The sequence below is a fragment of the Eutrigla gurnardus genome (genome assembly GCF_963514095.1).
Source record: "Eutrigla gurnardus genome assembly, chromosome: 4".
Lineage (NCBI taxonomy): Eukaryota > Metazoa > Chordata > Actinopteri > Perciformes > Triglidae > Eutrigla > Eutrigla gurnardus.
Genome location: NC_139918.1, coordinates 29,096,556 through 29,166,977, shown reverse-complemented (window position 1 = coordinate 29,166,977; position 70,422 = coordinate 29,096,556). Strand labels below are relative to the sequence as shown.

The 70,422-nt window shown below is 43.6% G+C and overlaps 6 protein-coding genes across 9 annotated transcripts; 2 read left to right on the top strand and 4 right to left on the bottom strand.

Annotated features, from left to right (window-relative positions):
* Positions 1 to 21,450: 21,450 nt before the first annotated feature.
* On the bottom strand, positions 21,451 to 32,138 carry LOC311012315 (gastrotropin-like). 3 transcript variants are annotated; one of them, XM_084007722.1, is made up of 6 exons: positions 32,000 to 32,138; positions 22,787 to 22,854; positions 22,432 to 22,629; positions 22,173 to 22,348; positions 21,970 to 22,059; positions 21,451 to 21,590 (listed from the first exon to the last, which is right to left on the bottom strand). In XM_084007722.1, exons 3-6 carry the CDS (start codon positions 22,496 to 22,498, stop codon positions 21,540 to 21,542), a joined length of 384 nt encoding a protein of 127 aa, XP_083863848.1. In that variant the 5' UTR covers positions 22,499 to 22,629; positions 22,787 to 22,854; positions 32,000 to 32,138; the 3' UTR covers positions 21,451 to 21,539. The 3 variants fall into 3 exon arrangements, with proteins under 3 accessions (XP_083863848.1, XP_083863847.1, XP_083863846.1); XM_084007721.1 differs by having other exon boundaries at positions 22,432 to 22,854; XM_084007720.1 differs by lacking the exon at positions 22,787 to 22,854 and having other exon boundaries at positions 32,000 to 32,120.
* Positions 32,139 to 34,997: 2,859 nt separating this feature from the next.
* Positions 34,998 to 39,084, bottom strand: elovl8a (ELOVL fatty acid elongase 8a; the record flags this gene model as incomplete). The annotated part of the gene is made up of 6 exons (XM_084006934.1): positions 34,998 to 35,261; positions 37,394 to 37,521; positions 37,645 to 37,759; positions 37,854 to 37,910; positions 38,016 to 38,096; positions 38,884 to 39,084. Coding segments are annotated over 6 exons (753 nt in total), but the record flags the coding sequence as incomplete, so codon positions are not given.
* Positions 39,085 to 42,805: 3,721 nt separating this feature from the next.
* On the bottom strand, positions 42,806 to 46,103 carry selenop2 (selenoprotein P2). Of its 2 annotated transcripts, XM_084007710.1 has the most exons (6): positions 45,950 to 46,103; positions 44,901 to 45,159; positions 44,568 to 44,780; positions 44,158 to 44,266; positions 43,782 to 43,901; positions 42,806 to 43,727 (listed from the first exon to the last, which is right to left on the bottom strand). In XM_084007710.1, the coding sequence occupies exons 2-6, from the start codon at positions 45,125 to 45,127 to the stop codon at positions 43,500 to 43,502; spliced, it is 897 nt and encodes a 298-aa protein (XP_083863836.1). In that variant the 5' UTR covers positions 45,128 to 45,159; positions 45,950 to 46,103; the 3' UTR covers positions 42,806 to 43,499. The 2 variants fall into 2 exon arrangements, with proteins under 2 accessions (XP_083863836.1, XP_083863835.1); XM_084007709.1 differs by having other exon boundaries at positions 42,806 to 43,901; positions 45,950 to 46,102.
* A 1,304-nt stretch (positions 46,104 to 47,407) lies between these two features.
* On the bottom strand, positions 47,408 to 49,758 carry LOC311012310 (uncharacterized protein). Its single transcript, XM_084007715.1, has 4 exons — positions 49,296 to 49,758; positions 48,982 to 49,141; positions 48,733 to 48,908; positions 47,408 to 48,590 (listed from the first exon to the last, which is right to left on the bottom strand). Exons 1-4 carry the CDS (start codon positions 49,443 to 49,445, stop codon positions 48,207 to 48,209), a joined length of 870 nt encoding a protein of 289 aa, XP_083863841.1. The 5' UTR covers positions 49,446 to 49,758; the 3' UTR covers positions 47,408 to 48,206.
* A 173-nt stretch (positions 49,759 to 49,931) lies between these two features.
* toe1 (target of EGR1, exonuclease) lies at positions 49,932 to 54,246 on the top strand. Its single transcript, XM_084007689.1, has 8 exons — positions 49,932 to 50,373; positions 51,085 to 51,125; positions 51,244 to 51,340; positions 51,436 to 51,594; positions 51,933 to 52,046; positions 52,460 to 52,608; positions 52,779 to 52,941; positions 53,055 to 54,246. The coding sequence occupies exons 1-8, from the start codon at positions 50,260 to 50,262 to the stop codon at positions 54,141 to 54,143; spliced, it is 1,926 nt and encodes a 641-aa protein (XP_083863815.1). The 5' UTR covers positions 49,932 to 50,259; the 3' UTR covers positions 54,144 to 54,246.
* Positions 54,247 to 55,543: 1,297 nt separating this feature from the next.
* tmem53 (transmembrane protein 53) lies at positions 55,544 to 57,540 on the top strand. The gene is made up of 3 exons (XM_084007714.1): positions 55,544 to 55,768; positions 55,960 to 56,063; positions 56,188 to 57,540. The coding sequence occupies exons 1-3, from the start codon at positions 55,696 to 55,698 to the stop codon at positions 56,887 to 56,889; spliced, it is 879 nt and encodes a 292-aa protein (XP_083863840.1). The 5' UTR covers positions 55,544 to 55,695; the 3' UTR covers positions 56,890 to 57,540.
* The last annotated feature ends 12,882 nt before the right edge of the window (positions 57,541 to 70,422 follow it).

Sequence of the window (70,422 nt, the reverse complement as noted above, 5' to 3'; positions counted from 1 at the left end):
ACAAGTGTAAGGCACTTCAGCGTTGGCTTCTGATTTACACCAAAAGTGAAGACTTTTATTCCCCATCGTTTACAGTGGAAGAAATCATTCTAATGGCAGGACTCATTACAGCAAGCTCATACATACACATGACTATTGTTTGTTTTTTTATTTGAAAATGTGTGAAGCTATCCTGTAGGTTTTGATACCAAATGATCAGCATCTCATTTTGGACATTAGACCTTTTATCACTCAGGATATGATCATGTGTTTGCTGGGCACACATGGGTGAATGAGGTGCAGATGACAGTAGACTTACCTCCGAGGCTGTTTGAAAAAGGCTTCTTTGGTAAATATGTGGAATAACAGATCGACCCCAGGCACTCTTAGTCCTAAAATTATGACTTAACCAAATAAAAATAAAACCAATTAAATATATGTTTGGATAACATTGGCTCCTATCCATTCCCGTCAAATACATATCGTTTTTGTTCTTCATTGACCTTGTATGGGCGGTTCTACTTTCTCATTTTCACAATAATTGACAGTCGCATGGGCGGAGAAGATGTTTCATCAGCCTGGTACAAAGCCAATCGACGCATAATGGCTAATAAAATGTCTGATGAATGGACGTCATGGTTGAAATTAAGCAGACTATCTCCTCTGAAGTCAACTCTTTGGAGACGTGGGAGAGACATTAGTCGCCGAACACAGAACCAATATCCAGATCTGTGTCTCTCTGTGTATCCCCTTCCCTCTTCTAAAGACCGTTTTTTGGTGTGCAATTATATTGAACAATAGGCCAAAGCCGATGGAGGATGCAACCCGTTACCATGGAAATGATTATGATGGATTTGTGGATAGACAGAGCAGGTAATTGGAAAAAGATTGATGGGTGACAGGGTGAAAGAGAGAGGTAGAAAAGGATGGAAAGAGAGAGGGATAAATTACCGAAGACAGCAGTGGGAGGAGAGAAAGCCCTATTACACCCCATCTTTCTGGGATTCACAATTATATAATGATGCATCCTCTCTCTCATCAAGTCAATAGGCAATCACTCTTCATGGCTCTTGGAGTTACACCCTATTCTCTCGTTTTTCCCTGCATTAGACCTTCTTATTTCCCCCCCCATATCCTGTTTTCTCTGTCTCCCCTTCCCTCTCCTGCCTCCAACGAGAAAAGTGGCTCCATTGTGTATATTTCCTCTCATTATCACGCGACGCAGGGAGGGTAAAGGGTAGAGGTACCCCCTGTGTGAAGCACACATGCATCACATCATAATATACACACAGGCAGCATCCAGGGGATGTAAACATGTGGCGTGTCTGTATTGTCGTGTTGTGGAGAAGCCCGGAGGGTGGAGGAGCTGGTTTGTGATTGGAAGGTCACTGGTGAGGACCGGATTACAAATTCTCTGCGAGGAAGGTGGAAAATGTGTTCCTCCCATCTGAAGCCGCTGCTATCAACGTGCCCTTGAGCAAAGCAATGAACTCCCAGCTGCAGCAGTGAGTCAGCTCTGTGGGCAAAACAGCGTGTTTGTGTTGGGCAGCTCACGGAGGGAACGAGAAGAAACAACTGAATGTGAAAAAACACGGCAGTTTTAGATCAGCTACAGTTCGCCTGATGTTCCTGTTTAAACGAACCCTCTTGCATTCAAGTTCACAGCATTTTCTTATACTTCTACGCAATCCGACTTCTTTTTGAAACCAGAGGAGTCGCCCCCTGATGGCCAGTAGAGAGAATGCAAGTTTAAGACACCACTAGGTAGCCATGACCAACGTGAGACAAAAATATCTTTCATTTTTGTTGATTAAACCTACCTGAATACATTTATTAAAATGTCACTCAAACTAAAGTACATTTTTTGTAAACGTACAAAAATGTAATTTCACACTAGAGGTCGATTAATTTGTAAATTTGTGGAACAAAACCAACGATAATATTAAAAGTGTTAAAAGTAGATTGTGACACGAAGCCCAAAATAAGACAGGGAATCGAGATTTGATAAAAATACAGAAGCCACGGCCCTTTCCAGTTCAGTTAATATTAATCAGTTAATCAAATTACCAGAATCTAATTGCCACAGTGAACCTGGGGCCTTTGCGGCCCCTGGGGGTCTGTCGTTTCCATGACAGGAGATGGTGACAGTGGAGGCTTTTTTTTTTTACACTACTGCTGGTACAGTGTCTGAGGAAAATCACATGTAATGTTTGTTGTGTTTGTCATGTTACACAGATGTTTCAAAAATAATACATATTCAGGAATTACTTACACACGCACATTCCCACCCACATGCCACGCACACACACACACACACACACACACACACATTCAGCAGTCCAACCACCCACACACATATGCATACATGCTCTCAAATATATCACATTCTCAAATAATATGAAGGCGTGCTTGTTGTTTCTGTACACAGCAGGGGGCTTGCTGCTCTGTGGCTAAGGGAGCTTACTAGGAGTCCAGTGGTACACACACACACACACACACACACACACACACACATGCACACCTCCGGGGACAAGAGTCATGTCCTGATGAGCGAGAGAAAAATAGAAATAGATCTCTGTGCAGCCGGAGAGAAAAACCTAGTTTCACCACAGTGTGAAGACATTCGGTGTAGACAGACAATGTGTGTGTTCATTGGCCTTGACACACACACACACACACACACACACACACACACACACACACACACACACACACACACACACACCTTTTGTCTCCCAGAATCCTGCTCACCAAGGGGCTGACAGCTATGGAACACGCTTTCATCACCATAGACACTCCACTTGAGCACTTCATCACTGGGGTACAATAGAACAAAAAAAATAATATCCACCTTTATCTCCCCCTCTCTGCATTGATGGCTCGAATCATTTCAATTTATTTTCTACCGCAGTTTTGTCCTTCTGCGCTCCACTGCTTCATTGTACACTGATATAAAGGCTGCAAATGAAGAGGCGGGAGGGGAGAATGTGTCTGTGTGCGCATGTTACTGTGTTTGGTCACATGCAAGGTCTCAGAAACTGCTGACCTCCTTTTAAATTAAAGCTCACTGAATGGATAGACACCACTTTTGAGGGCTAGTTTTATTCAAGTTTCCAGTAATACCCCTTCCAGTAACATATAACACGTTACAGTGGTCTCATAGTAATGCGTAGTATTTTACAAAACGTCAAATAATTCCTTTAAAGGCGACGTATCATGCTCATTTTCAGGTCCCATATTTTTATTTTGGGTTTCTCCCAGAACATAATGTACATGCTTTAAATTTTAAAAAACACATTATTATCCTTATACTGTCTGTTTGAATGTACGAGTATTCACCCTCTGTCTGAAACGCTCTGTTTTAGCGCCTGTCTCTTTAAGAAAAAAAGTCTAGGCTGCTCTGATTGGTTTACAAGAATTTTTTTCGGGTGGAGATACATGGATAGAATAACTAGGTCACGCCCTTCCAGTGTTCCCATGGGGTCTAATATCGGAAAAAGAGAGATGTTTGTCAATTTAAAGATTATTTTGGTATGATCATGACGAATCAGGGAAGGATGCATTGTGGCCCAAGACTCAATATAGAAGCGATCGTGGGTAGGTCTCCATTCTGCCCATCCACACTTAAATGCAACTGATGCAAAATGTATGCGCTTTAAAATGTGTGGATGCAGCCTCAGCCTTAAAAATAGAAAATTCTGCATTCCACGAAAATCCTTTTTTTTCTCTTTCTTCTAAAAGGAAATTAATCTTGGCTCGTGACATTCTTATTGGAGCCAAAATGACCTCTGGATTGTCGATGTGGTGACACGACAGCGACGGTGTTTACATGCACACAAGAAGGCAGATTTCTGGAACAATCTGGGATTTTGTTATTTTGGACACAAGGGCAGCAGCCACGTGAAACAATCCTGTCTTCCTGCTCTGCTGCCACGGAGCCCGACAGGTATGACAGGTGAACCCTCTGAACTACCTCACAACAATAAGATTCATGCAACAATGACTCATCCTTACTGTACAATTACTTAAATCGCTGTTGAGTATTATATGCAAGAAGCAGAATTAAAACTGCTCTGAATTCTACAAGTGATTTATTAGAACAGACGAATTATGAGTGAGTGTGTGACGGACGCAGATCAGAGCAGAACAGCTTGACAAAGAGGTGATGATTGAGACTGAGGTGTCAACAGGCTGTGGATTGGCCAGTGTTTGTGTGTGTGTGTGTGTGTGTGTGTGTGTGTGTGTGTGTGTATGTGTGTGTGATGAAGAGGGGGGAAGTGTGCAATCACCTCACCTATGGCTGCTACTCATGAGTGCACTGCGCCTAAAGCACGTTGACACACACACATTCACATTAAGCTGATGAGATGTTTTCTGAAGGGCTCCTCCTCAGCGGAGGTGGCACAAGCCTTTTTAGCAGCTTCTTATGACCCTCCGTCTCCGACAATACGCTCTCACACTCAGCCTCCAAGCAACCGAACCCTCTCCCTCCCTCTTTATTCAAAGCTTGATTTCTTTTCATCAAGTCTGTCTCTTCCCCTTTTTCTCCTCTCATCTCCATCTCTCTACTCTGCTGGATACTCTTGTTTGTGTCGAATCCAATCCCTCCTTCACTCCCGGCTTCTCACTCTCTCTCTCTCTTTGCTCCTCCTCGTATCTTTGTCTCCTTCCCATTATCCTCTCTCTCCTCCTCTTGTTCTACCTTCTTTCACTGCTGACTGTCCCTCTTTTTATTTGCTCGCAGCTCCTTCTCCTTAAGTCTTCCCCTCGCTCTTTCTCTGTCCTCTATTCTCTGCTCTCTTTACAGCCCTCTTCTTCTTCTTCTTCTCCTTCTCCGTCTCCTTCTTCTCTTTCGCCGCCACGACCTCTCACCCTCTGTTTTCCCTTTGCCTTTCTCCCTCCCCTTTTCTCTTTTCGCTGCCCTTTTCTCCTTCACTCTGGGGGCTTTGTGGAGGCTCTCAGCCCCCACTGGGATGTCCAGGGGGAGAAAGAGCTGAAAGGCAAACGGTGGGGCGTGGGGGGGGAAGAAGAAGAAGGGATGAAATAAAAGGACGGAAGGAGAGAAGGAAGGTGGGAACCGATCGGGGTGGTCTATAGTCTCTTTTACACGGCCTTTTCATTGCGGGAGTATTACTCCACGTCGTCACAGAGGCGAAACGAGGCAAACCGGACTCTTTGTGGACGGAGCGAGCCGGGAAGCCGAAATAGAAAGTGACGTTTTGAAGACGTGTTATGTGTGTGACGCACGACCAGAGGATTCAAAAAGCTCAAAGCATCGATCCAAAGAAGATAGAAAACTCACATGAGGCCTCAGCAACATGATGGACACCAACTCTGCATGCGGTTGCAGAGTCGTGTAAATATGCACTTTCATTGCTCTACAGCTCATCTACGCTTACTTCATACAAACTTTGGTTTGCAGCCTTTCGTCGTTCAACATAAACGGTGCAATCGCAGCATATCTCAAGGGCCTTCTTTCCGTGATTAAGGCGGAATCTCTGTGAAGGACAACAAACCTTATTTCACACACCAGTAACAGCAATTTCATTCCTTTTGTGAGTGACCAACCAAGTGATGTGATAGCGGCCACAGTGAGTAGCTGAGCTGATTTTCATTTAACCAGACAATGTTGGTGGAGGCAAAAAGGAAAAGTGAAACTAAAGATCCCAAACAGAACATGGAATAAAACGGCGGGCATGTTTCCACCTGTGATTTCAGACCTCCTCCCCCTCGGCTGCTTTCACTCCTCACACTAAATGGACTCCCATCAAATGAGAGGCATATATTGGAAATGGCTGAAATTACTTCAAAGCTACAGAAATCAGAACCCCACCCGCCCCCAACTCCCTCTTTGCTGCCCATTTCTCCCTCGGTATGGGCTCATTGGGCCCTGATTGGAGTGTGTGTGTGTGTGTGATTCTGTGATGTCTCTAATGGTGATAGGGGGTGATAAGAAGTGTGTGTGTGTGTGTGTGTGTGTGTGTGTGTGTGTGTGTGTGTGTGTGTGTGTGTGTGTGTGTGTGTGTGTGTTAGGATTTGATTTCACACCCAGCAGCCTTATGGTCTCATCAACCCAGATATCGGCCAAATGGCTTGTGTGAGCCGGAGAAATTGCTTATCTGGTGTGTGTTTGTGTGTGTATACGTGTGTGTGTTTGTGTGCGTGCTTGCTACGGTGCTCACATGGGCCGACGCAGCGCTTTGTTTGAATGCGCCCTTCTGCTTGTGTGTGTGTTTGTGATGATTTATATGCGTGTGTGTTGTTCTCCACTCCTTCATTTGCATGTTCAAACAGGATTAAGTGTATTGAGAGAATCAGCAATAAACAGTTCTTTGACAGGAGACAAACACAGCAGATTAGCATTGCAGATCAGATAACGCCAAGAGGGAAGCTAGCTCTCACCCTGTTAACATCTTTGTTGTGTGTGTGTGTGTGTGTGTGTGTGTGTGTGTGTGTGTGTGTGTGTGTGTGATGCTATGAAGGTGACGTGAATCTCCTCCAAAGTGAAGCCACAGTTTGCGTTTGCAGCAGCGACTGAAGCACCGTGTGGAGAGCACTTGAACTGTGATTGGCCGGCTTCTACGGCCTTCTCTTATTGTTGCTGATGGTGGTGATTGTTGATCTTGAAGACAACATAAGTAGAAAGACGAAGAGAGGATGAGTAATCTTCTTTGCGATACTGCAAGATGAATCTCTACCTAGCAGACCTCCAGGTCATTGAGTGGAATGAAAGAACTCATACAGCTATGCATTTTAAATTTCTGGTGCTGATGATTTGAATGTACTTCAGAGTTTGTGAGCAGAAGGCTTAAAAAAAGGATTAGGTATTTCTTTTTTTTTTTGGTTCTTTTTTCCAATTTAAAGTGAACGGAAAGAAGACTTTTCTTCCATAACATGCCTTCCTAAACACAGGATCCTCCGATTCCCAAAATGCAATTCAGTGGTGCAAATTCTCAATACACCAGCAGTAGGTCATCAAGCGACCCTTTGGCATCCCCCTCACTGCGACCCCGCCAAGCTGTCAGAGCAAATGTGGAGCTAACACTGTCACTTCCCAAATGAATATTATCTGAAGATTTGGAAAAAACAAAAAGCGATTTCGGAGAAAAGCAGACAGAAGAGACGACATCATGCTATATGTTATATCCAAGTTGTTAAACTGATTCAGCAGCGAAAGCTGTGAACAGAGCTTAGCATGGGAGTGCTAAGGTTGCGCAAACTCTGCTAATGTTAACAGCTTCACATCAGAATCCAGATGGATCCGGATTCAGTAAGGTTGCTGCTTGGGGCCGCTCTATCCACCCGTCGCTCCTCCTCAGTCCATATATGGTCACTTCCTTTCACTGGTTGCAAACATTCCAAGAGGGCGATGGTAAAAATGCAGAACTTGAGGCTTCAAAACCGAAACCAACGTGTGACATAGTCACGAACACGTCCGCTTCATGCAGTCAACGCAAAAAACACACTGCACGACTCCTGACGCGTAAAATCGGTCGAGTGCCATGGTAACCGTTTTTAGCCATTACTGCGAGATGGGAAGAAGATGGACTTTGTGTCACCTCATTGCCGGTCGGCTCACAAACTTCTCTGTGGCTTTCTAAAGACGGATGACCACAAATAAACAAAGAGTAATTAACCAATCAGAGCTGTGAAATTAACGTTCTCTGTTTGGTCAGCCGGAAAATGAAATCCGACAAGCAGTGAAATTGTGTGTGGGTGTGTGTGTGTGTGTGTGTGTGTGTGTGTGTGTGTGTGTGTGTAATGTTGCCTCTGCTTGCATGAGAGGACATCCACACGTATGCAAATGTCTCAGTGTTGGTGATTTCCATTTGGGAGTTCTGTCAGGTTCACCTGATGTTGTTTCATCATCACGGAGGTAATTAATGATAATACCCATCATGCAATTTATTAAGAGACACGCGCCGTACACTCTCTCTACTCTTGCTTCAACACAAACTTAATTACATTCCTTATATAAATACACGATGCTGAAAAGCTCTTTAGCTCTGAGGAGACTAATGCCGCCTTTCTCATGAGAAATTGTGGACAATGTGCGGAGGAGGTCCAGACATTTTACTCGTGTAGCGCACAACAGGAGGTTGTCCGTGTCAGACTTGTTGGACAGATTAATAAGGGGGAATAACGCCTGCATGCCTCTCCACCAAGCAATTTATTCAAGGGCAACGTTTCATTCCTTTTGGGGAAAAAAATATGTTTCTTTTTCATCATCACAAAATTCAAAGAGATCAAAACATAAAACAAAACGTATGACAAAAATATCTATATTGTTTTATTGGAGACGAAGTGTTTGATCTCGTCCTCTTGATTCAGACTTTTAGGTTTAAGAGTCTGAAGAGTAAAATATATCTTAACTTTCTCTTTGGAGTAAAAGGGTATTTAAATAAGCTCCTATTCCTTGAATTTCTCAGTCAGCGTTGGCCCTTACAGACAGAAGTTCCCACGTCTCTTCTGTTCGACATTTTCTTCGGCGTCCTTATGGACTTTCCTTCTTCGCCCTCGGATCTTGTTTGATTTCCCGTCCAAAAGGTCTTCTGGGTAATATCTACAACTCCAGGGTTGCAACACGTGTTAAAAAGGGGCTCAAGAGAGTCCGGAGATAATTCTCTGCAGGTTCGTGACCACAAGTGACACCGTTCACATTACACCAGTCATTTCATCCATCGTTGATATGAAAATATTGACGAGTGCAGCTTTTAATACACCATTGGAAACATCCCCGGGGCAGGTTGTCCTGTTCTGTTGGATTGCTGTTTGCGCTAACGGCTGTCTCTAACAGGATTTTCTCAATCGATTTTTATTTTTCTCTTTACCCATGCATGGATCCTCTGGTGCGCTGGGCCCGAGTACTCTCATAATAGATTATTATAGGTTTGTTAAAGGATTTGAAGCCAAAAAAAATGAGCTTCAAAAATAAAAGATCTTTAATTGGGAGGGAAAACACAGCTGACATCTTTATACTGTAAACATCCACAGAAAACCATGCCATGAGTGAACCGATCGCATATTACAAACTAAATATTGTAAGACTAGATTCCAAACCTGCTTTGAGGACCTTTTCGATGAGTGAGTCATCACAGGCAGCACAGAGCATCCGATGAAATTATATTTAGCTGGTGGAACGCTCATCGCGTTTTAGAGGTCGCCGAGCATATCATGAGAAAATCCCGCCTTAAAGTCTGCATCATCGCCTCCCTGCACTCTTCACCTCGGCCACCACTTTCATTTTGATTGCCCCGGGCCATCATTTTACCTCCAGTCACCCTCCTCTCCCGGCTCCATCTCACCACAGCACTCTATCATCTCCACCCATCACCCCCCCCCCCCCCACCCCGACTCCCCTCACCCTCCTCGTAATGCAGCTAACCATCACACACTCCAAAAGGGATGCCGAGGTGTCGTCATGTGTGTGTCTATGGGGTTGATCCATAGGTTCCAGACCACTGCATGCAATGAAGGTTGCAATGGGTGGGGCCACAGGCTATACACCCCCCCCCCCTTCCCCTCACAATCAAACTCATACACACCCACATGCACACTCCATATGAGTCCATGATGGAGTGAATGTAGCACCAGATGGCTAGCACTCGATCTGAGGAGGTATCTGTGACCCTGCACAAACCCAAGTGGGAGGTTTTGTGTACGTGTGTGTGTGTGTGTGTGTGTGTGTGTACCTACAGCAGAGTCACTCAGCGCACACAAAAAATTTGCATTTAACTGGTAATTCTTACCTTTCACAATTAAAGCCCAGAGACATACTGTATATATTGTGTAACTGACCTGAGGGAACTCAACTCATTCCAACTCAATTTGCTTAAAGGAAACTCAAAAAAATTGCTTACATTAGCTGAGGCCAAAAGACAACTTACCTAACAACTCTGCCGATATGAATATAATCTCCACGTCATTGTTAACATAGAATTTATGCTATTTTATTACTGGATCTCTTCCCTTCCATCCACACTGGTGTTCTGCCTCAAGAGTTGGACTCCAGATAAAGTAAGTGGTTGATTTTGAGCCATTTTCTTGTGTACAAGTTGGGATGATGGTTATTTTTACATGTCATTTATTCAGAAATTGCTCTCTTTCTCTCCCAATGTAATTTTCCACAAACTTCCATTTCCAAAAAGTAAATTTGGAGAGTGAAAATGACCGAAAATCATATCTCATCTACCTTTTCTGCGGCTGCTACCTTCTGTCTCGCCTTATGGTGATGAAGCTGTTAACTAGACAAGGTCATAAAACCTGGAATACTTTCAGCAGAATTGTGTAATATATATAATATAACATGCAGTCGATATAGGTCCACTTGAAGCAGGACCTTTTTGTTTTTTCTTGTCCAAAATAATCTCTAAAATAAGTATATTTTGAAGCAAGATCACTAACTGCAATCGGTGAATCTGCTATTCAGGGCAGGAGTGGGTCTATGTTCCCTCAGCCCTATGTTCCCTTAACCCTATATGTTCACTCAACTCTGTATGTTACCGAAACCCTGTTCCCTCAACCGTATGTTCCCTCAGCCCCATGTGTCCTCAACCCTATGTTCACTCAGCCCTATATGTTCCCTTAACCCTATATGTTCCCTCAGCCCTTTGTTCCATCAACCCTATGTTCCCTCAACCCTATATGTTCACTCAACTCTGTATGTTCCCTAAACCCTGTTCCCTCAACCGTATGTTCCCTCAGCCCCATGTGTCCTCAACCCTATGTTCACTCAGCCCTATATGTTCCCTTAACCCTATATGTTCCCTCAACCCTATGTTCCCTCATCCCTATGTTCCCTCAACCCTATGTTCCCTCATCCCTATGTTCTCTCAACCCTGTGTTCCCTCATCCCTATGTTCCCTCAAACCTATGTTCCCTCATCCCTATGTTCCCTCAACCCTATGTTCCCTTAACCCTATGTTCCCTCATCCCTATGTTCTCTCAACCCTATGTTCCCTCATCCCTATGTTCCCTCAACCCTATGTTCCCTCATCCCTATGTTCCCTCATCCCTATGTTCTCTCAACCCTATGTTCCCTCAACCCTATGTTCCCTCATCCCTATGTTCTCTCATCCCTATGTTCTCTCATCCCTATGCTCCCTCAACCCTGTGTTTCCTTAAACCAATGTTCCCTAGACCCTATGAATCCTTAACCCTCCGTTCCCTCATCTCTATGTTTCCTCAACCCTTTGTTCCCTTAACCCTACCCCATTTTGCCCATAGACTCTTCACCCTTGGTTGTGTGTTTCCAGCTCTGTGATATGCAAAACCAGAATAACGAACAAACAATATCCAATCAGGTCCAGCTGTGAAATTGGGTTTAAATGTGTCCCTTCCTCTTGGCTCAATGAATGAAATGTGACAGCAGGCAGGGATGGATTTTGTGTGTGTGTGTGTGTGTGTGTGTGTGTGGAGGGGGGTTACGACACTCCTAATGCTCTGCACTCTTACTAATGACAGAGAACATGAAAAGTGCAAGGTGTCAGCTCCAATCGCTCAATGCAATTATGGGATTGGTTCAATAAAAACGTGCGTGCATGCACCAGAGGGTATTGACTTATGATCACATCATCATACATGTACATGTGTAATTGTGCACATATACAATAGCATGTTTGCACACATGCACACACTGCTAGCGATCGGAGCAAGTGTGTGTTTCTTGTCTCGGCACACCGACCCGAGCCGAGCGTGTGAACACATTTAGAATGTGGTATTTGTTATCTAGTATTTGTTATCTAGTGTAAAATGATTGCATCTTTCAAGGTCAGACAACATTAGTTGTTCGTGTTGTCTCCTCTCGGGGTCTAATTTCTCACATCCTGTCCTCCTCCACCGCTGAACCTCGTTGTAACCTTGGCTCTTCTGCGCTGTTGTTGCAATAATTTGACCACCGGCACACCAGGACTTACTCAGCACCGGTGCAGTTACTTATTAATATTTGGACAAGTTAGGTAAGTCAACAAGTTGGAAAGGGTAGCGGCGGAGGAAAGTCAAGTTCAGTCATGCAACCAGTTTGTTGTGGCATGTACCAGCCAGCTACACGTCCCTGTAGCACTTTGTGTTGACAATGCTCAAATTGTATTGTGGTAAAAAAAAAAAAACGTGGCTGTGCCTGCCAACATGGATGCCTCCAGATAATATAACTAATACTAGCATGCTAATATTACTACCAAGACCAAATGCAGAAATCTTGAGCGTGTTCCAGTCCTGCTCTAAATTAAACGTGTCCTTAGATAACTTTTGCTATCATGAGACTAGAAACAGAATGGAATTAGCTTTACTAACTAGCTACCATTAGCATCTAAGCTACATTGGCTATATTCATCAACCCGATGACGTATTCAATGAGCGTCGGAAATCTGTTTGGCTCGATGCATCAAAACAACTATGAAAGGTGAACTTTTGCTCGTCTCGCATGTTTACACGACTCTTCAACCACAAGTGAAGTTGCTGCATCAGAAACATGTCGATGCGTATAACGGCGGCCTCGTACCAGCAACTACCGCCGTTTTATCTTCTTCCGATCTACGATTTGTGCTCGTTAAACCCGCCGGCGGCGTGTCGCCCTGGTAACACGTCTTCACTACGTCTCTTCTTTTCCACCTCCTGTGCTCGGAGCGTTTAGATAGCACGCCCTATCGCCTCGTATCGCCTCGCCTCTGATGCGGCTCTTTGACGACTTTGTTGGCGTCTCAGAGGCGTAATATTCAGTTATGCCTTTCCGCCTCGGCGAGTGTTTAGACTGAGGACATAACGGCGGAATACTCCCGCAACAAAAAGGCAGTATAAAGGGGCCAACAGTGCTGCTTCTGTAAAGCCAGGACGGAAGCAAACACCCCCAAACCAAGCATGACTATCCGACGAAAGGCTCCAGATTTCGAGTTTAAATGCATTGAAAGGTTCAGGTGTGAAAGCCCCCTCGGAGATTGATGGCCGTTGTTTTGTTCACATGTTATTTGACTGTGTCTATTAGCACAATTGCAATACCTCAGGGAAGCCTTTAATAGAATTTCAAAAGAATGCATTTACAGGTTATGAGCAATGCTCTATTGATTTTTGTTTTTTCTTTCTGTCAGCCCACACAAACAACACTTTTATTTAGAGATTAGCTGAACACAGCATCTCATGTATACACACACTGTTTTCTAGAATCATGCTTCTGGTTTGCATCCTCATTTTATTACTCTTTCTGTATTCTATTCTATTATTATACTACTTCTTCCCAACCCCTCTACTATTAAACGTGTGGGTGATGGACACTTGTGTGCATGGATCCATGTTCATCGGAGATTTATGGTGTTTATAGGTTTGTTGTGTGTCGTTTTTTTGTATATATTAGAGATGTTTGTTTGTGTGTGTGTGTGTGTGTGTGTGTGTGTGTGTGTGTGTGTGTGTGTGTGTGTGTGTGAGCTGTTGTTCCCGGTATTAGAATGAAATGAAGTGTGAAATAAGCTTTTCTGTCTCTGGAGTGTAGCTGTGGGAAGTCCCCCCTCAACACATCACACGTGTTTACCGCCTATCCCTCCATCCATACACCCTCCCACCTCGCCCATTAGGCCTCCACTAAAGCTAACATTTGATAGAAACAAGGTGGGCATATTATGATGGATATAGTGCTGATGAATAGACACACTGAAGAGTACGTGGGAGTATTATAGAGCGGATAAACCCTCCTATGTTTAACGGTAATCTGCTTATAAGACACAAAAAAACCCCAGTAGATATTAAGGACTTTATGTGCAAATTACAAGATGGAGCGTCGACATTATGCAAAGTGTGTGCTGCTGTAAAGGCAAGCACTCAAGACTGTGTGTGAATGACTGAGCGTGAATGTGGGATACTGGTGCTGCACGGCTGATGAGAGAATGAGATGCAGGTGAGGGGGTGGGCAGGGACGGCCAGGTAACTGCGGGGCTGATGAGGGAAGTGGGAACAGCTGTGTAGATGGGCAGGCTACAAAAGAGCGTGGGCGACCGGAGCCTCAGATTGATTTTCTAACCTCACACAATCAAAGTGCTCCAACACCACCAGAATTAAAACCGAGCTTAAGAGTCTGTTTAAGAGGACCTCATTGTGCTTTTCTGCCTTTCCCCTTCTTTCGTTTTAGTGTGACACATAGTTTCTTTGTGCATGTTAAAGGCCACGCATTCATTCTCTCCCCACAGAAACTCTGCTGCTGAACTGATTCAAAGCCTCCATCGAAATCTTTTCTTCCATAAGTGGAGATGTCACCAAGTGATTCATTTGCGTAACATAAAAAAAAGTTAGTGAAGAGCTGAGAAGACGGCGTTTTCTGCTGTGAAAACAGAATTGTTTTGAATGTTTTTTTTTGTATGGATGTCAAAAGGAAGAGGTGTTGAAGAACTTAGTGGCTAAAACTCATTTTTATCACTTTTCCTGAGCAGAACAACAGTTATCTGTTTATGGTGAGGGGGCGGGGCATTTGTGACAAACACACTAAGCCAGGGAGGTAAAACGTACTCGGCACTCATTTGAGAGTACAAGTGATGAATGGAGAATAAGACGCTGACCAGAGATCATTCAGCGTAGGCTTTAAGCATTATGACCACACGGTTAGTTTATTTTCTCTTATTCCTGTCTTTGAAACTTTCCACAAAACTTTACGCCCCAAAACTGTTTTAGAAAATTGTGTTTTTCCTGCGTGCATGGAAGAGCAGTTTGTCTAACATGTAGTAAACATACACACACACACACACACACACACACACACACACACACACACACACACACACACACACACACACAGTGTGTAAAGCATGAATGTGTGTATTCTGAACACACTGTCAATACAACTCCTCATACAACAAAAGTTTGTTTTGTGCTGGAAAAAAAGGACATAAATCTTTCCTTCTTTGCGCATCTGGCCATCATAATTCTTCCACATCACAATATATTCAAATTTTAGTTTAGAGATACTTTTGAAGCATTCAGGAAAATAAATAAATAATAATTTGGCTTCAAACGTGGATGCAACAGTTTTGTTTGTTTTTTTGCCACGGCTGTGTTGGGAGGAAATATGTCACAAAAAATGGTTCTTACTTAAAGGAGTCATAACCTGGTTTTATACGTATCCAGCCCCCCTTGGATCGCTTTGGATCAATTCGTAAAACTTATTAGAAAAAAAAAAAAAAATTTTAATCAAACATTGAGCTTGTTCTGACCCTTTTTCGTACCGCGATTTTATCACGCGAGATTACGCGCGAGGTTTTGACTGGTCCGGATGTGCATTGTATAATATGTAATGAGGCGCGCGTTGATTCGCCGCAGGAAGGACAGAGCCGGGGGGGCTTGCCTGCATGTAGACTCCAAAACATAATGGCGGCGCTTCGGCGATTTCAGGTAGCGGACGGGGCGGGGTTGGGTGGTGAAAGAGGGGTGGGTTTATGCAAGTAGCCGCCACGGTGACGTCACCGAAGGCGCAGAATCAAAATCTCGTGCTTTAGGAATGCACACCCTTGTGTGCTATTCCTGTTCGGAAAAAGAGCAGAAGCGAAAAAACGGCGCCACTTTCAAACTCCAGCCTTTCAGGCAAGTTTCAACTGAGGTCAAACACAGATATGCATGTTTTAACAAGAGAAATTGCGATTTCCTGGTGATGACTCCTTTAAAATATTTCCAGATGACTGCACTGTCTTCAAAAATCAGCAAATTGGGAATATGATATATATATAATATCTGAAAGAATCTTCCAGTAACAGCACTGGGGTAGTTAAAAAAAGTGATGGCCACTTACACCCCAGATTGCAATTTCCTAGCCGGTGTGTGGTAATGTGTGCGGTGGATTACATTTTTAATCCACATCCTTCGGGGCCCCGGGGGCCGGTCCTCCAACCCAACAGTGGATCTCCATTAGTTAAAAACCTCCAGAGGAACGTCGTGGCCTCACCTTGCCCCAAGGCTCTGCTCCAGTTTTCATTCATTGGCAGAGGACAGACAAAGACACTTGTCAGCATCCGCATTCACCCGAGCGTACACACACACACACACACACACACAAAACACTGAGCCATTCAAAACACACACACAAGTGGGTGGAAGGTACTGTATGTTTTTAAAAAATCACGAAAACGACAGCAGGCACTGCCTCTTCTTAATCGCCGTGTATTTTTAAAAATAATCAAAATAATATCCGATGCTGCAGGGAAAATGCTACCTGCCAACGATTTGGATGCTAATGAACACAGATGGGAGGTGACAGGCCTGCAAATCATTAATTTCCACTCCGCTGCACAACATCTAAAATCGGTCTGCCGCTGATAAATTTATCAACAGGCAAAACAAATTTTAAATCCCGGTGACTCACACTTTTTCTTCCATGCCTTTGTTTGCTCTCCTCCATTGGACCATCTCCTCCTCCTCCTCCTCCTCCTCCTCCTCCTCTCCAGCTGTTAAACCAATTAAATGCTCACAGAGGGTAGACTGCCCACTCTCCTGTTGAGAAAAATACATGCAATAAAAGCCTTCTCTGTGCACAGCCATTGTGCGGCAGCAAGGACGCCATCTTTAATTATGGCCTACGCCCCCACCCTTCTCCTCGCTGAATGGAAGTGGGCTGTAGGTACAGACAGCCACTGGCGCTTGATCAGGTTTGTGTGTGTGTGTGTGTGTGTGTGTGTGTGTGTGTGTGTGTGTGTGTGTGTGTGTGTGTGTGTGTTTTGTGTCGAGCGAGCGGCTAAAAGGAGGTGAGCCGAAGTATGCAAAGCTGACTTCAGGTTGAAAACTTGGAATGTTTTTGAGCGATAGAAAAAGTTTGAATATGTAACAGGTATTATGTGTTTTGATATGAAGGCACTCACATACACCGAAGCAACAAGACCGTGGAGAGGAGAGGGTTTTGAGGCAGGAAGAGTGATCCAGAGTGTGTGGGAGTGAGACGAGAGAGAGAGAATGGATGATTCAAGAGTATCAGTGAGGAGAGACAAGGTTGTTAACTGTGAGTTTTATGGCTTGGAAGGAAAAAAACAGAGCAAGAAAGGGCATCGGTAAAAGCTTCGGGCTGGAGACAGAAGATCTTCAGGAGGAAAAAAAAAAGCGATGTGGTGGTGGCGTGATGCCGGGGGGGCCTAAAAAGAGCGATAATATCAGAACGGAGAAAGGGAAATGGGGGCGTAGAGAGGCCCGTGCCCCTCCCAGTGCCCTGTGCCTTGAGGGGGGACCCAGGGCACGTCTGGGGAATGTGAGGCATGAAGGGGGGGTGACAATGCCGACTACTGTCCCCCAGAGAGAGGCCTTGTTCTGGGCCAGGGGGGGTACAAGAAGTCAGCCGCTCAAATGTATGAATGGATGGATGGCTGACCGGCTGGATGCTGGTTCCCCGCCTGGCAGGCTGACTGGCCTGCTTGCCCACAGAGCAGGCATGTAAGGGAACCAGGGCAGTCTGGGGAATGCGTGGCATGATAGGGGAACAAAGCCGGCTACTGTCCCCCGGAGAGAGGCCCTGTCCTGGGCTACAGGGCGCGAGGAGTCAGCCTCCTCCTGGATGGATGAAGAGATGGCGGGCTAGCTTGCTGCCTGACAAGAAATAGTTTGAGTGAATACCACGCAGGCCTACACACCAGGCTCTCTACTCAAGCACAAATATTACGCCTAAATTAATGAATATTTTTAATGATACAGGGACTGGTTCACCATATAGTGAGTTCCCCATGTTTCGGTGGTGTCCATATTTACAGTGAGAGTTACATCATCTTGAAAAGTGGTGCACAACCGATGGTCACTAACTGAGCATTATATCCCATCATGCATTGCATGCACTGATGGAAAAATGACGTACGAGAGCAGAGAGAGCAGAGCGATTGAGACAAATCCATGAAAATAATATATTTCATGTGAGCAGAGCATCACAACACAAACAGCCACCAAGTACTTTGTTTTATTGGGGTTTATTGCCTCCACATTGACAACAGCAGCATATAATGCTTTTTTTCTTGCCTTTCACAATAAAAGCCCGAGACATATCCCATACCAGGTGAAGTTCAATTACAATTCAAGTTCAATATTTATTTATTCCAAAAACGTTCACTTTCAAAGTGACTTATTGCCGACGATTTGGCTATCTAAAAGTCCTGCACATAGCAGTCCCTGTACAGTGAGCAGGGAGGAGCGATTTCAACAGCAAACCCTTTTACAACCAAAAATCCTCCCCGCACCCAAATGTCACCATATAATCAATGCAGACTCCATATAATGTTGAACACAACAAAAAAATACGTTTACAGTTTGTTTTTTCATTGATTCTCCTCCTCAAGAACATAATGAAATGCATTACATGACATTCAGAGTCTGTATTGTGCACACATGCACACGCTCAGAAATGTTAATGTCTGTTCGAGCTGTGTGACGCCTGAATGCTGTAGATCAATGTGGGGCTAGACTGAATGCAATGGTTGAATAATGTAGAAGTGACTGAAGGGATGAATTGTGCCAGCAAACTAGTCATGGTGACAGTGCACTCCTTTATTCTGGAGGAAACCCCCCACGTCTACTGGCAGCAGACTGCTCCTCACACCGCTGCACTTAACGACAGAAAAAAGGCATTCAAATATTATTATTAATTTATAATAGATGGAAAAATACTGAGAAAGTACAAGAAATGACACCAGTTTTTAATTTCTCCTCACCAGGTCGTAATCCATCCGTCCATCCATTGAAATGCTTATCCTTCAGGGTTGCGGTGGGCTGGCTGGATCTGATCCAGGACACTGAGTAAGAGTCGTAGGTCATCAATCCATCATCGGAGAAGTCAAGCCATTTTATTTTAAAAAGCCAATTTAAAAAGAGACACAAGCTGACCAACGTGCTTTTACAATTTCAAAGGAAAGGTTAGGTTGGCAGGATATCAGAGGAGACAAGACGTGGTGAGAAATCATAGAGCTCCAACAGCAAAATAATAATAATGAGCGGCGCTGGTGTGAACGAGAATCCAAGGTCCCAACAAGTCATGTGATGAATGTCAGTAGTTCTGTGTCAATCACTCAATCGCTGGATTGTATTCAGAACAAGTAATCCAGCCATTTAATAGTGTTTGCATTGCTTATTTTATTGATTAAACAATAATGAATCTAATTGTGTAAGTTAACTACAATTTTGACGTATTTACTTTCTCGTTTCTGCTATTTTAAACTTTGACTCCATACATTTTAAAGGGAAATCTTGTATTTTTTTCTTCTTGTTTACTCTGCAGATGATTTTTTTTTACATAAAAACACATACAATCCATGTATAATATATGATTCTCTGTAACAGATTAAAGAGCTCCGCCTCGACCAACTAAAATATTAAAATGTTACTTCCATGTTTATGCATCAACATGAATATTTAAGTACATTTTGCTGATAACATGTATGTCGTTTTATACCATGAAAAATAAGGGATGGGTCTTCGGTTTTACTTCTAATAAAGCCTTTTAAACGGCTGTATATAAGTGGATTTGTGAGGTGCTCTTGGGGACCACTCTGTTTGTGAAGGATTGGTTTATTGAAGTGAAATTACCAACGGCCAAAGATATGATGGAGCTTTTGCGAGCTATGATTAACAAGTTGCTGAAGCAGGTGAACTATAAAAACAATCCGTAGGCTTAGAAGTCGTTTCTGGGGAACACAAGTTCATATCATGGCCTCATATCCAAGCGTGCCTGAAGGTACGATCACAAAAACACAGAGAAAAATACAACAGGGAGCTTTTCAAACAAGGTATTTTTCTCTCCACTTGTGGTTGCAGAGACGGAGGCCAATCAGAGAGAGGCAGAGTGGCCAATCAGAGGCCTTGGAAATGGCCAATTAGGCCTGTTTGTCTGCGAGGACAAAGGAAGTGATATTGCGGAGTGATTGCACCAGCGCTGAGCTACACAAACATGCTCAAATGACACCTTGCTTGTTGCCTTCCAACCTTAATTTTCCAGGAGTGTAAGATCTTGATTGCATCGGCGCCAGCAAGAAAGGGCACCTCATTATTACACCAAAACAATCGACACCTTAGAGGCACACAAAAAAACGGATTTTTGTTTTCATCCAGTCACCGGCTCTCAAGTCAAGGCCGGCACACACACAAACACACACATTCACACACATGCACCGAGGCTTGAGTCTGGCAATTTTATTCAAAAGATTTGTACCTTACTCCAGTCCACTTAATGAAGCTGTAAATTTAGAGACATGAGAGCCTTTACAGTGCTCCTCTGAGAGCTGCTACAATGATCCTGGGACTGAGCTGGTTAATTAACTGATTATTTGCTTGGCTGGAAGCCACGTAGAAATGGGGTAGATGTGGAGAGAGAGACAAGAAGGAGGAGGAAAGAGAGGACGAGAGGAGAGAGGACGGACGAGAACCAAAGTACGGAGGTAAATAGAAATAATCTATCTATCTATCTATCTATCTATCTATCTATCTATCTATCTATCTATCTATCTATCTATCTATCTATCTATCTATCTATCTATCTATCTATCTATCTATCTAAACTCTTACATTAGGCAACAATCAACTAAATCTTCAATTGTATTGTTAGCAGTTTTGCTGCACTTTAGCTTCCATCCACAGGTGGCAGCACTGAGTTCACTGCAGCAGTGCAGCACTCGGATAGAGGAAGACACACTGCGCCATATTTGATTTTACACGACTTTTAATTGAAAGAAAACCCTTTTAATATTTCAATAAACGCAGTGGAAGAAGGACTCTACAAGTAAAAGTCTTGCATTCAAATATTACTTGAGTAAAATTACAAAGTACTTAAAAGAACAAAGAAGTAAAAAAACGTATTATGCAGAATTATATAATTATTGATGCCTCAAGTTAATGTTACAGCTGGTAAAGGTGGAGCTCATTTTCATAAAAGTATATACTGCTGGTTGTTTAATGTAAACATCATCGTTTATTAGTAGATTATATTTTGTTTTAATAGTTTGAATCTAAAGCAAATAAATGTAGCTTGTGCTCCTTAGCGATGTTGCCATTACCGTGGCAACAGGATCAAACTTCGGTAAATAACGTGGAATTCATGTCTGAGATTAACACTGACACGCCCAAATTAATTGATTATAAATGATGCTTCCATCCAATCATCACTAAACGACCATTGCTATTTCTAATTTGTGATAAGAGGTGCTAATGAGGCCCCGAATGGCATCGGGGGAACCATTGCATGTCTATTCATCGGGCTCACAGGTTAACTCATTTAATTTAAGAGTCAGAAACATTTCAAGTGTCATGCAGCTACTTCTGCTGCCAAGCAAATCTGGATCCATCGACCCCCTTTTGATCCGTGGCATTAATAAAAAGCCTCTCTCTGACTCCGGCACAAAAACTCTCACATTTCAAAAGAAGCTGTGGGTTTATGTCTTAAAAGAATCACACATTATCTTTAAATGTCTGGTTCTGCAATAGGATTCACACACACACACACACACACACACACACACACACACCCTGACAAAAACACAGGTTCATGTTTGCATCATGTTCTTTGTTTATTCATTGCGAGTGGTAGCTGAGGTCTCCGTTGTAACTGTTTAGAGGGGTCAGAGGTCGGTCAGCAGTTAGATCTTCTTGCTGGTTCTCTTCAGCACTACAGAGCCGGCTTTGGAGGTCTAGAGGGAGACGGACAAAGTGGTGGGTTATTAAAGCAAGGTGCATGTTTGTTACAGCCTTATATTTTCGATAACATCATCAAAAAGAGAGAGTGCTATTTCCCAGAACAGTTTCACTGCTAATAATTCTCCGTATTTCAAATCAAATCAAATAGAAACTGGAAGCTGGAACCTGGTGAATGACCTCCGGTTCTAAGGGTCTAAACGTGAGACAGAATTGCTGTTAAGATGCACTTGAGTATCTCGTTAGCGTGCCCGGCTGCAGAAATGTACCGGTAATGCCGCTGATGCCCCCTCTGCTGCGTGCTGAGTATAATAACTGTCTTGTCACCACTCTAGCTTGTTCGGCGCTAAAAAGGCATTAAGCGAGTGTGTTTACCTCGATGAGCTTGCCTCCGCTGATCTCGGAGGTGTGGTGGTATTTGGGGAAAGTCACGCTCAGCTTGCCTCCCTCCATTTGCACCGTGGCCTGAAAACACGAAGGTTAGAATCAGCCGGCGAGCCGCGGTTACATCCAGTCCTGCCTTCCCCTTCGCTGCTGAGGACCTTTTTTAGACCCAGTGATGTTTTAAAGATTCTTACCTTGAATTTCTTGCCGCCGATGGTCTCCATGTCGCACTCCTTGCCGATGGTGAACTTGTTGGTGACCGTGGCGTTCGTGGGGTAGACCTGGGTCCAGGAGAAGTCGTCGCCGGCCTGCGTGACCTCCGTGATCAGCTTGTAGTCGCGGCCCTTCTCAATGACGTCGTCGGGGATACCTAGAGAGGAGAAAGGAGAGGTATGTGAGCTGGTAGGATAGGAGAAGGGAAGTACTGAATGTAATTACAGGTCTTGTTCTCACTGAGCAGCTTGCAGAAGGCGTCGTATCCCTCCTGGCTCTCGGTTTCCCATTTTCCGGCGAAGGCCATGACGGTGGTGGTTTTTGGCGTGTGGAGGCGTGAGAGCAGAGATGCTGAGGCAAGCTGAGGTGAAGAGCAAGGTACGGAGGAGCGAGACTGTTCCCCGTTTATATATACCGTATCTCGCCACCTCCCCTCATCTGCATGCGATGACACAAGAGTGCAATTATGGCAGAATATGATGACTACAATAGGCTACGAGGAGGAGGGCAATAACCTGCGTGAACGGGCGTTTATGGAGTTCCCAGGCAGTGAGTAAAACGCTGACTGCTCATCAGCGCCGAGCCGGGGGCTCACCTCCAGGTCAACGAACTCTCCCGCAATGGTTTTATGGCCACACCCTTCACTTTTACTGCCGCACAAGTCTGAAAATCAAATAAAAAAGGCTTTGTTTGAAAACATAATCCCCTTGGTTTTTAAGTGGTTTATTATCTTACATTGTGGATTGGTCTGATCCGTAAAGAGAGATCATCGTGTACTCGTTCAAAGTCTTCATTCAACGGAGATCAAACGTGGTATACAGTTTGTGTGGGGAGATACACATCATTATTTTGTCGTTATAAAAACTGAATCCAAGGCTGCATTATAAATAATCACCACAAAAAAAAAACCCTTTGAATCCCAAAAAAAGCCTCTGGGCTCATTGTGTGTATGGTTTTCTTTAATTTTTTATGAAATCAATTGCAAATCTTTTAAGGAAATGTGCACTATTAAAGTAAAATATCATCGTCTTCATTAAGGAAATGTGTTGCCCTGTCTGGCAAAATCTATTTCCACAACCTTCCTAAATAAAATAGTGTTTAAAGAATAAGGACCGCTGTATCATCTATGTTTATCTTCAGTGATCGGGGGGAAATGAAAACCAACAATGTGTCAGTGTAAATACTGTCTGTGGCACTCAGCCCCATTTGTTCCTCCCGAAGACATAAATCTTTAAATACACACTTTCATTTTGTTCAAAGAGATTTCCCAAAGCACCTGGGCATCGGAGCTTTTAGTCCAGCGTTACTCAAACAGGAGCATTCGTCGAGGACTCCGTTTGGCAGCAGATTTGGTTCAACGGCAAAGATTTCAGGCACCAAGTTGCTGTAAGTGGAGTGGACTACAGTTCCCATGTTCTTCAGGATGAAGGGACATGTCACCCAGTTTAACAGTGTGGCTGATAGATGTGTTTTTAGCTCTATGGCACAGAGGAATAACACATAACACCTTCATTGTTGGTCTAAATGGACCATAATGTACTAAATGAACATCATGCTGGATTGAAGAAGACGTGAAACTAAAGATTGAGACCATAAACTCATGTTTACAATGTTCACTGAGGTCATATTTGAGAAGGAGGGTCATTTACTACTGCTGTATTCATCTTTATTACATGATGCTTAAACTGACATGTATCTGTTTTTGTGTTTTTGATTTATAATTTAGATTTTAACAGATTAAAACTGATTGTGCAGGTGATAAAAAAAGGGTTATTAGGATGTCTCACCTAAATAAACAACACTAGAAGTAAAATTCAAACAAAGGAAAGGAGAAGAGAAAAAAAAGTATGTTATTTGTATGACATCAACAACAACAAAAAGCTGACGGTCATATTTTGCATTGATGTATAAATCAGTCGTGCCAACAATCTTACATTTTAATTAAAAAGTCACCTTGGAATGGTCCAGTTCTGAATGTGAAAAGTGTCTCTTTTCTGTGCTAATATCATTAGAGCTAAAGTGTTTTTTAATGTGATTAACTTAAATGGATAACCCAACATCTATAGAGGTATTATCTCCCACAGATAATTAAGTGAAAGCGAATGCATGGCAGCAAATAGAATTCTTTTATAAAGAAAACTAGAGGAGCTTTTCCTTTCAGAGCTGCACTGTGAGATGGAAATGAAGTGCAGCATCAAAAGCTTTTTACCTATTTACACTCTGTGAGAATCTAAAGCCCCCGAGGTGCTGCGGCGCTGAAGTCACCTTAATGGACAATTTCCAGCCGCCAGCTTGTTGGAGCGACATTATCCTGTAATTCTGTCAACAGTGTTTCTAAACCATGAAGAGTCAACGTGGCCTTGGAGCTTTTCATAGAAACATAAAACATCATATTGGCCAACATCCTATAAAAGAGACCCACTATCTCTCTCTCTCTCTCTCTCTCTCTCTCTCTCTCTCTCTCTCTCTCTCTCTCTCTGTCTCTCTCTCTGCAGTTAAAGGAAAACACACTTCTCTCATCACATTTAACATCCCGCCACGTTTTAACGGCTCACTACAACGTGACCCGCCGCCGGACTCAGATTGACCTTTAATACTCGCATTCGACCCTCCGGAATATTCCTCACGATGCACCATGAAATTCAAGCTACTTTATTACATTTGTTATGCAAATTTGCTTTATTTAAGGGGCCATTTACGCGACGTTTTCAACAACAGTATTTTTACTTTCTGGCCGTTCGTTTCCACGGCGACGGCATTTTGGTTGCTGCAAAACAAAAGTTTTTGAAACCAGGTTCCAGAGTGGAATCGCCCATAAAGTTTGAATAATTTGCAAATGTCTTGTCTTTTAAAGCGCCAAACAAATGTTATGCATAATGTAATCATTGCACCTGGACAACAGTCATTACTGATGCATTTAAATAGGAATAAACACAGCGTTTGTGTCTGATAACGAAATATTCCAACTTTATGGGCAACAGTGTATAATTATTATTCTGCTCATTCTGCATAATGTTTACTGTATTTTGATGCACTTTTACACGTCTTGTGTATTTAGTATGGATGTATTTTACACGGCAGTTTTCATACACTGGTATTGCTACTTTTTATGAAGTTGGGAAATCACTCAAAAATAAACATTCTTACATTGACATGACAGCAGCTTTAAATAATAAAAAAGTATCCATATCAATGTCCTGGCGTTACTTGGTATCAGATCGTCAAATATAACAACAAACGCATTAAAACATTCAGTAAAACCTATAAATTGAATACATGAATAATGATACTTTGTGTTTTTAATGGGCTCTGTTTAGCTCCACATTTCCTTTTTCTCTATTGTTGTTTTTAACTGCTCGCTGCACCGTTATATCTTATTTATTTATGCCACCGTTTGATGTCAAAGAGATGCAGTTTGTAGCTTTTAAGTTTGGGATTATGATGCGAGGCACCACAAATATATTATAGATACTGTTGAGAAGATGCTAAGTGCTCTGGTTTGTTTTATTTTAACCAGATGCCCGGATCTCCACATCGTCTTAGACGTGCATTTGAACGCAACAGAGGAAGCCTTCATGACGAATATAATATCCATCATATGGAGACGCATTAATGCTTTTCAGAGAGAGCGAATGACTTTCGCTTGGCAGCGATTGTCGATCTTCCAGTAAGACGATCGCCACACGGAGGTTACTACCTTTTCATTTACTGCTGGAGATTATAGTCTAATATTATATTAATCCATATTAATCTTCTGAATGATGAGAATGACCATCTCGTAGTGTTTAGTCCAGCTAAGTAGACAGATCTAGATGAAGTGTCAGAAACAGTGATGCACTTGTCAAGGCCGCCACAGTTCGATTTTTTAGCAGAATGTCCTCAATTTGGATTCTCAAGGTCAAACAAAATCTAACCATCGGCAGCAGTGAATAGAGAGCAAAGTACAGTAGTTGTAGTTTATTGTGGGAGTCGTAAACTCGTGGTTACACTTTAATAGCAGGCTGTAATTTAAACTTTTGCTGCAACTTTCCCTTCCTTTTTTTCTTCTCTGATGAATCCCTCGGGACAATAAGTAACCAGAACATTAGCCAATACCCAACCGCATCCCGATGAAGTCATGCGTTGCTCTCGCCTCTCTTCTTGCTTCATGATCGCCATCTTTCCGCATATGTGTGTGTGTGTGTGTGTGTGTGTGTGTGTGTGTGTGTGTGTGTGTGTGTGTGTGTGTGTGTGTGTGTGTGTGTGAAAAGTGAGAGAGAACAAGACGACTGAGCTGAGCTGACGATGACTACGAGAAAAAAAGAAAGAAGAAAAAACAAGAATATGAACAAACGAACAGGGAGTTAATGAAGAAGAGAAGAGAGGGAAGAGAGGGGGGAGGAAGAAAAGATTCTAAAGAAAGATACATATAGATAGATTCCTTTTATCTACAGCTATAAAGAGGGGATTTGCGATGGAGGAATTAAAGGAGGGGAGGCCTTGATATGCAAATGAAGCTGCTGCTAATCAAAGCAATAAGATTAGCCTTCCAAATTGAGATGAAGAAAGGCTCCATTATCTGGGCCGAGTGTCATGTTTAATAACGCGGAACGGCATGGTAATTCACAAGTGATGCAACTGTAGCCCATGTGGGTGTGTTTATATGCGTGTGCGTGTGTGTGTGTGTGTGTGAAAGAGAACAAAAATGATACATAGAGAATTAAACATGTGAAAGACAAATAGTGATCTTGTCTGTGTGCGGGGGGTTGGTGTCACCGTGCGTTCGTATGTGTGAGCGAGTGTGTAGATAGTGAAAGAGAGGGCGCAAAAAGCTGGTTCCCATGGGAAAGTGTGTGTGTGTGTGAGTGTGTGTGTGTGTGTGTGTGTGTGTGTGTGTGCATGCTTGGCTTTGATGCCAAAATGTTGCGCTATGTGCAAGATGAACACGTGGTTAAACGGTGTGAAAGAAGCAGCTTTGCATGAGCCAACACGATATCAGCCTCAGAGAATTCCTAAAAACGAATCGCTAAATTAAAGAGAGAACGGTCTGCAGGTGACGGAGTAAACCCGCAGCACAAAAACATGCTTTAAGAGAGGGAGAGAGAGAGAGAGAGAGAGAGAGAGAGAGAGAGAGACCTTGTTGAACTAAGGGAAGTTGAGTGAAACAGGATCGGAGGAGTTTTATGTGCAATGATTGCAATTGGTTGGTGTATGGAAGTGTCATATTTAGCTTTTTCTGATATTGTATGTTAAAATGTGTAATTGTCTTCTTAAATATGTGCACATTTTGCAGGATTTTCCACAACAGATATCTCGGCCTTAATTAAAGCCAGGTTCAAAATTCTTGTTTCATTTTGTTGATATCTTTTTATATCACCCAAAAATACAGTCTAAACCCATTTTAAAAATGCATTTTCACTGTTTTTAGGATGAAAATGTTCTATAAATCAGGCTATGAATGATATATGATCAAACCCTTCTGTGGAAACCTTCAGAATACAGATGGGAATGGAAGTGGAAGGTTTGGTGGATGTAAGTGCTCCTGAAGTGGAGATTTCTGGTGCAAAAACAGCCTTTTAAAGATATGTGCTCAAGGTGAATGGGGTGCAAAAAATACATTTCACCGTGAAACTTCAATTATGACAGTTGTTTGCTGAAATTTGTATTTATAAATATACAAATTGGCTATTATCTAATGCTCACCTTTGGTGAGTTGAAGATAAATCTACAGACGCAGATAGACAAGGTCGTAAAAAAAAAAAACTAAATTAATATTTTACATGTTTGTCTGAACAAAGACAAAGACTCGTCAAATGACGGGAGTGAAACATGTAAAACGTAATACTAAATGTGTTTTAAGCTGCTTATAACAGACGTGTGATGATCCAAAAACTGGAAAGGAACAAGTAGAAACCTTTCTGCAGCAAAGTGGTTTATTGCAATCATGAAACACGCAGGGAAAAAAGCATCGGTGTGCAAGTGAGGCTGCCGCTTGTTTGTGGTAATTTAATCAGTCGATCACAACTAATTTTGACCACGACGGCTGAAAAACGGCTGCGCACCTTTAACTTTGAAGAACCTGTCAGGCAGAGCCGCCTCAGTAACTCGGGCAATGAGCCAATCTAACCATTAAACACGGAGACAGAAATAGGCCACGCGAGCCGCCAACGGTAAGCATTCTGTTGTTGTTATCTTTCACCGTTACTCAATCCGACCTGACAGCCTTGCCATCCTTTGGGGAAGGAAACGGCAGCCACTGGTGATTAGAAAGCCCCCGCCGCCCCTGCCTCATCCAGGGAGCCAAATTATGCCTACATTAATATTTCATATAACACAGGACTCACGGAGAAACCACATGTGTACTCAGCCCTTTGTCTTCATGTCAAATGAAATGTGCTCGGCAATCATCAGAGGGTGAAGAGCGGGTGATAGGAGGGGCGATTAGCACGGGGGGGAGGAAGATGAGAGGGAAGGGAGGCAAGGGAAGGAAAAGGAGGATTAAAAAAGTGAAGTTGAGTTGAGGGAGGAGAAGAAAACGTACAGGTGAGAGGGGAGATGAGGAGGAGGCCGCTGAGGAAGGTGAAGTGATGTCAATGATGAAAGGCAAGTAGAGCGAAGGGGGGGAGTAAAAGGGGGAGAGGAGAAGAAGGGGGAGAAATACCTCGGTGCTTTAAATAATGTAAAGAGGGGAAAGCTTACGCCACGCTGGGCTGCACGGAGGACAAAGAGGGTTGTAACATGTGAGAGCAGGAGCTGCAATGTTTGTGTTTGCTTTTGTATCTGCATGATATATATTATCAAGAGATGATAACTGCCAGATAGAAACACAGTTTAAGGCGTTCAAGAGAGAGTTTCCGACACAAAGAGAAAGAAAGACGAGGCCGATGAAATGAACGCCCGTGAGAAAAATCCCATAAGCTAACGAGACAGATGCTAGCTAGGAGAGTAGGTGGCTTCCTTCTTTCTTTCGTTTTATCTGTCTGACAATTTAGGCAAATAGTATGGAAAACATTACATGCACTGTTGTGTCGTATGGATTTTGCTCTGCAAGCATACTTCAAACTTTATTTTGTATTTAGTTGGTGGCTTTCTACAGCCTACACCAATGTGTAAGCAAACAACACGTTTTTTATGCTCTCCTAACATGCTATGTGGGTAATTTAGTAAATGAAGCCTCGACAATGAAGCAGGGTATGCTGGAGAGCATGGCTACCTTGTGATTGACGAGTCAAAGCTACCAGGAAATCTTGTCTAAGAACCACAAAGTGCTAATTTTGAGCTAGCCAAATATATCGTCACAAATTAATATCACAGCCTACGTGAATTATAGATGAACCTTGCTAGCAACCTACGTGCTAATATCGATGTCTAGACCATGCTCCTCCTTAGCTCCATCCTCCTGTCCAAATATGGTCACTCCTGGCTCCGAAAACCAAGATGGCGACATGCCACAGTGCTTAAATGCAGCTTCAAACGGGTGGTGCACAACGGATCATGACATGGCGGCTTCTTGTAGACAGTCTATGTCCTGAACGCATAGAAATGAAATAAACTCCTGCTCAGACAGCCAATCATTTTAACTAAGGATCTGTATACGCCCCCCCCCCCCCCCCCACACACTCACTTTTACTTAATTTCCGTAGCTATCATCGAACATAACTAATCTTGACGGTTATGGATCAGGGAGAAACGTTGAGACTCAATAAGGTGAAGCTAAAGTTATTCCCACATGATCCTCCAGGGGCCTCCATGATGTCCCTCCTCTTGTCCTTGACTGGTTTAACGGCCCGGTCTGTCCCAGACGACGTCTGCATTTTGAACTTCGCCAATGTGACCTACCGAGTGTCCCTGAACGTTACGGCAGCGCTGAAAAAGTGCAAAAGGGACCGTACACTTGTCACATTGACCTTATGGTGTCCTCGACTATCTTCCACGTTCACACTGCAAAAATAAACATCACACTGAACGTGTGAAAGAGGCCTCGTCTTTCCCACCACATTCTCTATCGACTGACATTCTTCTTGTGCGAAACCTATTCAGCTAAACTAAAATCCTCATTACTGAGAATATGGACCAATAGAGTTAACTTGGTCTCAAAGGTTAATCCGTCCAGCTTGCTCTGCAGCTGACGCAATATGATATCATCATTCATTTTTTTTTTTATCAGCAGAGTTTTTTGATTGAATGGATCAATCTAAATGAAGTTCAATACAAGGTTAGAGGCTTCAGAGGCAAGATAAACCACTTTGTTTTAGAAGCCTATAGATCGGACGATGCAGTCAGCAGAAAAGTTTGATGCTAAATCTGTTTATATGTGACACTCGTCCTCTGAATATCTGCTTAAAATTTGGAGCAAATGATGTACTTTTGAGTTGTGAATGGATGTGATTAGAGAAGGGAATCACAGTTTAGGCTGCTGTGATTGGTTCAGTGATTGGTTGAAGACTTTTAAACGTCCTGTAATGTTTGGTCTGTGCTGCCAAAGATAGTCGTTTTCATTTTGACCTGCTTTATATGCTGCAAACAACGAAGACACCTGTAATGCCTGGTGTTATATTCTGGCTGCTTGGGAGTCTAATCCTGGAACAAGAAGTCAGATTTTTACATACAATGACATCATCAGTGTCATCATCATTATGACACAATGAGCCTCTGAGCACAGACATGGAAAAAGGCCCCACACATACATTATAGTAGATTAGCCTCTTGTTCTGTGTCTCTTTGCAGTAGCTTAGTGTCACTTTAAAATAATATATGATGGTCAGACCTTCAGAGGCCATGAAAATTCACACAAATATTATAAAATCTCTCACTGGTGCTGGTTGTTGCTCACATGTAGATTAATGAAAGGGCCTACTGGGCACAGGCCAAAGGGCCCAAATCAGCCTTCAACTTCAAAATGTTTCTCAAAGAGACACGTGTCATCAAAATGATGATAAAGAAACGAAATAAACAATAAAAAAGCTGCAAGGCAACAGAAAAAGTCCACCAAGAGACTCATAAACGGCGGTGAAAATGGGAAAAACAACCACAAAGCGATACAAAAGTATACAACAATGAGATACAAAGCTACTACAGAGAGATACAAAACAGCTTCAAAGAGACAAAACAACACCACCAAGTGACTTTATACTCTAAAGCAGTTGATTTTGAGTTATTTTAGTCTGGACTAATGTGGCACTGCCAACCCTGGTGCCACTCCGCTAACACGGCTGTCGTCCCCACAAATCAGTTTTTGCTTCAACAGGGGCATGTTTACAGGATCGGCTTCATGCAAATATGAATCAAATCAAGGAATACCCTGGAGGGCTGGAGCCCCGCTGAAACTAATCTCTTTCACGTCTGTGATTGCGTGACCCCAACGGCAAACAATAAAAGTCACAAATTAAGCCCGTCAAGACAAATGGCACACCTCCCGTATGACTCTCTGATAACACAGATACAGGTGGCACCGGGTTCATCCCATTGACAATAAATGGGCACGTTGTCACCAACAGATGGGGCTTTTCTTGTTGAAAACAAAGAAACGCGTGGACACGCACAGACTAAGTGACTGATAGATGTTTTCCAACAAATGTGATTTACACTTGAGGTTCTGAAATAGAGGGGGGGGGGGGTCTTCTCCAGGAGTCTGCGTTGGCCACTACTTGGAGCTTCACCCTTGTTAATTACACAAACAAGCACGCACTTGAAAGGGAGCTACTAGTTACCAGCTGGTTGGCTGGCTGATTACCGCTAGCTTGCCTCCAGGTTGAGTGCACTCCCATCACGGTGAGATGACTGCAGCCTCTTGTTAACCCTTATTGTATGAAACAACCCAGTGGCTCACCTTCAAGCACACTTATCCGCCTCTTGTTCCCAAAACCTCTTTCGACATCCATAATTATGCCCGTGTCCGTGTGCGTCCTCGTGTATGCATCGCCGTCCCCTCTCACTAGCCGGGGGAAGTTAGCGGCGGCAGCCTCGAGGGCGCTTCAGTATCCTCTCCCTCTAACCTGATTATTAATTACCGTGTGCTTCTCGCTGACCGCAGCCCAAACAACGCTGTTACCAAGGAGACGGACCCAAAGTCATTCACAAACAAGATTTCAGGAAACACGGGTTCAGGTACATTACAGCAGACCGCTCTGATACATTAAGTCTGTTCGTGTTTTATCAATAATTTAATTAAGGTGGCCTCATTCACGTCAAGTTAAAAATTGCTGAAAAATATGTAGGCGGCACCTGCAACGAGCCTGGCATCGTCTCAAAAGCACCGTCAAGTCAATAAACACTCGAGATGAATCCCGTCATCTGGGCGCAAAATCAGGAGTTGATCAAAGCGACTGCGTGCCAGAAAGTCAGTCATGCCCGAGCTGCACGGCACTCTGTGGTAATCAACCTGGAGCGCTGCCTGCAGTGAGGCCGAGGGACGGCACTCTCTAAATGTAAGGCTGCTGGCAATCAGTGAGTGTGTGTGTGTGTGTGTGTGTGTGTGTGTGTGTGTGTGTGTGTTTGTGTTGAGATTAAGTACTTGCCAGCAGCAAAATATGGCTTATAATGCCACACAAGTGTGCCCAGTGTTATTTTAGTACTGGCCATAGGATGATGTATTGCACTCACTCTCTCTCTTTCACACGCGCACACACACACACACACACACAGAGAGAGAGAGAGAGAGAGAGAGAGAGAGAGAGAGAGAGAGAGCCTGCCAAATGCTGACATTACATAGACTTGAACTTCTGTCCATAAAGAATGTAGGCAAAATGTGTGGTAAAAAAAAAGAATGTATTCAAACAAACTATCAGTTCCCCTGAACGATTGTGTTGAACCGTCTTCCCTATTTTAAAACCTGCATTGTTTAAATCCTTGAATCCTGAATGAACGTCACTCTTTACCATGTGCATTCATGGAAAGCAAACAAAACCGGTTCCCTTTGTCACACACAGCACGACTAGTGGTCAAAAACTCTTTGGAGACAAAGAGGGCGACAATCAATCCATTTCTGAAAAGTGAAGCCAAAACTGAAGTGCCTTAAACTTGCTTTGTCTCTGCTGGCCATCAGGGGGCGACTCCTATATGATTGTAAAAAGAAGTCTGATTGCATGAAAGTCTATGAGAAAATGAACCTACTTCTCTCTTGATTCATTATCTCAGTAAACATGAGTTTATGGTCTTGATTTTACGTCTTCTTCAATCCATCATGATGTTAATTTCGTAAATGATGGTCCATTTAGAGTCAAATGGACCACCAAAGAACACATTTTTGTCTTAAGCTCTGGTTGCAAGAAAACAAGATGGCTACAGCCAAAAACCAACATGGCAACGGGCCAGAAAGCCGAACTCAAGGCAATGGATGACTATGTCCACCTTATTTCATCCGGTCTTGGGATAGATCATAGCAGTGAACTCAGAGGACACCACGAGTGTTACCATGGTAATTGTTTTGGCATCTTACAAGCCCTTCAGAGTAAAAAAAAAACTGGGTTGGAGCTTTATATTGTATTGCTGTTTTCCACCTTTGAAAATGATTCCTTCAACAAATACACAACCAAGAAATCAGCCATTATAATGACTCATACAAAATGGCTTCTGAACTTAGTCCAGATGCAGTTTGTTTGGCTTCCCCAAACAGGAGCTTATCTGATTGTAGGACGGAGGGATAAAAGGTCCATTCCACCAGAGACCATGACATTTGGTTCACTGGTCTAAGTTCTGTGCTTATGACGGACTGATCATTCATAATTGTTTTAAATTGCAGTCCTGCGGTAAAACCTTTTCACTGCTCACCATCAAACCTTTTTAATATGAACTATCGGCCCCACACAGAACCCCCGGAGCTGAAGGACGTTAATGACACGCTGTCATCATCCATGTTATTAGTTACACCTGTGTTTATTCTGCTGTAACATTCAAAAGCATCCACTGTGGACAAAAATGTCTACGTGGCCTTTTCAAGTGTCACAGGGGTTGTGGTTTAATCCTGCAGTCAGTCATGAATGCACCATTGTCCTGGCTGGCATGTAACTCCACCTTCTGTCGGAGTGTTTTCATTTTGTCAAGTAATAAAACAGTCTTTTGTTTTATCTGTGAGTTGATTTGAATGTATTTATGTTGATTGCATGTAAAGGAGGGATTCTCTGAATTGTTGCAGCTTCTGGAATTTAGATTAATTACTTTAGTTTGAAAACAGAGCACAGTCAAAAGCAACATGCTGCTGGAGATAAATGTTAAAGATATAACCCTAACCCCAACCATAACCATAACCCCAATTTTCACATTTGATGAACAAATGTAAAAAAATGCAAATGTGGTCGCAAACTACAGATAGCCTACAGATCGCGTCTAAAAGGATGTAACTTTTTCTATGACTTCCTGTCAAATCTTCAAAGGCTGATGGAAACTGTCTGACTGGAGTGCAGGTTTAGGCTCCGCCTCCTGCTGCTCGTCTACTTTCCAGGCGAGGCGCGGTTCATCTCGAACGAGCCTAATAACTTCTACATGGTGACAGATGGAACCAGGGGGGTTGTGGGTAGTGGGCTGTGGTTTCCACATTGGTGAGGGGATTAAAGGGGGAAAACAAGGGGGGGGGATAAGGAAGTCACGCCCCTTTACAGTGGACCAACACAGAACCATCCATATTTTTTCCTGACATACAAGACTCTCTCTTGATGGATGCATATTTAAAGGCTGCCAGCCCGTGATTGGCTGTGACTGCCAGCCAATGGGTGTGAGAGAAGAATGAAAGACCCTCGTAAGTGTAGTAAACATCTCACACATACACACAAAAATAGCTCTCACACACGTGAATTTATTTGCACATATAAGAAACCAAGTCATCAACATAACAAACAAGCAGAGGTTTCTTTCCAGATCATAAGCACCTCTCTCATATCTCCACATCTCCGTCTCTCCGTCTCTCCGTCTCTCCGTCTCTCCGCCTACGTCTTCTTGGTCTTCTTCTCGGCGAGGTAGCTTTGGCAGTAGAAGTTACTGAAGAGGGCGATGAGGCTGAGAGAGTAGGCACACACAACCACGTTCATGGAGTCGGGGAAGTCACAGTCGGCAAACAGGTTGTAGGTGGTGTGGATGGTAACTATGAAAAACTGGAGCTGGGAGACAGACAGACAGACAGACAGACAGACAGACAGACAGACAGACAGACAGACAGACAGACAGGCAGACAGACAGACAGACAGACAGACAGACAGGAGAAGGAAAGAGTGAGACAAAACCAATGACCAGAAACTGTGAAAGACTTTTTTAACGTTCAATATATTTCAACTTGTGCAAAAAAATGTCTATTGTCATGCCAGTTAAGCAAATTGGATTTTGAGTTTGAGACAGAGGAAGGACCCCAAGGTGATGGTCATATAAACCAAATAAGACCAAAATAATTCTGAAAATGTTCCCGACATTCATGCACAAGGAGAGTCCTTTGAGACGATGACGTAACGCATTGAAAATGTCCTCTTTTTTAAACTGTCACAGTTCCTTCCTTTGGAGTTTTGCTGAAAATGTTATCCTGTTCACAACGGCACATTGTAACACATAGAAAAACGTTGTAATCCTGTTCAGGAAGACCTTGACCCGTGACCCTGCGAAATCCAAAGTTAGTTTTCTAAAACTTTTTTGAAAAGTTGGCAGCCTTGAATTCTAGTCATTCATGAAGTCGTGACTTTATATCGTCAAATATAAAGTATTTATAAATATGTAAGTTCCTGGAGCCAATGGTGGACAATTAGCCTGTTGTTGTATGCGGCCCTGCAGGTAGAGTCTCGCAAAGACGTCAGCGTGTGTGTGTGTGTGTGTGTGTGTGTGTGTGTGTGTGTGTGTGTGTGTGTGTGTGTGTGTGTGCGTGCGTGCGTGTGTGTGTGTGTGTGTGTGTGTGTGTGTGTGTGTGTGTGTGTGTGTGTGCTTCATAGAGCCACTAAAGTAATCAGGCAGAAATCATGTGTATGAATGAACATTATGGACGTTGCGCATCCATCCATCCACCCCGTTCCACACACACCTCCCCTTCCAATGTAATTAATAATTACCCCCACCCCCCCCCACACACACACACACACATATACACACACACACACACACACACGCACACACAGACAAAGAAATATAATCTCCAATCTCCCCAATCAACTCATCTATCTCAGCTTCAGTTCACCAGCCAACTGTTAATGAATGTGTGTGTGTGTGTGTGTGTGTGTGTGTGTGTGTGTGTGTGTGTGTGTGTGTGTGTGTGTGTGTGTGTGTGTGTGTGTGTGTGTGTGTGTGGGTTCACTTGGAAGGTCAGCACAATTATTCTTACATCATGGCGGTCGGCCACCGTACTGACCTATATATGCTGCAGCCTACAGGATGCATTGTCTCTTCATCAACGCTATAAGTAGAAACCAGATGGTCCTGTTGTTAGTTAATCCGTCTAGTTACGCCAACAGCCAATCAGAAGAAAGACCAAACCAAGCAGGAGGCCTCGTGTTGCTTACATGCTTACATGCTTACAGCGGTCACGTTATTTGGAAGAATATACCCGATAAAGTTTATACATAGAGATACATAGAGGGAAAGATTTGCCAATGCATTCAAAGATGCCTAATTGTCTCCCTGCTACAGGTGTAACTACCGGGGTCTGGTGGTCCTCCTGGGTCCACTCCCAATGTCCCCCCTGATGCTTTAAACCCTGAACCCTGCAGGGACCTCACTGACGTCAGCTTGGTAAATGGTTTTACAGCCTGATCTGAACGTCCTCCAGGCTCGCTGATTTGTGGGTAATTCCCTCAGGTAAAGGCTGCGGTCGAAAAGTCCAGAAAGATATGACGTCCTCGTCTTTTCCTGCCCACACGAACGTGACCTCGTTTAGACAACCAGACTCGGATCTATTTTCCCTCCTTTTCAGACATTTAATATTTATTAATGTTGATTATGAGAATTATATTTCCTTTTCCTTTAATTTTCTTTTTTTTTTCTTTACTGTAACATGCTGCCAATAAATAAATACAAATAAAGTGAAACATTTTCACTGTCCACTCATATTTATCAACACAATTCCCCAGTATGTGACTGCATGAAAATAATTGTGAAGTATGAACGATATCAGTGGCGAATGGTGCGTCGTCGTGTGTTTCCTTTAGTTAGACAACGGTTTCAAACGTAATGAAAATAGACAAAGAATGGAAAAGAGAAGGAAAGTAGAGGCAAAGTGAATGTACACACACACACACACACACAGGCAGATACTGACTAGCTGCAGGGAGGTGAGGTAGCGCTTCCACCAGAGGTGTTTGGAAACGCTGGGTCCCAGAGCGGCCAGGCCGTAGTACAGATACATCACCACGTGGACCAGGGAGTTGATCAGGCCGATCAGGAAGGCTGTGGACGGAGGAAGAGCGTTAACACACTGTGCCCTCGAGCACGTGGGTCTAAAACCGCGTGCTCTGTTTCACTTGACCTTTCTGCGAGACGGTGCTGGTGGGCTGGCGTGTAAATACTCACACTGGCCACCAGCTACATATTTGACCCCGGCCCACCAGTTGAAGATCATGGTGGCGTGATGGTAGACGTGGAGGAAGGTCAGCTGATTGTTCTTCTTCCTCAGGATGAAAAACATCTGAAACAAACACACGCAAAAAGGCGGGCATGCTGTGAGGTCTCGCGTGTTTGAATATGGAAATGCATGCATGTTTGAAAGGTTTCATACTCACAGTGTCGCTGAGCTCTATGACTTTGGAGATGTAGAACCACCAGCACACTCTGGCCATCTGGAGACACAGATGTATTTTTATTTTGTTATATTATGAACCACCAAAACGTGTCCGTATGGATGCATGAAACATATTCCAGAGATTGTGGTGACAAGGATTCACCCTCATGGCCAGCGGGCTGTCGCTGTAGTCGACCGGCTGGCACAGCAGGCTGTATCGGGCCAACCAGGAAGAGGCTGCAAACTGGAAACAGACAGAAGACTCACTGGACAGGGAACATAAATACTCTGGTATATATACATATCAGAGTATTTAACATAAACAAGCAGTGAACACAATACTGACACCATAGTATCAACTTTTATTGTTGATTGTTATCGATAACAGTTGCCTGTTTCCACATCCAGTAGACAGATTAACATTCAGACTTGTCTTCTGACCATAGACTATGTAATCTGTGGTTTGAATCCTGGAGTTTCTCCATTCTGACGAACATCATCTTGGTTTTTCACCATCGCCATCTCATTTTTAAAAATGTTTGCCACTAGAAGTGACACGAGAGGGTGAAGCAAAATACAACCGAACACTGAATAAGACATTGTTAGGTGATCAAAATGTTATATTTCATTTTCATGAACTGCTAACAAACTGTGAAAGGGATAAAGGGATGTTATTGTTGCATCTGCTTAACAATACATGCAAAAATGTGATAAATGTCTATTTATATCATACTTGTTGTCTTCTTTGCAGAATTATGTTGATTGCTGATGGACGCGATTCGTGGAATTTGAATGATTTCAACTCAAATGTGGATGTTTTCATAAAGATGGCCGCCTCCTTGTCTACGTTATGATTGTGAGTGAACATGTTGTTTTGCATGCCGCGTACATGGATGGTTGCAGACCGTCGTACAGAAGCTGAAGACGCTCTAACGTCCGTTTCACTGAGGATTTTAAAGAACAATGGGAACACCAAAGGATTTACATCTAATTACATCGTATTTTAGCTCCACAAGCATCACAGTTAGTACCTCATAGAACATGTATGCAGACAGGCAGACCATGGCAAAGTTGTACACTATCAGGACGGCTTTGAGATTGACCGGCTGCCTCTTCTCCATCAGCTTTGGCCCCGCCCATATGATGATGAGGTAGCACAGGAAGATGAGGCTGATTGGCACAGGAGAGAAGACCAGCAGCCAATCATCAGTCCTCTTGTCTGGAGGCAGAGAAAAGTACAAGCAAAGATTTTGTTGACTTGAATATAATTATATCAGTGAAATATGAGAGGAATTGATAAAAGTAAAAGATAAAGACTTGCCTCCATTTCCCAGAATCCCTTGGTAGAATGATTGTAATTTCTGCCACATCGTGAGAGCCTGAAAACCAATAAATGGACACACAATAATGTATTTTTTTATATTATTTCACAGTTTGTGGGTTGGTAGGCACTTCAGACACCTAAATGTATGCACACGTGGCTTTTTCATGATAAATTACAGTCAAAGACAAATTCAGGAGTAATGAAACAAGACGTCTGTCCTGCCAACGTAATCTGAGCCAGTAAGAAGGTAAGAGACACAAATGACACAAATCCATAATGGGATGTTAAATAGGTAGACTTGTAGTTCTCGAGACCGGTCTTGGTCTCGAGACCGGTCTCAAGACCGCTTTTTCGTGGTCTTGGTCTTGTCACGGCCTCGACAGTCTTTGGTCTCGGTCTTGTCTCGGTCTCGGGTCTCTCGGTCTCGCAATGTCTCGGACTGGCAGCGCGGTCTCGAAGGGAATGTAACCTATCCAGGCAGGCAAGGACAGTTTTTTTTTAAAATACAGCTATCATTATACGCCCCCTTCAAGTACCAATCACATACATTTTGTGACACAGACGGCGGCGCTTGTCCTCTCACGCTTCCCCTCCCTCCTCCTCCCCCCTCCCCCCTCTGAAGCCTCTGAAGCACGGTCAAGATCTATGAAGGAGGACGCAAAATGTCGGCGAATTCGTCAGTCATCAGGTTCGGTTTTACAGACCATAAAGAGATTGTTTGCCAGTGGGCAATGGCCTATGCCATTTCAGTGATGCTGATATTATAATATAATAATATTTAGAATTAACATTTTATCTACAAATTAAGGAAAATTTAAATTGGTGACATATTTCCAATTCATTAGACTTTTTTTTTAAGGTGCAGGGTGGTGTTGGGGGCTTGTTATTTTGTTAGATGACTTTAGGACTATAGTCATGTCAGTCCTTAACAGCACTCAAGAGTCAATCCTCAAATAGTGTAGTACGGTGTGGTCATGCAATTGCTACACATATTAGATTTTTAGTCAATTGATGAAAACATTTATAGTGAGTTCACACACAAGACATGTACTGTCACTGTATTATTGTGCCTGTAGTTGAAATAATACATTTCTCATATACTAAGCAGCTGAACCCAATATGGTGCTTATGTTCTACAACTCATGCAAAATGGCAAAAACAACTTTTTTTTTTGGTCTCGGTCTCGGTCTCGGTCTCGAGCTGAACTGGTCTTGGTCTTGACTTGGTCTGTCTTGGTCTTGGTCTTGGTAGTGTCTTGGTCTTGATACTGTCTGGTCTTGGTAGTGTCTTGGTCTCGGTTTAGGCGGTCTTGACTACAAGTCTATAAATAGGCAACACAAAAAGTATTACTTCAAAGACCTGACTTTTTATGCTTGTCCTTCTTTGAAAGGTCTCACGTAAAGATGTGCACCCCTCTGCAAATTTGATTAAACCACCCCGAGATGATCGGGATTATGATTCAAGGATTATGTTCACTAATCCAAACGTATATCTCTTGATAAAGGATAATAACCAGTAATCCCCTTGATGAATGGATGCCTAATGTGGACGACAGGGTCACGCCACTGACGTGCAACAGTGCTGCCATCTAGTGTTTGCAGACGAGAACTCGGCACACAAACAGGTAGAAACCGCCAGCAACAGTCTTTGGTACGAATGATCACTTCCACATTCTGAATTAGTTGAGATATTTTCTTGAAATAAATATCTTTGAATCGGGCAAACAAAAAATGTAATTAAATATTCATGTTTCTCTGCCAAAATGAAATCCTGGCAGCGAGGATGATGATTCAAAACAGCAAGTGGCTGCAAACACCAGATATATTTGAACAGGTAATTCATTTAAATATTTTGACAGGATTTTCTGGCAAGGTGAGGGTTGGAAAGGAGTGCAAATTTAGTTAATTTCTGCCTCAGTAGGAAAAAATATATATATTTTCCATGCAAGCATTTTGTTGTGAATGTGAGTGAAAGCACTAATTGCTGCGTTGGTAGAAGCAGCAGGCCGTGATGACAGGGATTAGCAGTTTAGCTCCTCCAGCAGCCTCCTCGCTGGGATTTACAGAGGAAAAGCTCTAACGTGGCCACGCTGCTGCAACCTGCTGAGGTTTATCCAGTGGGTTCGCTCAATCTGAAGGAAACATTTTCAAGACAGGAAACTGTATTTATATATAGAGAGATGACTGGATGTATAAATATCATCATTGAAATCTTCGATCTGTGATAAAGCTGATTCATTCAATCAGGTGTTTAGACCGAGACACGTGCAGGTACAGAAACCAGGGGAAGTGATGCCCACCGTTGAACTTTGGACAGTTTTACTTATAGTTGAGTAAGAAATAAGAGACACAAGCTAGAATATTTCATGTTATTACTTCATTAAAGAAAGTGGTCTTACCTTCATTCTGACGGCTGTTTAGCTCTCCTCGGTCAAAGCATCTCAACCATGTGTGGAAGCAGCACTGAGGTAATCCACTTGTTCTGTCTGTGTGTGTGTGTGTGTGTGTGTGTGTGTGTGTGTGTGTGTGTGTGTGTGTGTGTGTGTGTGTGTACAGCATGACATATGGCATATAAACGATATGCCATTTGCAGCAGGTCAAGTGCCTGATCCCAGTGTTATTTAACACGTAGCACACGTGATTGCAACGAGACTGACAGCTAATTTAAAAGGTTCTTATTAAATGAATCGTGAAGTAATAGTTTGACATTTTGACAAATACTTCCATGTCAAGAGTTAGATAAGAAGAATTATAGAATTATAATTACAGCCAATAGTCACTTAGCTTAGCTTAGCATAAATACTGGAAACGGGGGGAAACAGCTAGCGTGGTTTTGCCTTTTAATTTTTTTTTTGTTTGTTTAAGCACGTTATCTAGTTTGTGTAATTTGTACCAAGTTAGATTTAAGTTGCGTTATATTGTCACTATGTGGTTGCCAGGCAACCAGCAGAGATTTCAGGAAGCTACTGCTCCCACAAAATAGTTCCCTGAAAAACCCAAAACTTCCTCATTTCTACACTTAAATGTGGGATCAAACGTGGAAGTAAACTAGACCTGTAGAGGTCCTGGTAGGCATTCTTTTGTTGTTGTGATATGACAAATATATATAAGAGTTGTAGCAAATATTTCGGGCAAGAAAAGACAATTTCCCCAAATTATTTTTTATCATGAGTGATTTTTGCCGATTGGATGATAGTTTTGCTACTTAGATGCCCTCAAAGAGTCCTGCTCACCTGACACCCCCTCCCACCTACACACACCTGGTCCCACTGTCCTCCTCAGCCCTGCTGTCCATATCTTCTCCACACACTGCTTGCCAGTACGTCAAAGTTGCCATATGCCACATTCCCTTGAGTTCCGGCCAGTTCTTTCTTGTTACCTCATTAACCTGGCGTCCCACCTGCTTATCCCCGGCTCATCTGCAGCGGTCTGTCTGTTTGTTGCCTCATTCTTTAAGCCTAAATCCACACGCCGTCTCTGCTGCAATACATCACACAAGTCGGCCTGTTTTCCTGTTCACACACCAGCCATGACAGTTTTAAAAAGAGGGCAGAGGAACCTCCCATCTCCAGCTACGTGAAGTCTACAGACACTAGAGGAGAAAGAGATGCTCACGCTCTTTAAGACACCCAGAAACAACACACTATAAATCGTTTTAATGGAGAACAACAACCTTACAACAGGTAATTAATCGGCCACTTCAAATCCACAGCAAATGTGCAAAAAATAATAAAAGTACACATGCAAAATACTGCTATTTACTGGTGTGATTTATAATATCTAATGACTTCTTTTATAATACCACTTCCCAAAATGCCTGTACACATTTAAATGAATAAAGGACAGCACTTGAATCTCTAGTTGTGATGCAGCAGCACGTCATATCACTTCCAGACGGGATCGACACAAGCAGGAACTGAACCCAGATGGGAAAACGTTTGGACAGTAATGTGACGGAGGTTTCCTCTCCTGCAGTGCACCTCATCCTCTCTGACTCTGTCTGGACAACAAAGACCAGCAGCACACGTCCGGCCTCTCCACGCACATCCACCTACAGCCTCCTGCAGGCAGGTTTTACACCGTAGACTTCATTAACGGGAGAAGACGGGGAGGCGAGGGCTTTGTTACCCACACAGAGGACGGAGAAGGGGGGAGGTGGAGATGCGAGAGAAAGAAACCCCGAAACTGATTACTGCTCGGAACGGATTCAGCTGCTGGGTGAACCGCTGCTTAACTGCCTGCTCCGCCGTCAAAGTGAAAACATTTCACTCAAAGTAAAATACCACAAAAAGAAGTAAAAACACTCGTGATTTAACTGGCATCCCTAATTATCCACTTCCATCCCATCAGGATCACTGTGGTTGCCAGGCTGCTGCTGATGATGATGATGGTGATGCTGATGATGATGATGGGTGTGATGATGCTGAGGATGCTGGTTGTGGTGGTGACTGACAGGATGAAGAGTTTTATTCTGACTTGTCTCAGGCAGGTCTTCTGCCTGATTCTGGTGACCGGTGGGTGGTGTGACTGGTTGATGGTGGTGGTGATGAGGGTCAGGGTGATGGTGAGGGTGACGATGACGAAGATGATGGCTACCGTGATAAGATGTGTCTCCCTCCTCTGGCTGGTCAGTGTCCAGTTGAATTGTGGGTATTGTAGTTGTCTGGCTGACATTCAAGTGTGTTGTCTCGTTCATCATCTTGTTACTTGATAAAGTAGAGTTAACCTGGAAAAATAAAAAAAAAGATGAAATTATATTCTATTTTTGGAGTTTAATGCCACATCCAATGCATGTATTTGGCCACTGGGGGCAGCAGAACAAAGTGAAAACACGTGACCGCCATCACATTTATTCAGTCATTTTTTCACATAAAAACCTTGATGGGTGCAGCTTTGGATCGAGGGAGTACTAAACACTGAAAATTTGATTTTCTTTTTTTACTTTTCACAGCCATTTTGCCTCACAGTGTGTGTTTACTCACCGTGCAATTGCAGATGTTTTTGAGATAAGTGGCTCGGATTGCAGCTTCTACATAGACCGAATGTAGGAAACTGTACGGGAGCACTATGTGGAAGGTGAGCAGACCACACCTGGAGAAACCAAACAAAAAAAAGGGAGATAATCACTGCTTCCTTCCTTATGTTCACAATGTGATGCATGAACAAGTATAGCTGTTTGTTTCTTTTATCTCTAAATACCAGGTAAATCCCTTTCAAAGAACATAACATAGTTTTACTTTTACAATCTTTTGAAAGAGTGAACTCGATACTATAATCTAGAAATTAGTGATTGGTAATATGTATTATGAGAGCAGGGAAAGGTCAAAATCATGGCATGAGGGTGCCATATTTTATTTTCACACTCACTAAAGAGCTAAAATTAAAAACCTACCTATCGTAGATCAGGAAGTCGTCTTTGTCGCCATCGAGAGCCTCCCACACGTCATCTTGAAAGGGGGTCTGCTGGTAGACCGGAACACCGGGGGGCGCTCTTCTCTTCAGCTCCCAGTACATGGCCCTGGACATGGCCTCGCGCTCATTCACGATCATGAAAGACACCTCGGTGAGGTTGCTGCGGTTCAGCTTGTCACGCAGGCCTCCCATCCTACAGAGGGACGGATGAAGACGTGGATTTAAACTTTAACAAATAATATTTTGATTTTAATATCCACAAGGACTGCAGTACTTTACTTTTGTCTTTTTCTAACACTGTCCATGTTCTTACTTGGAGGCCTGAGTGAGACAGAACTGTCAGCTGGCCTTCAGCAGCGCCACCACGACCACATTTCCCAGCAGCCCTTGCATGGGTGCGTGTCCCTTTATTGCCCAGTGGGGGGCAGGTTTGCAGATACTGGAGGCGTCATTGTCCCCCTCCACCATCAGAGACACATGCGAGGCCCACAGCAGCCCCGGCAGGACGGCGTACAGCCACAGCGGCGAGCGGCGGCTCATTGTCCCTCCGTGGCCGGCTGGACTGAATCTACCTGAGGAGACAGACGGGAAACACTCAACGATGGTTTGACTGATATTAAAACACCAATAGAAAACATACTCTGAGACTTAGATACCCAGATATTCACAAAAACCCTTTGCTAAAGCTTGACACTGAATCAGGATGAGTGCTGGACTACGACAGTGCACGGCAGCACGTGCACGCTCTGGGATAAAAGCAGATCCGATGTTTGGCAGGTTGGCTCTGCCCCGAACCGAACGCCCAGGCGGTCTGATCCCCGGATAATTAAAGAGTAAACCCTCATTGTCTTTCTCATCGCATGTGGAGATAATCTGTTTATTATGGGGTAAACAGCCATCAGGCAGAAGAATGTCGGGGGGCAAAGAGAGGCTGGGACAGTGACATCACGCTGTACAAACACATAAATATGCTCGTTTTCAGATTTAATAGTGTCACTTTAAGATAAGTTATTAAATGTGCTCTTTTTCAGATTTAATAGTGTCACTTTAAGTTAAGTTATTAAATTGTAAATTTGATCTCAATCAGGAGGTCGGCGTCTGGAAAACAAGCTCACGGCTCCGGTTTTACCAACATGAAGGAATCCTGTCTGTGTCCCAGCCTGCCTGCTGAAATCAGATTATATTATATATAAATATGCATTTAACAAATTAGTGACCAAATAATTAACTATTTTGAAAACTGAGTAGAAAACTGCCATTACTAATGCAAAAACTTAAAAATCAAACACAATTGTTTAGCGTATTTCACAACTTACTGACATTTAATAACTCATCTGAGCCCCAAAAAGAAATCCTTCTTACCTCTGTCCGCTCTCTGTGAGCCACATAAACACAGCCAGTAAACGCCTGTTGTTTTTAAAGCCTGTGGGCTTGACGAAGCACTTCCCCCAAATCAAACAGACGGGGAGAGAGAGAGAGAGAGAGACCCAGTATCAAAGTGCTGACAGAGCTAACAGTGTTTACCTGAGGGGGGGGGGCCCGGATGATGGGCATTACGCACATCCTGACCACGTCAACAAAGCCAGGAGAAGCTGTGATTACCACACACACGGAGGGACAGTGATTCCCTCGCTGTATCTTAGCTGGTAGTTTGCTGCTCTTTTAATGCTCTGAATCCTGCATACTGCACCTTTAATGATGGCTGCATTCAACTGAGGTCCACCGGGCCCTGGTAACGTGCATGCTGACCCACTGTCTAGCATGCTGACTCACTGTCTAGTATGCTGACTCACTCATTAGGAGCCGTTGTCGATGTTAACACCTGTGATTTTTGGTTTTGGTTTCCAAAGTAAAGTCCTGGTTCTGGTTCTCCCGGAGCTTGGATCTGGGTCTGTTCGAGACCGGCTGGTCGCTGTTGGAGGCCCCACTGGAGTTTCTGGTGAAGCCACAAACAGACATTGCAGGGAATCAGACGTGTTGACGGGCATTCAGAATAACTACACATATATCTACATATAATACACATAAATGTATTATAAACCCATTGCATATGAACTGTTTAGAGTAGTCGTCAGTTTAAATTTAATTAAAAAGTCGTTGTTTCAACCTTTTTTTTTAAACGTAGCCTAATAAACTTGTTCTTCATGAGAATTTAAGCACAGAGGAGAGCTTGAAAACCCATCTAGTCTCAGTGGGATTAGCATGTTAGCATCTTAGCGAGTACATCATGCTGACGTTTAGCTGCAGAGCCTCGAATGCAGCGTGACTGCAGACTCCGGGTCGTGTTTACCATTGAAACAACCTCTCCTACGCGATATTGATCTCATGGCTGAGTACATTTACTTCACTAGGCACGGCTCGGGGCTTTTGACTGTGTGGAGGTGAATGCCACCATGTGACAAACAAAACCGTGGTTGCACTTTTGAAACGGGCAAGAGGCCAAAAAAAATCAATGACAGTCAGCAACGACAGTCGCTGCAAAGAGTTAGCAATGAAAGCAACGTAAACTGTACAGATGAGCCTCGAAGCTAAATCTGTAACCTATACACCACATTTTCTTGCTCTTATTAATCTTTCTATCTAAATGTTCATTCTGCGGTTCAGCTCAGGCAACAAGCCAATTAAAAAAAACAAATATCTAATCTCTTGTGTGAGTGATTGGCTTAAAGTCCAACCTGGGCAAAAATAAAGTGTCAGAAGTAAAGTTTGTGTAAAGATAACGTGGGCTGGAGCTGCTCACCTGATCCGTCCAGGATTTAGTGACTTCAGGAGACTTGTGGTTCACATTTTTAACCCACCAGTGACGCCATCACAACGCTGTTTATTTGTCACATTCACACAAAATAGGGCAAAGTCTTTACAATCACTTTATTTTCTCACAGTGTGATGTTTTGGATATTGGATGTCATGTGACTCACTGCAAGTAGCCGGATACCCGTTGTGGTAACTCATTACTGGTCGTTATTTTATTTACCCATGGAGGATTTACTTTTATTCCCCACACCTCTAAAAGGGTGTGCTCCGGTGACAGATGAGGTTAATTAACACTGCATTGTTTGAAAGCAAACCCCACCGATTTAAATGCAAACATCTCCCTAGACACGTCTTAATCCCAGCTGTGTGATACTGCTTCACACGCAACCGTCAAGTCATAAATACTCTAATAATAAAAACTCTAACAAAAAAATAAAGCTTGCATAAAAGGTACAGGAAAGTGTTTTACATGCCAGAGTCCTCATAGTATTGGAATACTCGAGCTAAACCAGGTGAGAGAGTGAATTTGAGTATCCTGAAAACAACCAGGGTTTCATTCTGCATGTCAACGTTAAATCAGCTGCAAACACAGGCAACGATGTCAACGGGCTTTTGTGCAAATAATGTCTCCAGATTCTCCACGGTGATCTCTCGTACATCTCCTCACATGCTGCGGCATGTCACCGTGGCAACGAAACGCCAGAAGCATATAACCGCGAGCCCCAGCGTCCGGCAGCGTCAATCCGGCGACAATTCAAATGAGTCAGCTCACAGTCTCTGTCAAGTGAAGCGCAGCTTTCCATCGATCCATTCAGAAATGAGAGAAGAAGACAAACGCGTCCCTCCTTTGGTTCACTGCCCGCGATCAGGACAGCACCCCTATGAGTTCCTCCTCGTCGTTGCCCCCGACGCCTTCCGTGGGACTGTCACAGGTGGCCATGAGCCCCAGGCCCAGCTCCGCCAGCTCCTCGCAGCTCATGTCGGTCGTCACCATGATCTTGGTCTCCAGGCGGTTGCACAGAGTCCTGTAGGAGGGCAGCGGGTACCCCACCTCCCGCAGGTACTCGTAGCCCTTTGTGCCGACCGCACAGCGGATCTTCCGGGCCTTCAGGATGGTCTCCGGGGACCAGACGGCGCGTCGGGAGCGCTTGGTGAGGGACAGGGCGCGGATCTGGTCCTCGTACAGGAAGTTCTGGAGGCCCTTCTCGATGCGGTCGAGCCGATACAGGCGCTTCTTCATCTCCTCTGCCTGAAAGAGAACAGAAGAGAAACATTCACACTTACTGATACGTATATTTAAATGGCAGCTGCCCACAGCAGTAGTACTGTTCACGTGCACGATTTGAAGTCTTTCTGCCATGATTTAGTAATAAGCCAGCAGGCCGCCCTACCTCCTTCTGCAGCCTTGCAGTGTGCTGCATCTCCTGCTCCAGCTGCTTCTTGAGGAGGTGACACTGTGTGCAGGGTTGCTGGTCCTCGGCGGTCCGGTCTGCATCCTCGTCCTCCAGGCCGAGCAGAGGGGTGCGTCTGGCGTAGCCGTGATCCCCGAAGTTCAGCTCCTTCTCAACTACAAACACAAAGCAACGTCAGTCCGGACAAGCCATAGAAACATCAAGTCACCCTATCGTTGCACGTTTTACCTGGTTCTGGTTTCATGGGCAGCAGGATGTAAGGAATGGTGACTGCTGGGTAAGGAGGGTCTCCGATACTGAACAGGGTGGGGATGGCGTTGGGTTTCAGCTTCTTTCCCCCAGCTGGAGACCTCGCTATCTCCTCAAACTGGCTCTGCTCAAAATGGTCCTTGGATGGGGATGTTATCGATCACAAATACACAAGAACACGCACACATTAGTGACAATCAGCTGCACCCAGAGGGGAATTCACCATTATGTGACTTCTATGATGACTATATGAAGTCCTAGCCATGTTAACGTTGGTAACCTGGTAACACTACCTGGCAGAGTCTGGAGTGAGGGGTCGGTTCGAAGTCTCGCCGACAGTTCACCACCCATTTCTTCTTGCGGATCGGGTCTTTGGGGAACCTGAACAGCTGTTTCCCGATGCTGGTTGAGTTGGAGCAGTTCGGCGCGGAGCAGCCACCCATCGTGGGAAGGTTTTTAAAAAAAACAAAACGAGCAGCAAAGCTAAAAATAAATAAATAAATAAAAATGTCGAGATAGCTTGTCTCAGCAGGGATTTTTTAAACTCATTAACGTTACTTTAAGCTAACTACTTACGTATGAATAAAAAATACAAATAAAGGGAAAAGTTACACACGCGTTAACGCGAGGAAACCGGAGTGCTCTCTGTCACACTCGTACGTCGTGTTTCATGGATGCAATTTAAAATACTTTACCGAAGATTAAAAAGAATTCTGACTTTGTTTGAGCCAAAATGGCGCACTTCACCTCGACGCTCCAGTATAGTGACGTATTGTTTATGTGCGTCTATCGCGAACGCCTGCTTCAATTGTTTTTATCGAAAAGCGAAGAAAATCGAACAAAGCGAGATTAAATATGAATCACAAAACATATTCGTTCATTGAATGGTTATGTGTGAATATAAATGGATTTTTTTTTTTTTTAAGTAACAAACGCTTTTTATTTTCTCTCAGGCAATACTCGGACTACTGTGGGGTTTTCCTCCAAGACCCCGAGAAGCACGTTGAAATGTTTACGGTGTTAGCGCCGTTAGCTGTCTCCCCGAACAAGTGCTGATACATAATCAACTTCTAAAGTAATTACCGAATATATGAAGATAATAAAAACAAATCAAATTAAGCGCTCCACGTAGAGCAGCGGGCGAGAACCTCGCCACGGTAGTTAGCTAAGCTAAGCTAAGCTAAGTTTTCCCCCATTCAGTTAGCCGTCGGTTTCTGCAGAAAACGTTTCAGACCGTAAACCCAGTTGAAACCGAACATGGTGTCCTCACTGGTCGTTCCAGTGATCGACGTCCAGAATGATAACTTCAAGGAGCTCTGGCCTGCTATGGTGGTGGCCATTAAAACGGCGTCCTTCGTTGCATTGGACACGGTAAGTGCAGTTAAATGGACTCTTAATGCATTACAGGTTGTCCCTGTTTAGTTAATATAATTACCACCATATATGCATTAAACAACTGTAATTACAGTGATCTCCAGCCTTGTAATCCATCCCTATTGACTATAACGTCCAGCTAAGAAACACCTTCTTCCCAGTGATTTACATGGGTTTTTAAAGGAGATGACACATCTTTGATATCCTGTAAAGTCATTAAAAGTAAATTACCTGCATTCATCTAGCTAACTAGCTACTCAAGGCGCTTCACAGTACATTCAGTCGTTTTTTACACATTCACACACTGATAGCTGAGGAGCCGCCTGCACATAAATACACATTCAATCGTAATGGAGTTCAGTGTCTTGCCCAAGGACACTTAGGCATGCAGAATGGAGGAGCCGACTATTAAAAAAAGCCCTTATAATAACATTTTAAAAGGGGGAAGGTGGACTTGGTTGACTAACTGTTGTTATTGTTGCATACATGTGTTATTATTATATATTATTCCTATATGAATCCTTATTCCTAACTCTAAACACTGGCAGGTCTAGTTCGGTAACACTGACTCACGTCACTGCCTCCCACACACACCATGCACACTCTTAACTAGCTGTCATTGCATGCATCATTGTAGCTGCTTTGTCTCCCAGGCTGTGTGTTGGTTTTTCCCATGTCTGTCTTTAAAACATTGCCATGTTGTTTCAGGAGCTGAGCGGTCTTGGAAACAGGAAGTCCTTGCTGGCCGTGTGAGTAAAATGATGAGTTTTTCTTGCTGCACTTCTTCCTAATACACACGCTCAGCTGGTTGATGTGCAAGTAGCCATGGAAGTTGTCAGTCGCTGACCTTTCGCTGTCGTGTTTCAGATCCATAGAGGACCGTTACAAAGCCATATGCCAAGCTGCTCGCTCTCGCTCCATCCTCTCCCTGGGAATCGCCTGTTACAAGAAACTGGGCGACAAGGTGCAATGAGATGATGCCTTGTCCTATTGCAGAAAAGTCTGTGCGGCCGTCTGTGTTACGTCTGTGACGTTTCATCTCCCCCCTTCCTTCCTCAGGCTGCAGACACATACCTGGTCCAGGTGTATAACCTCACCCTGCTGTGTTCGGAGGAGTACATCATCGAGCCCCAGTCGGTCAAGTTCCTGGTTCAGCACGGATTCGACTTTAACAAGCAGTACGCCTGTGGAATCCCTTACTTAAAGGGCAATAATAAGGTGGTGACTCTTACATGCGCTTCACTCTCTGTGTTGTGCTGTTTGTCCTGAGCTCTCTGCTGTTAGCCGTCTGTTTTTACTTTTCTCACAAATGCAAGTTTTCCCCAAGACGCCAAAGGACTTTGATGTTTTAAATCAGTGGAGTTCTCCTTTGAAGTTTATTTACAGAATGCAAATTATTATGCTGTTCTGTTCATTAATACGGGATGATGATTATTATTATTGTTGAGATTTCTCTGCTTCACGCATGCCTGAGCTTGAATGAATATGCTCAGGAGAATTGATCTCCCTCAGACGATGTTCTTTGATTTCTAGCTGTCTTTTCTGACCCTTGTCAGGACGCATCAGACAACCGCGGCGTCCACATCCGGGCCTTGTTCACCGAACTGCTGCGAGCCAGAAAACCCCTGGTGCTCCACAACGGCCTCATCGACATGGCCTTCCTGTACCAGGTACCCGCTTACTGTGGCAGGTTTTACCTGTTCAGTTTCGTTGCTGTTCTCATTTTTAAGTTAATTTCTCCTACAGAAATGTAGTACCAACTATTTCAAATGAAAGGGAACGTGATTTCTTTTCCAATATTTCTCACATTTTACAGAAAAAAAACGTATTATTCATTAATCAGGTAACATTTTTGCAGATTAATAAACTGTTTTAATAAAAAAAGACCTTGTTGAAATCTCACTAGTTAGGAAGTTGAAGTCTTTGTCGAGCTTTACCGTCAGCTGAGGTAAAATCAAAGTATCCAAAAATAATCCCTCCTAAAACGACTCATGATTTGTTTTGGCTTTTGAACCCACTGTCTTTCCCGCAGCATGCCGGCTATAACTGTGTTTTATAATGCACTGGTTTTTTTTTCTGCCAGAGTTTTTATGCACATCTGCCTGAGCGCTTGACCACCTTCACAGCCGATCTGTCTGAGATGTTTCCTGCTGGCGTCTATGACACCAAATATGTGTGTGAATTTGAGATCCGGCTCACTGCCTCCTATCTGGAGTATGCCTATAAGAAATGGTGAGTGTTGTATACACACATATATTTGTAGCCGTATTTCACATTCTGTGGGTTGGTAGGACCTCCAGATGTATACATTAATGTGAACTTGAAAAGTGAGGGTTTTTTTCCCCCGATCTGTGTCTGTTTAATCCTCTCAGCTCCCTCATATTATCTCCTCTTCCTTCCAGTAAACTGGATAACAGTCGCATTGCGACCTCTGGAGCCACCAGGCCTCATGTCCAGGTGGAGTTCTGTCAGTACGGCGGGCAGATGTCCACCTACGTGGATTACAGAGTGTGTCCAGCTGTGTCCTCTGCTGAGGGACAGACTGACGTCTGCCAGCGCTTCTCTGTGAGTTCCAACAAGAGAAATCTGGTCAATCAAACAAATTCTTCAAGTAAAGGTTCAGTTTGCTTCCTGTGTCCATTCGTTTTAATTCCTCTGTCTTTGTGTTTGTCTGACAGGCGTTTGGCTGGTGTCCACATGGCAACCAGTGTCTCTTATCCCACGACACTGACCTGATCGTCCTCCAGGACGAGAAAGGCACGGGGGACAAGAGGAAAAAGAGGAAGAAAAACAGAGCCAAGAGGAGATCTGGAGGCGAGTCGGTGGACGACTCCTCCGCCCTCGACGGTGCGCCTCAACACAAAATGCCTCACATGGAGGTGGAAGAAACGGCAGGTAAAAAACAAGAAGCTGAGCTGTGCCCAGAAACAAAGCCTCTAACGGACACAAACGGCCAACAGAACAAAGGAGAGGACATGAAAATGGACATACAGAAGGAAGGAGGGGACATGAAAATGGGCCAACAGAAAAAAGGAGGGGACATGAAAATAGACCAACAGAACAAAGGAGGGGACATGAAAATGGACCAACAGAAGGAAGGAGGGGACATGAAAACAGACCAACAGAAGGAAGGAGGGGACATGAAAATAGACATACAGAAGGAAGGAGGGGACATGAAAATGGACCAACAGAAGGAAGGAGGGGACATGAAAACAGACCAACAGAAGGAAGGAGGGGACATGAAAATGGACCAACAGAAGGAAGGAGGGGACATGAAAACAGACCAACAGAAGGAAGGAGGGGACATGAAAATAGACATACAGAAGGAAGGAGGGGACATGAAAATGGAGAGCGAGGGGAACGGAGTGTCTGTACATAAGCCAGTCTGCAGAGACACTCCAACAACCAGTGACGACACAAAACCCAGCGAAAGGGGAGCAGGAGACGGAGAGAAGCTCAGCGAGCTCCCATCTAAGGCCGACGGTCCGAAGAAGAACCCTGACACGGGAACGCATCGGGCCGGGTTTGATGCCTTCATGACGGGGTACATCTTTGCCCACTCGTGTACCCTCAAGAAGGAAGGAGTGGGAGCTGGAGAGCAGCAGCAGCAGGAGGAGGAGAAGCAGCAGTCGTGGCTTCCGGCGTGTCTCAATAAGATTTACCTCAGCGGGAAGGAGGCTCCTCTCAACGTGGTTAAAAGCACCTTCTCCAAATCCTCGAAGGCGCACTTGCAGAAGATGGAGATGGTGTGGGGAGGGAAAGCTTAGTGTGCACACTTGTACGCAGCGTTGTCATGTACACACGTGCAGTTTCAAAATTCAATTTATTTTTAGCCCAGTTTGTCTCCATGGATAGATGTTGGTTCACCACTTTGGTCAAGAATGAAATAGCTAAAAAAACACAAAAACGAATGGACATTTTCTCCAAATATTCATGTTAAACAGAGGAATTATTCCCACTGTTTTGGTTTTAGTGGAAAATATCAACAATTATTGGACTGATCAGAAAGTTAAGTGATCTTTTACTTTCTTCTGGTGCCATTATCAATCAGGTCAGATTTTAATGGGTAATGGACAGTTTATGTTCGTGGCAGAGATATCATTTTTATTTCTTTAGCAGCCTTCTGTGTGTTTACTAATACTTTACGTCAAGTCATCTAATTGTAAAACACAATAAGGGGATTCGCACAAATTACAATGCAAAGGCATCTCTTTTAGGTTAGTATGCTAGTATTTCCCTCGGATGAGCCAAAGTGAGATGATGATTGATAAGCATTCAATCCCACATTTCAGTTTTTGTTAAAATAAATAAATAAATGAATGCTCTTTAACAGTCTTGTGTCTGTATTTCATCTTCTGGTTTGTATTCACTTCATATAACAGTACAATGATCCAATAACAGAACTCACAGTGTTGAATTGATGGTCTGAGACGCAGCGCTCACTCTAAATGATGCTGTGAATCGCTGCGCTGCTGCTTCAGGCTGTGTAGGTCACAGTTGTAGCTTATTAAATCAGGTAGAGGAGCACCAGCAGCACCACAGTCATGAATGCAACACCACCAGGAAAAGGATCCGCTTGTGGATCAGCACCGCTTTGAGCTAAATGCTAACAAAAGCATGCTGATGTACTGATGTTTAGCAGGTAATTATGCTTAAATGTTAGCCTTTTCCTCTGGCGCCACCCTCAGGACAAACTTCAAATTTTAGAAATGCCAAGGTTTTCTTTTTTTCACAGTTTCATCAAATATCTTTTCTGAGTATCCTAAATACACACACACATTATTTGTTATTATTATGGATTATATTTCCTTTTATTACTTTATTACTTACTTTTTTGAACGTGAATCATTTTCACTGTCCACTCATTTATCAACACAATTACCCTCAGTATGTGACCGTAATATTTAAATAATAAATAATTATTAAATATGTACAGCTGATCGGTGTAGAATTTAATGGAAACAACGATATGCGAGCAGCGGTCATTCAAATTAAAGATTGTCAAACTATGGCCGCTCTCAACAAGTTTTGTGCAGAAGTTCCACATTTTGACCGATATACTACTTTTGTCCAGCAGGGGGCGGTGTGTCGCAACACGAACTGGATGCTGACCGCTGTTGTAAAAGCACAAAGAAGGCGAAGAAGAAGAAGAAGAAGAAGAAGAAGAAGAAGAAGAACCGTGGACTCTGACAGTCCACACCGACCTGTCTGTCGTGCGACCTTCGTTACAAGCTTGGCGTTTGTTGGTTTGATCTCCAGCGTGTCTCTTTGCCGAAGCGGCCAAATGAACCGGACGCTGACGTCAGAGAACGACGGTTGATGCTCTCGCGTGCAGAAATGGCAGAAGATGAGATAGACTACAACATCGTGTTTCCGGATGCGGGGACATCGGGTGAGCATCAGTTCTCGTTCTCACTAGCTAGTGTGTGTGCGCGTTAGTTAACGCCTCAGTTAGCTTAGCATGCTAACGTTCATCTTTAGGCTGTTGGCTTAGCTTGCTAGCTTCGTTTAGCTTAGCTGGCCGTTTACAGCGTCTTTCTAACGGGTTAACGGGCGGTTTTGTCGTCTTGTCGTTGTGCTCAGAGCGACACTGGCGGGGGACAAAGGAGCCGGTGGTGATTCTGCTGGGCTGGGCTGGCTGCAGGGACAAACACCTCTCCAAATACAGCTCCATCTACAACGAACAGGTGAAACCTGCATGACATTTGTTTTTTTCCATTTAGCAGCATTGTAGAAGCAAAACATCCTCAGCAACTCCTATACGTTATGTGTGGATTCACCTTTAATAATGTTTTCTTTCCTCTCTCCTAGGGATGTGTCACCATCCGCTACACGGCGCCCCTAAAGACGGTCTTCATCTCCGAGTCGTTCGGCTACAAGGAGCTGAGCAGCACCGCCCTCAAGCTGCTGGAGATCCTCTATGACTACGAGGTGGAGAACAGTCCCATTTTCTTTCACGTGTTCAGTAACGGCGGCTTCATGCTGTACCGGTACATCTCAGAGTTGTTGCACACTGATAAACAGTTCAGCTCCTTGTGTGTGGTCGGGGCCCTGGTGGACAGCGCCCCGGGCAGCGCCAATGTCCGCGGGGCCCTGCGTGCACTGAGGGCCACCCTGGGGCCCAAAATATCTCCCGTTCTACGGTACGTCCTCCTCGCCCTTTTCGCAGTGACTGTTTTCCTGCTGCGTATCGTGCTCTACCCTCTGACCAAGTACATCCACAAGAATCACTACGACGCGGTGCAGGACAGGCCGCCCGCCTGGCCTCACCTCCACCTGTACTCCAGAGCCGACCAGGTGATCAGGCACGGGGACATCCAGCTCTTCGTGGAGACCCTGAGGCAAAAAGGCGTCCCCGTGGACGTTTTTGATTTCGTCTCCAGCCCTCACGTCGGTCATTTTCGTGATTTTCCCGAGCAGTACGCTGGCAAGTGCCGCGAGTTCCTGGTTGCTTGCATGAAGGACTCGGATGGCACCGAGATGAAGAACAGACGGAGAGTTCACGATCAGTGAAACTCGGGACGCTCATATGGTTTTGCTAGTCCTGTGAAGAAACCCGGGACGACTTTAGTTGTTCTCCGTCTGTCAAATCGGTTAGAAAAGAAGACAGCTGGAATTTGAGCTACTTCAAGATCAACGGTGATGTTTTTTCACGTCACCAGTGCACATAGTGGGAGGTTTCCAGACTAGAAACTAATCCATGTCTGGAAAAACCCGACTGTGTGAAACACACTAATTCACACCCTGCCTACTCCAATGTGTTTGCAATAGTCATATATGTTAAAAAATAAATGCTATACACTGAGTGAAAACGTGTATGCACTGTAAATTAGTAGTAGTGACTCTAAACCCGAGGCTAGTTATCGGATAATAATTTGTATCTTCTATTTATAAAATGTACAATGTATTTATTGTTGTAGTCCCACAATTAGCTGTTTAAATTAAATCGCGAGGACACTCACAATGAAGGCAAATTTAACACTTTAACGAGTATGAATAAAAAGACAGTCTCAACATGATTTTACGACTTTACGCAGCACTCCGTTTTTTTCTAATATGTGAATTAGATTGGTTTAAGTCAAGTTAAAGGTAATTGACAATGAATGTATACGTCCAGCAGAGCTATTGTTATTTCTAACTGACGTGCCTTCAATAAATCAAAATGCTCATAGAAAAGTTTTGTTGGCCTGTTTTTTGTATGTTTGATGATTACAAATAGTTTGGATTTGCCTCATACATTTTTTGGGGTTTCGCTTTCAGTGTTTTCCTTGTAAAATCGCCCACAAAGCATTAACTTCTGACGGGGACTCCTGTTGCAATCTTTTTGTAAATGACGTGTACATTGTGATGGCAAATTCCTAAAATCAACATACAGCTTCTGAGCAATCTGTCTTCTGTTATTAACATTCCTTTTCATTTCTGTCTTCATATTCAACAGTGATGTGAACAGGAAACATTTTCTTCTTCTCGTTATTTATTCCATTCAGTGTCTGTTATAAACAGTAGTATTAAAACTACACATTTTGTTCTTTTGTTGGTAGCCTAATGTCCATAAATAGAATAATTGATCCAAAGATAAAGCTAGTCACGCGATGCCCCCATTGTTTGCATCAACATGTTGTATATGATGCGCGATAAATCTGCACGATGAGCAAAAGACTCACAAACTCGCACACTTCGTCGACGCCTTCGTGTTGCGTCTCTGGTTCCACAAAGCCAGCGGGCTTGTGTAAAAGGAGACACAACCTAAGTTCAGTATAAATAGTGCGATCACATTATATCAAAGGGGTCTTCCTTCTGTGATTATGGTGGGATCTCTGTGTAAAAACACCTTAAAATGAGGCCGAGTTTCTTTTTATTGCTCGTGAAAGCTGTTCTGTTTGAACTGGAGTTGATCTTTTGACTTTGTTCCTTTTTGCTGATGACCAGAAAGCCTCGCTGGAGGTCGTGTTTGACCTGCACCTCACACCCAGAGGCAGATAACCCCCCCCCCCCCCCCCACTCTCATCATGAGACATTAGGAACTGTTTGAAGAGCGTGGCTCCGGATCGGTCCAGCAGGCACGGTTATCGAATGTCTGCCCGACATGTCAGGTTTGACATTTGGAAGAGCGACTCCTTTGGCATTTTGTCTGCGTGCTATTGCCCGGCCGCGGCACTTCATGTCTCACGTAGAGCCGCTCGGAGGTAGAAAGAGGAGAAGGTTTACATATCGCCACAGACGGATGAACATCGCTTACTGGAGTGAGCATGAGACCACCAGCTGGATCCGGCTGCTCTGATCCTGCTGGTGGTCCCCAGCTTCTGTTCAGTGACGTATAGGAAGTCCATCGTTCACTGAACCCACGTGTTACACAAAGGCCCACATTTCTCATTTTGTAATTGAAATAAATCCCATTTACATACGTATCCAGATAATAAGTAAAAAGTTGCTTTAAAAATTCCACAGAAAGTCGGTCTTCATAAGGAGGAAGACTTCTTGAGTAGTGCTCTCAATTCTAATGTCCTAATTATGGGTCAGGATCAAATATAGAAATTGCTGCCTATTTGAATGGAACTAAATTACAGATCCTTTGAGTTTTAAATTTAACAAGAAAATAAAAAAAAAAAGGCATTTCATATGTACAATATTTTATTAGATTATTATGTCAACTGCATTTTAATCTAACAGTGAAGCTAATTTTCAAGTTTAATTTATCAGAATGATCATATTACGTAAAGTATTCTGTTGAAAAGACAAGAAAACAGATTTTAAAATATGGTTTGCACGTTAATACACAATACAACTGCATTACTATCGATAAATACATAATAAACTGTAAGTTAAAATGCTTTATTGTTTATCCAATTTCTCAATTGGAAGCCGGTAATGAAAGTTCTGGTGAAATAAGGCCGAAGCGTTTATTCAATGTCTTCAAATAGTCCTTTTTTAAACACTTGTTAAATATCATTATGCTCACAGTCGATGAGAGCATATATCCCGTTTAGAGCCCTAATTTCTCACTTGAAATCCATTATTGCAAATATCAGTGAAATATGTTCTAAGTGTCAAACGTTTAATCGATGTCTTTATGGACAAATGAAAAATCTTTAAATATAAAACCGTTTTTGAACAAATTTTCACCATAGCCATTTTTTAAAGGCCTTTCAAACATCTATATGCTGATTGTAAAAGTACTTCTGGGCAACGGATGAAAACGAGTCGACCACCAGCACAGAGAGAAGAAAGCCATACAGGCTACAAGACATATGGATTTATTTTTGGATAAATATAACATGAAGAATGTTCATTAATTTAGAATGAAAATAAAATTTAAAAAAAACAATTTAGCAAGGAAAGAAAAAAGTAACTGTACAATAGTATTTTTTATTACAACCTGGCAATAATCAATTTCTTTCTTTTTTCTATCTATAAGAAATGGCCCAAATTATGTGAATAATCAGGTCCAGGTCTTAGTTTCAGGTGAGAACATTACATTAAAATCAACTTCATGAACACAAGAGGTTGGTACATTGTTTCTCTGCATTTCATCCATGCAGTGACATTCATATTCCTGAAGAGGGCAGCATTGACTCACAGTTCCCATCATGCAACATCTCAATGAGGCCTCGAGTGATCATCTGGGATCAGGGTTCGGGCCTGGGTGTTTCATCCTGGGCTCCTGAGGGGGGGGGAGGCTGTGGACCGTTGCCTTCCAGGGGGTTTCGTCTGTGTTTGCACTGCTGTGAATTGGAGAAAATGTAAATAAAATAACATTTTCACGACCAAAAATGTTGAGGTTATTTGTGTAGCAACGTATCTCGCCTCTATCTTCCCTTCCCTTGTAATCTTCATGACATTAAAACAAAGTAAAGAGAGAACGAGGCTCCTCGGGTTAAAGATGGGAGATAATGGCAAGAAAAGAGAATAGCTGGAAATGGATGGGAAGGAAACCCTCCCTCCCTCCTCCCCCCTCCTCCCCCTCCTCCCTCTCAGAAAGGCGCTGAGAGAAGAAATTACCCCATGGAAGTTAATGAAGTCTCACAAGTTGATGAGGGGAAAATTGCAGCGAAGAGGGGTCAGCGCTTTCTCTTTAGCCTTTCCCTCTTCCACGGAAAATGGCTGCGGTCAAGATCCATACTTTTAGAGGACGCCAAGCACTCCAACGCAGAGATGGAGTGAGAGAGATGGGGGGGGGCAAGATTAATGGTATTAAGTGGTGGCACTTGGCAATGCGGTAACATATCGTCTATGTTCTCTATTCCACGCTGATAGTTTCATAGACCTTGGCTTTACACATTGACTTTTAGCCGTGATTTACAGGATTCAAATAATCCGGCTCGGCTTTTCATCATCGCAAGACCCCGCCGAGTATCTTGAGCATCAGTGCCAGTTTTATCGGGAAATCCACGATTAAAAAAAACGACGTGCCGATGTTTCCCTTCTGCACTTTGGGTTGCTGGTTATCACGCAAAGCCCCCGAAATATACAGATTTGTTTATTCCCCCTCGGTTTAATGTCACTCCGAATCGGAGGGGAAAGAAGAAAAAGAAAGAAAGTATTTATGTACATGTTGACATTTTGGACGCTTCCCTGTGAAACCCCCCTTTCTAGATCAGTGCATGCCGAAGTGCACTATTTTATCTGACAGGCGCACACGGAAACAGATAGGATCGAATGGCAAATCTCTTTCTCCGGTGGTTGCAAGTGATTCTGTATAAGGTTTGACATTTGGATTTTACATACAGTGATTCTAAGGCCAATGTTTGTTTTTTTATTTCCCTTTTAGGCTCTCTTCTGCCGTCCTGCTACAAGAAAGTAGTTACGAGAATGTTTAATTTAAGGGTTTTTCATGCTCTGATTTGTATTAATATCTTAGATAGATGGATATTCACTTTCCCTTCTTGTAATTTTTATAATCCTCCCATTCTTATCTCTTCATACACACATACCCAGGTGTGTCACACTGTATTTTCCAGGCGACACACACACACACACGCTAACGCTGTGGAAACCTCGACTTTCTCTCCGGCTCCATGGGGCCGGCCTTGTGATCAAGTTGAGCGGGGAGCCGAGGAGAAGTCACTCCAGTCACCCTCTTCTTCCCTCTAATGAGCAAAGTGTCTCGTGGAAGCCGAGTCCGAGACAGCATGGGAGCTCCCACACACACACACACACACACACACACACACACACACACACAAAGAGGAACAAATGTGCTGAAAACACACACCTTCAATGTGATGAAATCCAGGATCAGGACCAAAGTCCTGATCCGCCTTTGAGTAACTTTAAAAGGTCTCCTGGTGTTTTGGATTGAAGAATAAAGAGAGAAGAAAGTGTGTGTGTGTGTGTGTGTGTGTGTGTGTGTGTGTGTGTGTGTGTGTGTGTGTGTGTGTGTGTGTGTGTGTGTGTGTGTGTGTGTGTGTGTGTGTGTGTGTGTGTGTGTGTGTGTGTGTGTGTGTGTGTGTGTGTGTGTGAGAGAGAGAGAGAGAGAGAGAGTGAGAGAGAAGGGAATCAGCTTGTTGGACCAGACAGGGGAGTCGTCATCAAAATCTCCCCGGTCTATCTCAGCCCCTCAGCCCTCTACTTAAGACCAAAAGAGGCAAAAAAAAAAAAGAAAAAGGAAAGCGATGCATCGTGAGATAAAGGGGGGGAAGAGATGGAGGGAGAGGAAGATGGAGAGTGAGAGGAACAGCAGTGTAGAAACCCCTCAGCGTGAGTGCAGCCTCTCTCCCATCGTGTGGTGCAGCAGGCTGCCTCGCTCAGACTATTCAAAGCGAGTGTGTGTGTGTGTGTGTGCGCGTGTATGTGTGTGTGTGTGTGTGCGTGCGCATGTGTGTGCGCGTGTGTGTGTTTCACAGATGTCCTTGAACAGAACCCCCTCGGCTCTGCGGATCCCTGCTGCCACTGGAGAACATTTGACAAGCAGCAGGCTCTTGTTAGAGCGCTGTCAAATTAAAGGTGTGTGTGTGTGCGTGTGTGCGTCTGAGGAAGTGTGTGTGTGTGTGTGTGTGTGTGTGTGTGTGTGTGTGTGTTTCAGAAGCTCTATTCAGAGCCCTGTCAAATTAAAACTACCAAACAAACTGTGTGTGTCACACAGACAGGCCAAGTCGTGTGTGTGATGGCAGTGGTAGGCTGCTTTGTCTGTGTTTGTTTGTGGGTGAATATATCTGTGTGTGTGTGTGTGTGTGTGTGTGTGTGTGTGTGTGTGTGTGTGTGTGTGTGTGTGTGTGTGTGACTTGATTTTGCGGCCTGCAGGGTGGTGGTTGTTTTTTAGATGCATCTTTTACTTGGTTGCATTAAACAAACACACAGGTTGGTGTGGAGGAAGAATCTAACGACGTCTCAATGTAAAACACTGCAGGAGACTTACGTCTCCATTCAGGTGATTTTAACAGGATTATACAGTTTGATGGTCCAAATTCAAGATGAGAATACATGCTTTTTTTATTATTCACAATTTACAACAAATCAGCGTTATTGTCAATTCATTGCCGTTTTTAATTGAACTGACAGGAATTAATACAATATGTAATTAGTACCTGTATTCATGTATTCTGTTGCAATTTCTGTTAAAGGAATTAAAAAGTTGGGGGGTCCAAAGTAATGATTTTAAAAAGTGGGTGGGACGTGTTTCATATAATGGGTCCAACACCTTTATTCACGAAGATGTATCGAAGCGACACAAACAGGGGTTTTCCCTGGTAAAACACTGAGGTTGATGAGATAATGTAATGAAGGTCACATGATAAATGACCGGTAAAACAAAAGGGAAAGCTGTAGGTCTCCTGCAGCTTCTGTGGACAGACACGTATGTAAATCCAGGCAACCTTTACGTCAAGACTATGTGTAATTCACAGGATATCCCACTGTGTGTGTGTGTGTGTGTGTGTGTGTGTGTGTGTGTGTGTGTGTGTGTGTGTGTGTGTGTGTGTGTGTGTGCGTGCGTGTGTGTGTTCGTTATCTAACACCCACCCTCTAGTGGTCAGGACTGCAGCCAAGGAGGAAGTCAGGTGATGTGACGTAGGCTAGAGAGGCTAGGTCCCGCCCCTCCTGGTGTCCCCCATGGCACTATTTCGGAAAAAAATACGTCAACGAGAGACAAATAATTTGTTTTAATCCCGTTCGAATTGTACCATGAATCACCGCTGAATTACACGTATGATATTGTGATATGATACAAAAACAAACACAGGACTTTCATGCGGGAGATTGTACTTTTGTTACGTCGCTTACATACTTAACTAGCGTCGGTACTTAAATTACGAAACCAACATGTTTATTTTTACCCCAACCTAAACGTAACCATGTAGTTGTGTTGTACGCAGTTTGAACCATTACAATGGTCGTGGTAGTCGCTGATAATGCCCTTTCAATCGGCTGCTCACTTTAAAAATGCGTGATTAGGATTAAGATCAGCTACGTAATGGAGAGTTGATTTAAAAAGTATTCATCTGCGTACGTGTATCTGTGTGTGTGTGTGTGTGTGTGTGTGTGTGTGTATCTCTGTGTGTGCATTGTGTAGTGCGTACACCACAAAGGCTGCGTTAGTTGTTTCACTTTGCCTCCATTAGCAAAATGTTATGATTTATGCAGTTGCTGGCCGACTAATATCTTTAGAAGTTTTTTTTTTTTTTTTCCTTTATCTTGTAGCTGGGAAGCCGATTCATCTTGAAGAGTGATGACGGGAGGTTGCTCTCTATGCAAAACGCATTAAAGCTAAATGAGGAGTCTATTACTCAAATCTGGCTGATAATCCGTTAGCTAAAGACCGCCGGCCGCTAACTAAGCAGATTAAGACGGGGGCGCACCACGCCGAGGATGTCGGGCATCCACACCTCTGCTTGGCATTTTGCACACGCACGGCCTCACATACGCACACTATGTTGGTCAGTTAATCCCATGCTACACACACACACACACACACACACACACACACACCACTTATCTACATACAGTGTCTCCTTGCCAACTCACTTCATAGAATTAATTCTCTCCTCTCCGCCCACTCTGTTGTGCAGTGTGTGTGTGTGTGTGTGTGTGTGTGTGTGAGTGTGTGTGTGTGTGTGTGTGTGTGTGTGTGTGTGTGTGTGTGTGTGTGTGTGTGTGTGTGTGTGTGTGTGTGTGTGTGTGTGTGTGGAATGCACAGGGGACTCATGAAGAGGCCGTGTTTGTATGAACACGGACAATTCATCATGGCTTGATTAACATACAAGATTCTCTCTCTCTCTCTCTCTGTGCTTTGGTCCTGTGGTGATAATTACAAATAATTTATTCCAACTGGTTAATTAACTGATATCCTTTTGCACATAGTCCTGAAAATACAGGAAACATTTTCAGTAGCTCACAGTAAAGCCAGTAAGTCAGCTGATCATATTTCTAACATTAGCAGGTAAAATAACGCTAACTTCTCAAAAAAAGGCCGACTAAACTGTTGCAACCATTGTAAACATGAGTTTATGGTCTCAATCTCTAGTTTCAAGTCTTCTTCAATCCAACATGTTGTTCATTTCGTACATTATGGTCCATTTAGAGTCAAATAGACCAGGAAGCAGGGGATGATATAGGGCGGGGCTATCTTGTGATTGACAGGTCGCTACCATGCTACCAATGCTAGTTAGCTTCTAAGATGACTTTAACACTTAGCATTAAACAGTGAATCTCTTGTTCTCAGGCAGGAGATCTGAATCCAGAGTGCTAATGGCGGACTCCGCCACCTATAAATACTATCAAGGTAATTGAACTGAACCTTTTGCATTCTTTATGCCCGTTTCTTTCTGAGCCACCCACTGCGACTCGGTTAGGAGGCGGTCGGAGCCCGGCTGCAGACTGTAGATGACCCAGGGTAGACATCAGTGTCCACATCACTCCAGACCTTGGAGCTGGTTGACCTGAGCTGGGCCTGTCTTGTTTCCAACGACCGTTTGTTACTAATTAATGGACTGGAGCCCATTCTCCGGCGCTGAGTGCAACACAAACCACATGCATTAAACATGACCATGCCTCGCTCTGCTGCCAGAGCTGGAGAGGAAGAGAGGAGGGGCGAGAGACTCGGAGCGAGAGAGAGGCGACAAACAGAACAACATGCACCTGTAACGCTTCGGACGACTTAGAAATGCACGAGTGAGAACAGAAAGTACCACAAAGGCAGAAATATGCTGCACAATTCCACCCCAAAACTGTATCATGTGCTTCAGAATGGGTCCCATTTCCACATAAACGCCACCTTTCTCTTCCCCGCTAAGTTCTCTGTTTGGTTTATGAAGATGTCTTCTCACCTTTGCCAACTATTCAGATTAGCCGGCATGAAAACACCTGGGGTGTCTGTATGAGAAAGGCCTTTATATAAAAAAAAAAATTAAAAAGATTGGACTTGCCCTTTAAGACTGAAAGCGTCCTCGGTGGTCATCGTCTCACACACACACACACACACACACACACCAAATGAAAAACACACACACACACTGTAACACACGTTAATGCATAAATTGCCATTATCTGAGCTGCCGCCGGTGACAGAGGTGCCCCCACCAAGATCACCTCAGCTGACAAAAGTTAATTTGCACTAATGATGTTTTACTCCTCTCATTACCTTAAATCATCTCCTCCCCCCGCCCTCCCTCCCTTCCTCCCCCCTCCCTCCCTCCACTGCAGAGAGGGATGCAAATAGAAAGGTGCAGAGAGTAGAGAGAGAGAGAGAGAAACCAGCAGTTTGTAATTGTTATTGTTCTGGATGAAGTTGATGTTCATTCTTGCTGCTCTAAACAGCTCTCTCTCTCTCTCTCTCTCTCTCCACTGTCTGTTAAATATTTTACACCATCGTATAATTATCGAAGCGACTCAAGTTAATTTTTGATGGAAGGCATGTGCACTCTCAAGTGTTTTTACTGTACAGCCGGCCGCAGCCTTGTATTTATGTTGTGGCCTTAAGTGGTGGAGTTTGTAATGATAACAGAGTCTGAGCTTAACAAGTGTAGAGCGTTTAATGTGTAAATGAGTTTGGTGGGGGGGGGGGGGGGGGGTTTCTAATGCAACTTTGAGTATAATAGTTTTATGACTTGGCATAATGAGTGTTTTGTCGTGTTTTGCCAAACTTCCTCAGCCTCAGCTTCCGTTCCTGCTCCAGCTGCATCGCCCTTATTTGTTTCGTTGTTCTTTTGGGGAGTAAAAGAATCATCTTTATTTGTGGAGTTTGATAACCCGTCACAAATCCCAGCTTTGCTTACTTAAACTCACACCTGAGGAGAGGCCTAACCAGCCGGAATGATTGGAAACGTCCGTAAAGGTCTGAAGTTACAACCTCGGATCTCCGTTTAGTTCTTGATGGCGGCACCTAGAGGCGATAGGGTGTAATCGCAAACACGCAGAGATCCAAACAGTGTTTCATCTGGCCCATCAGCTCACTACCTGAGTTGTCCAATCATATCCGAAAAGTCCCAGCACCACCTCACCTGATTCACCTGATCAAGGTCTTGATTGAAGACCACGATGAGTTAATTAGTTGAATCAGTTGCCTCCGTGCCGTGACCACTCCTTTCTGTTGGACCAAGGTTTGGATATTTGGTCCAGACCTTGATCCAGGGCAGGTTTCCTGTCATTTTGGTGTGGATCAAATTGAAAAGTTTTGACGGTTGGTGTGAAAAAGGCCCCAAAAAGTCTCTGTAATAACCTTTTTGTTTATTCCAAGTTGCTGTTCTTCATTCGAAGGTTATCTATTCGACTCAAAGAGCAGCAATATAGGATCTGCTGGTCCTCCAGCTACACCTGCTCTCTGAACAAAGCTAGCGTTATTCTTTTAAGTGCCTTCATTAGATCGTTGATTACATGTTCTCCCTTTCACACAGAAAAAGTTGCTAGAAAACAGCCTGAAAGTTCACAAAGTCCTCCCGCAATCGATCCTAGATCGTCTCCGCCCCTCGATTACATCACAAACGCTAATCTTGGCTCTCGGTTCACAAGCTCGGACGGAAGGTTAGTCGATATTGATGAAGGAGTCCCGGATCATGGGAATCACATGCGTAGAAACCGTGTGGGGCTTCACCTTTCCTGCAGAGCATCGCTCCCCAGAGTTTTGCAGACGACGTTCCCCAGACAAAGTAATGTGCCACCGACCCTTCCCTCACACTCCGAAACCTCGCAGTCATTAGCGGCCGATTGATGAGCGAGATGGTATTAGTCTGAAAACATTTGCAGCTCATCCAGAGCAGGAGACATTTTTACAATTGGTTTAGGGGGGTTATGAATGTGCGCCTGTTCTGTTTGAAATAGGCAATGTTCATTTTTTATCTGTAATTGTTTCTGGAGGAGGCTTTTAGTGAGAGATGAGTTAAGATTCTATTAGAATCCCCCGACTCGCTCCCTTCTTCCTTTCTGTCTTTCCTTCTTTTCTCAGAACTCCCTGTTTTATCTCCGACGTTATGAAGGGTGGATGAAGTTTGGAGGTGACTTTTGAATGACATATAAGATAAAAATGGTACCTGTTATATATTGCCACAATGCATAAAGTAGGATGTTACTTTTACAGCCACAATTAAATGAGCGATTGAATTGTAATGATTTTCGGGGAGAACTGTCGTCTTCGGTAACGTCCGCCGCCATCTGCCGCGTTTGATGATGCTTACGGTGCGTAAAAAAAAGGCCTCCTAGACGTTTCCTCTTTGTTGTCCGCACATATCAGTTTCAACTCGATCATCGTTCAGTCGTGGCCTGAAGCGAGGCCGATGTCAAGCTGGATACGGCGGTCTGTCTGTCGGATAGTGACACAAACATGTATTCAGTAACACACACACACACACACACGGCCAATGTGATGCAGGGAGCGTGTCATGTGAGTGATGATCAGTCGGTATGAAGGGGTGAGGGATCAGGAAGTGGCTTGTGTGATGGATCAAAAGGGTTACATGACAACCAGGCGAGGACTTCCTGCCTGACGGGAACATTCCTCAAATGGACAGCATATCCGTGTGTGTGTGTGTGTGTGTGTGTGTGTGTGTGTGTGTGTGTGTGAGAGAGAGAAAGAGATCATCTCCCACCCCTGAAACAGACAGCGTCCAGCATCCACGATGATGTGTTTTCTTCATCTCAGGTCATTTCTGTCCGTCTTCATCTTCATCGCGTGTCTCTTGATCCGTCTCTGTGTCTCTGTCTTACAAACCCACATGTCAACGTGAACGTGTCTCTGTCTCCGCTGCATGGATTTAACATCTGTATGGGTTACCCAGAGTATTATACCGTTAACGTCGGATGCAGTTTGTTGTTAAAAAGTTGGGACCAAAATTTAAAAAAACGGAGATAAACAACAATTTATTTATTTTTCTAACTAGTTTCTAATGATTTATAAGTTGTTACTTATACATACATTAATAGTCAATAATTTACTTTAGTCATTATAGATCACTTATTATTAAAGGCATTGTCTTAAGAAAGCACAGTGGGATGTGCGATGATGAAATATGATCCAAACAGTCCAGATTGAGTTTCATGCAGAATAATATATATCATTTTATTGTATTATAATTATTGATGCATTAATGTTGCAGCTGGTGAAGGTGGAGCTATAATATTCTATAATAAACCATCATCATGTATTCGTTAATTATATTTTGTTTTAATAATCTGACAAGTACTCTAACATTGTATTTAAGTACAGTACTTATATTCCACTTTTAACATAAATATTTAACTGTTTTTCCAACACTAGTCAATAAATGTGACAGTCGTTTATTGTTTCTACTCAATGTAATAATAATTACTAACAACTAATGATATTTTTAACATCACATCATTAACCTAGAAAGTAAACAACCATTTATCAACAATTAACATCCTTCCCTGAATGCCCAAACGGCCCCTGGGCTGATGTAAGACATAAAGTGATTTTTCCAACCTGGCAACCCCAAATTTGTTCCTACAAATGTCTTAGTGCTGATCTATAAAGCCTTAATAAATTATTAATTAACCATTAAAATGAACAAAGCCATTAGTTACAACTTCTAATCCCCGTTAAAAGTGTTCCTGGTTAAAATGTGTAATAAACATACATGGACAAAAGAAATAATAGAAGTATTTATTTACCTTTTTCATCATCTTTCACCTGGAAGACCAAACAAACAGAAATGGCTCAAACCATCATTCTTTTGTTCTCTTCGCACCTAATAAATGTCGTCCCTGCAGGTTTTCGCCTCCATCAGTTGTTCTTGAAATAAAAAGATGCTTATGATTGATCTGTTGTGTATATATATATATATTCTAGACGGAGGCAAGGGAGAGAATGACGGGACATGCAACACAACGCAAGAGGTGAAAGAAAGCTCACCGGGTTGCAGGTGCACTGTTTGTATAACATCATAACACCCAATTCTAATTCACACTGTGAAGACTTTCTTAGAGGAAAAGCCTCCGTCCTCGCAGCCCATCTCCATGTATCACCACGTCCAGAACCCCCTCGGCCTTCGGGAGGGTACAGAATCACACGGACCAAACATAATAAAGGTAATTTACTGCCAAGGCAAATTCCATGGCTCTGGGCCTCCACCCCCATGTTAAACAGCCTGCTGACCTTTAGCGTCTGATTTCATAAAGAGGGACACAATCCGATTAGGCCCGGACAGGAAAGGTCAAACGCACTGGCAGTTGTGGCGGGAACGTCGCCGCTAGCTGGCTGCAGACGTACAGGATGACCGCGGCCCGGCGCGTGCCTGAGTGTGTGAGTGTGCACGTGAGACGAGGGTAGAGGCTGTCTGGGCGTGTGGGTGCATGGGTGGACGACATGGGTGGGGGCAGCGACGGCAGTTAGCCTCGGTGGCCTCTGGAGCCGTTAGCAGAAAGGGCAGCATATCTGACATGGGTGGCGTGATCCCTTTTTATGTCCCAGTGACCACACACACACACACACACACACACACACACCAAGTGCTTTACCTGATAGCATCTTCAACTCCACTGAGCCTGTGCATCACTGTGTTGGATGGCAGGTTGATGTGAAAGTCACGTCACATTGTGAAGTGTCCTGTAAGACACTGTAGGAGCTGCAATGCTGGGGAACTTCATTGACAGTGAACTTAT

Bases quoted from the DNA above. Each gene is read 5' to 3' on its own strand.
- tmem53 (XM_084007714.1), top strand. From the start codon at position 55,696: ATGCTCTCGCGTGCAGAAATGGCAGAAGATGAGATAGACTACAACATC. The intron at 55,769-55,959 runs GTGAGCATCAGT...CGTTGTGCTCAG, and splicing joins TCCGGATGCGGGGACATCGG to AGCGACACTGGCGGGGGACA. The intron at 56,064-56,187 runs GTGAAACCTGCA...CCTCTCTCCTAG, and splicing joins GCTCCATCTACAACGAACAG to GGATGTGTCACCATCCGCTA.
- LOC311012310 (XM_084007715.1), bottom strand. From the start codon at position 49,445: ATGGGTGGCTGCTCCGCGCCGAACTGCTCCAACTCAACCAGCATCGGG. The intron at 49,142-49,295 runs GTAGTGTTACCA...TCCCCATCCAAG, and splicing joins CTCACTCCAGACTCTGCCAG to GACCATTTTGAGCAGAGCCA. The intron at 48,909-48,981 runs GTAAAACGTGCA...TTGTGTTTGTAG, and splicing joins GCCCATGAAACCAGAACCAG to TTGAGAAGGAGCTGAACTTC.
- toe1 (XM_084007689.1), top strand. From the start codon at position 50,260: ATGGTGTCCTCACTGGTCGTTCCAGTGATCGACGTCCAGAATGATAAC. The intron at 51,595-51,932 runs GTGGTGACTCTT...GACCCTTGTCAG, and splicing joins ACTTAAAGGGCAATAATAAG to GACGCATCAGACAACCGCGG. The intron at 52,047-52,459 runs GTACCCGCTTAC...TTTTTCTGCCAG, and splicing joins ACATGGCCTTCCTGTACCAG to AGTTTTTATGCACATCTGCC.
- LOC311012315 (XM_084007720.1), bottom strand. From the start codon at position 32,051: ATGGATGTCGAAAGAGGTTTTGGGAACAAGAGGCGGATAAGTGTGCTT. The intron at 22,630-31,999 runs GTGAGCCACTGG...CATCGCATGCAG, and splicing joins GCGGATAAGTGTGCTTGAAG to ATGAGGGGAGGTGGCGAGAT. The intron at 22,060-22,172 runs GTAAGAATCTTT...TCGTGTTTTCAG, and splicing joins TCGGCGGCAAGAAATTCAAG to GCCACGGTGCAAATGGAGGG.